Genomic DNA, 70,664 nt, shown 5'->3' on the forward strand with positions numbered 1-70,664 from the left:
CAGGAGGAGGGTGTGGCTTAGCCTGGGAGCTGCGGCTGACAGGTGCATGTCCTGCTCTGCAGCCCCCTACATCTGCAATGGATAGTTTCCCTGGATACAGACATCCCACAGGCACCCTCCACCCGCAGGAAGGGGAGCCATGGAAGAACACTCAACCTGCCCATGCCCAAAGGGCATCTCTGAGATGAGTCCTTGAAGGGTGAAATGTCCTCCGTGAACTCATGTGTTTGAACACTTGTTCCCAGGCCACTGGTAATGTCTTGGAGAGGGCAGTATGAGGTGTATAGTCAGGCCCGATTTCCTGCCCCACCTCTGCTTCCTTTTCTGCGGGGACTTGGAGCTGAGCACGTCTCAGCTAGACAATTTCACCACCACAGAGCCACTGGCACCATGGCTTGCCCACCGTGACAGACTGTATCACGTCAAGTCCTGAGCCAAAGTAAAACTTTCCTCCCTTAAGTGACTTCTGCCGGGTATTCTGTCACAGCAGGGAGGAGAGCCGCTTCCAAAGAGGGTCTCCAGTGGGGAGGGGCCATTGCCCAAAAGGGTGACCCACTTCCTCTACTCGCATCACTTCCCAGCCTCCTTTCCTCCCACTGTATTTCTTGGGCTCTCTCCCAGGTCAATCCTCTGCACTGAGCTCTCATCTCAGTACTGTGCACCAGGCTCTCGTCTCAGTACTGTGCACCAGGCTCTCGTCTCAGTACTGTGCACCGAGCTCTCGTCTCAGTACTGTGCGCCAGGCTCTCGTCTCAGTACTGTGCACCAGGCTCTCATCTCAGTACTGTGCACCAGGCTCTTGTCTCAGTACACTACCACCCCTAGAAGTGTTCCACCCAGCTCTGAGGGTGAGCATGCCCTGGTGGTATACCTTGTGCATGACATGGGGATAGTGGGTCGGGTCATCCCGCTGGCTCAATTCTTCCTGAACAAAGAACACCTGCATTTCCCACAACCATCCTTTATGGCACCTGAACTCCAGCCCTGTCCCAACCTGCTACCTGCTCTCAATGGCATTCCAACTCTCTTTCCCTCTTCCTTTATTTTTCATCCCTTTTTTTCTTTTTATGAGAGAGAGAGAATTGATGTGCCAGGGCCTCAGCCACTGCAATCGAACTCCAGACACATATACCACCTAGTGGGCATGTGCAACCTTGTGCATGTGTCACCTTGTGTACCTGGCTTGCATGGGATCTTGAGAGTGAAACATATGTCCTTAGTCTTCACTGGCAAGTGCCCTAACTGCTAAGCCATTTCTCTAGCAGCCCTGTGAAGCCTAACGACCCAGGTTCAATTCCCCAGGACTCATGTAAGCCAGATACACAAGGTGCCACATGCATCTGGAATTCGTTTGCAGTGGCTGGAGGCCCTGGTGTGCCCATTCTTTCTCTCTCTCCCTCTTTCTCACTCTCTCTCTGTCTCTCCCTCTCTAAAATAAATAAATAAAAATATTTTAAATTTTAATAAAAAGGTTTGAGGTCTGATGGCCATGTGAGCTTCCAACAACCAGGATAGAATCTGCTCTCCTCCAAGGCCTCTGAGCTCTGAGGTGGCCACCATGCTGTCTCATGGATGAGCTGTTTGTTTATCCCAGCTGTGGCTTCCTCGTCTGCTGGGACAGTCCTGTGGTCCAGTGAGGAGTTTTCCTCCTGAACCCTGGGAGAGCCTGGGCTGTGGGTGCCAGTTCCAAAGAACCCAGCCAGCCAGTGTTGGGCAAGGGCCTGTGGGCACAGGGACTGCCTAATTCCTGCTTCTACTCCATGGACGCTTTGCTGTGGCCAAGGCGAACCAGGTGAGCCCTCAGCCTGCTCTTCTGATATTTAAAAACAATTCCACTGTACTGTAAACTAGGGCATTGCAAAGGAGCCTGATTGGATGGGAATCCCCAGTCTCCTCAAAAGACAGGCAGAAGTCAAGGAAGGAAGGAAAAGAGAAGGTAGTGACGGGCAATCTCTGCCTCACAGAGCAAGCAAGCTGCCCACTGCCAACTCTGTGGGGCAGCACGTGCCCATCCCATCCATGCCAGCAGCTAGAACACATGTGGTATAACCTGCCGCATGTAATGTTACATGGTGTCAGGCCCTCAAGTGGTCACTCTAGCTGGAAGCCAGGAGCTGGGCAGGGCAAAGAGACAGACGGGGAGGCTCACCAGCCAAGCACCATGTCCCACGGATGGGAGATGCCTCTCTCAACCAGGGAGATAGTCCTCACCTGACGTCCCACCCCCACGTCCACAGAGGATGTGCATCTTTACACCTTCCTCACTGTCTGTGGACACAACTGCCTCCTGAGCACCCCTTCCCATGTTCCCAGTGGGTTGCAGCTCCAGTACCAGCAGACCTCAGTGCCTCCTTTTCCATCCCTGGCCCTGTGTTCTTGGCCCAGAGCTGGGCACCAACTTCTGAATGCTCTGCAAACTGGGGTCTCATCTGTACCCCTCTTTTCTCACTTCCTCATTCAAGCTCTGGGAGTCCTGCTTCTCACAGTGATGGTCATGGCTCCCACCGTGCCTCCCCTAAACCACTTCCCCCATCAGACTTCTTTCCAGGCCCCTGTCCCCACAGTGCTCCCCAGCCCTGCAACGTGAGCCAGGCTCAGGCTCTTCGGATAACTGCCTCCTCATTGCCTGCACGTGTTCTGTGAGCCAGCCTGTCTCAGAGCCAGGAGACCACAGTGGTGCATCTCCAGCTCGTGTGTCCTCGGCCATCCCATTGCACACCCCCTCTCGTGCCCAGAGCTTTCTGCCTGGCATAAAAGCCCTGGGGTGGGGCCAAAGAGATGGCTTAGCAGTTATGGCACTTGCCTGTAAAACCTAAGGACACATGTTTGATTCCCCAGAACCCACGTAAAGCCAGATGCACAAGGTCGTGCATGTGCACAAGGTGATGCATGTGTCTGGAGTTCGGTTACAGTGACTGGAGGCCCTGGCATGTCAATTCTCTCTCTCCCTCCCCCTCATTAAAAAAAAAAAAAAAACACTCAGGATAAATAATCATCTTTCAAGAGATCCAAGGTCCATGTGAGCATGTGGAGGGATGGGAGGGGAAATTCCACGTAGGAGCACACTCAGGGCTTGAGGTGGCCATACCCACACCCTTCGGAAGCCACCATGGACACAGAGAGAGGAGGTGGGGGTCCTGGGTCCCTCAAAGCCAGAAGTTCAGACCCAACGCAAAAATTCACTTTTTAAAATTTTTATATATTTATTTACTTGAGAGAGAGGATCTGGGGAATCAAACCTGAGTCCTTAGGCCTCACAGACAAATACCTTAACCACTAAGCCATCTCACCAGCACAAGAATTCACTTTTTTAAAATATTTATTTATTTATTTAAGAGACAGAGAGAGGAAGAGGCAGACAGACAGAAAAAGAGAATGGGCTCATCAGGGCCTCTAGCCACTGAAAATTGAGCTCCAGACTCATGTGCCCCCCTTTGTGCATCTGGCTTATGTGGGTCCTGGGGAATCAAACTTGGGTCCTTAGGCTTTGCAGGCAAATGCCTTAACTTCTAGGCCATTTACCCAGCCCCCCAAAATTCACTTTTTAAAAGACTCCATAGTCAGCCTCTAAATTCAGCAGGCAGCATGTCAATCTCATAAAAAGACCTCATAGCCAGGCCTAGGGAATCAAACCTGCAAACCCAGCACTTGGGAGCCTACAGCAGGAGGATTTCCGGGAGTTTGAGGGCAGCGTAGGCTACATAGTGAGATCTTGTTTCAAAAAAACAAGAAAGAAGGGTCTGGACAGATGCCTCAGCAGTTAAAGGTGCTTGCTTGTAAAGCCTGAAAGCCTGATGGTCTGGGTCCATTCCCTATTACTTACATAAAGCCAGTTGCAAAAAAAAAAAAAAAAAAAAAGTCACATGTACCTGGTGCGCCCATACTTACTCCATGCCTGCCTCTTTCTATCTCTCAAATAAATAAATATAAAAAAAAAAACAAGAAAGGAAGAAAAAAGAGAGGATAGGGAGAGAAGGAGGAAGAAAGGAATGAAGGAAGGAAGGGGGAAGAAGGGGAGAGAGAGAGGAAGGGAGAAGAGAACAAAGAAAATGACCTCCATTGCTAACTGCTGTGCACCCCAAGAATGGTGAGGTGCCTTGAAGGGGAGAGTTTTGCCGAGGGTTGTGAGTCTGACAAGGTCCTAGAAGGAGGACCCACAGCCTCCCAGCCAGTCTGGGTCCCAGATCCTGCCTTAAGTGAGCACCCCAGGCCTGTAACCCAAAGACTTCCCCCATATCCAGTACACTCTCGAGACTCGATGAGGTAACCAGGGCTTGTGAGGTGGAAGGTCCCAAGAGGAAGGGCACAGGGACCAGAAGGGACCAGCACAGGTAGAGTCAGGTCCCAACCCTGCTATGACCCATGAGTGACTTCAGGCCAGCGTCTGCCCCATCCAAGACATCACTAATGCCCATACACAGCACCTGCCCCATGCCACCATCTGGAGGTTCACAGGATGGCACACCTATGGGTCCTTTCAATTACAAGGCTATTCAGCCACCATCACAGCTCCCCAGAAGCCTGCAGCCCTGCCCTTGGCAATCCAGAGTGACTGTAGCCTCTGCTGGAGCCAGCCCAATCCCTCGCCTCCCACCAGGCCTGCGGCAGCCCCACTCCCAAGCTGGCTCCCTTCCGGCCTCCCAATCAGGCAGCACTCTGGGGGTCCCTGTCAAAGGATGCCTGTCTGAGCCTCCTCAAACGGAGCATTGACAGGCCCCTTCGAGGGCTGCCCAGGTGATCGCAGCTCGCTTGGCTTGGCCAGCTATGCGGACGTCCCCAAAGCCAGCTATTTCCTGTCCCTCAGCTGCCCCCTCCCCGCTGCCTGACCACAGGACACAATCCCTCCACACAGCTCAGCCCCCTGGTTCTGGGCCAGCACTGGGGGCAGGGATGGGGAAACAAGAGAGTGTACGGGGGAGCCCAGGGGCTCCTGGTCCTTAGGATGGACAGCACAGCCTCTCCCTGTCCTTGTGATAAAGATATAAGGTTGAGAACAAGGCCAGTTCTCTCCTCCTGTGAGCTCTGACCCCACACCCCACTTGGTAGGACATCCTTCAGGTTGGAGAGGGGCCATCTTTGCAAACATAAGCTCACACAGACTGTCTCTTCAATGGCCCTTACTTGGGATAGAAAATAAAGGGAATCATTTCTAATTTTTTTTAATATTTTATTTCTTTGAGAGAGAAAGAGGTGATAGAGAGTGAATGGGTACACTAGGGTCCTTAGCCATTGCAAACAAACTCCAGGCACAAGCACCACCTTATGCATCTGGATTTAAGTGGGTACTGGGGAATCAAAAGCAGGTCCTCAGGCTTTGCAGGCAAGCACCTTAACCACTGAACCATCCCCACCCTTTCTAATTTTTATTTATTGATTTATTCATTTACTTATTTGCAAGCCAAAGGAGATAGAGGGAAGAGAAACAGACAGAATGGGAGTGCCAGGGCCTCCAGCCTCTGCAAACCAGCTCTAGATGCATGTGCCACCTTATGCATCTGGGTTTATGTGGGCACTGGAGAATCAAACTGGAGTCATTGGGCTTTGCAGGCAAGTTCCTTAATCTCTATGCCATCTCTCCAGCCCCGTTTGTTAGGAAAGTCACGGGGGCTCTCTGGGCCTCAGGTTACTCTTGTGTGAATAGAGCTTTCCTGTGGCTGCGACAGTCCTATTTTATTAGCTGCTTGGCGTGGGGGCTGGGGGTTTTTACAAACAGCAAAATCCACAGAGAAACCTTCCTTCCACAAGAAAAGCTGACAGCACCCAGGGCTGGCAACAGCCCTCTAGCCTTGTCCACTGCCCTACAGGGCAATTTGGCCAGCCTTCTCTAGGGTCCCTGCCCTTGGTCTCTTGCTTCCTAAAACACACCTCAACCCTGGAGCCCCTGATCTCAGAATGTTCAACGGCTCCCCACAGCAGTCCATCTCCTCAGTGTGGCATTCAAGGTACCATGAGAGATGGTTTGGTCTGGTCTGATCTGATTTGTTTTGTTATTCTGTTTGCTTAGTTTTCAGCACTAAGGGTGGAGTCCAGGGCCTTGAGATGCTAGGCAAGCGCTCTGTCCCTGAGACACCCCCAGCCCTTGGCTTTTTGAGATAGGGACTCACTATATAGTTTAGGCTGGTCTCAAACTCACGATCCTCCTGCCTCCACCTCCCAAATGCTGGGACAACAGCTGTGTGCCACCACACTTGGCATTGGTATTGGTAATAAATTGGTTCAAATTACCCTGGTTTTCTTCTGCAGTCTCTCTCAGCCAGACCCTCAGGAGCTCAGAAGCCTCAGTAGGAGGAAAATAAGAGTTGGAGGAAGAGAAACAAAACTGAAAATTTCAGTCCTGGATCCAACCATGCCTCAAGCCCAACTCTCTGTACTTTTCCTCTGTGGTAAGAAGCAGGAGCCATCAGGGCCACCTTTTGGGGTTGGGGGTTAATGAATCACTAAGGTTTCTTGGGATTATAAATATGCAACACCATGTCTGGTTTATATGGTGCTAGGGACTGAAGCCAGGGCTTCTTGCACGCTATACAAGTGCTCTACCAACCGAGCCACATCCTTGGCCTCCCAGGGGAGTCCTGTGCACGTGTGCGCATGTGCACACAACATGTTGTAACCAAGGTCGGGGCAGGTCCTTTCCCCAGTGCCATATGTCAGGAACCATGGGGACCAGAGTGAAGCTTGTAGCTACTTTATTGGCCCCTTTTCCAAGTCCCACACAAAGCAATGACATGTATAGGCATGGCAGGTGCCTCTCACAGCCCTCACCCTGCCTTGCAGCTCTTCCAGGGACCCTAGCCTTGGGGAAGCCAGCAGAGGGGCATAGGGCTATGCTCCTGTGGACACCATAGAACATGAGTGCCAGGCTAGGACTTGCCTCTGACTGGACGGGCAGGACCAGCCTGGCCTAGGGATCAGCCTGACAGCTGCCGGTGGCTCAGGTGGCCTGTGTAGGGAGACCACTGCTCTATGACTATGCTGGGCTGGCTCAGGGGCAGAGCTCAAGATGAAAGTAACCACTATTACCCACAGCAAGAAGTCAGGGCAGCTTCTAGAATTTTCATCTGAATTCATCAGCTTCCAGCCACATAGAGGTGGTGGCCATGCGTCCAGTAGATTGAACTGAACGGGGGAGGAGAGGGTACCTCCATGTCTTTTTCTTTTGTTGATACCTTCATTCTTCACTGAATTTTTGTCACAATTCAAAATGACAGCCAATTGGCTGAATTGCTAATGATTTAAGCAACCAATCTGGAGGTGATATATATATATATTTGAGGGTGAGGGAGGTGTGGCTAATCTGCGTCACTGTCACCAAGCTTCCTTGTGATCTAAGGTCTACTTACGAAACAATGCCATGTGCGGCTGTTCAGCCATATTCTTTTCCTGCCTGGCTCAGTACACTGTGAGCCACAGGGGCATGGCTAGACCAAACAAGCAAACCCATAGCCGTTGAACCAAACTCACCCAAACTTAACATGCCCATGAGCTAAGCAAATGTCATTGCTGATGGAAATAAGCCAAGCCATCGGTTGAATTCTTAGTGACTCAAAGGGACACTCAGCCTGATGGGTAACCCAGTTGTGAGCAGGGGTACCCCCCAGGAGGAGAGGCCAGCAAGGGGGACACAAGCAGATCGTCCTGAAGTCAGCCAAGGAGCCCACACGGCTACAGCGGCCAACAAAGGGAAGAAGCGTGTAAGGAGGCAGCTGCACCTCTCCTGGCCCAAGGACGGGCTGCTGGGCTCACACCTCTGAGTAAGGGGGTGGCTCAGGACCCCCTTTTGAAGACTTGGGGGGCAGAAACAAGGCTTCCTCATAGGACGGCAGGGCCACCTAGGAGAGACAGAGAAGAAAAGATGGCTAAGCACTGTTAAGAAAGACCCGCAAGTCTGACCCAGGATGGAGAGACTCAAACCTTCACTTCTGGAAGAATGGTGATAGATGCTAAATATAGCCATCAAGAGCTTGGTGTATCTCCTGTTCCCACAAGGGGACACAGTCCTTTGCCTGTTCAACATCAAGGTCCCCACACTGTTGACAACACACTATTTTCCTTGGGGAAACATTCTCAGTCCACAGGCTTCCAACAGATCTGGGGTTCCTCCCTCCCATCTACAGGGTGGGCATGTGACCTGAGATGGGCCACTCAGGGGAGAATTCCATCCCATTGCCTATAGTCTCTGGTATGGGGAAAGTCATATGACCCAAGCTGGACCAATCAAGCACACTGCTCTTTGTGCTGGGGTCACTGAAAGGGTGAGATGTCAGTCAATGGGTTTTGGCAGCCATTTTTCTACTATAGGGAAGGGCTGCCTGAATATGGAGTCAGCACTGAGGAAGGTAGAGTCAAGGAGCTGGAGAGATGGCTTAAGGTTAAGATGCTTGCCTGAAAAGCCAAAGGGTCCAGGCTCAATACCCCAGTACCCACATAAAGCCAGATGCACAAGGTGGTGCACGCGTCTAGAGTTCGTTTGCAGTGGCTAGAGGCCCTGGTGCGCCATTCTCCCTCCCTCCCTCTCTCTCTCTCTTTCTCTCTCAAATAAATAAAATTAACTCTTGAAAAAGAAAAGTAGAGTCAAGAATTCAATCCCCATCATCCACACAAAACATTTCTAGCATAATGAAACATGCCTAGATGCCTAGGGCGGAGGAACTGGAGACAGGAAGCCAAATGTGGCTCACTGGCCAGCCAATCAGTGAGCTGCAAGCCGGTGAAAGAACCTGTCTCAAAAAGAAGAAGAGGAGGAGGAGGAGGGGGAGGAGGAGGAGAAGAAGGGAATAGCCTTTCTGGAGAATGACACCAGGGTTGTCCTCTGGCCTCCACATGCACACACATACATACACACACTCATAATCACATACACACGTGCATGCACCCCTCCACACACTCAAAAAACTTCCTTGACTAATAGAATTCCTACTTTATGAGAAAAGTGGGCTCCAACTGCTTAGTCCAGTCTACCTCACTGCCTGGAAAGCCTCCTTCCCCCGGCATCAGTGTCACCTCCTCTAGATGCCTTCCCTGAGTCCTAATGTGCCAACTCCATGTTCACTGTCCCTGGGCAAGTGTACCTGGTTGCAAGCACATATCTATGGCTAAGTCACTCACGCTGGATTCATGCCCCTGAGGCAGATGTGGCATCTCAATGTCCTCTACATCCCAGGATTAGAGACCAAAGAGTAAAAACAAAGATGGATGGATGGATGGATGATGGATGAAGGGAAGAGAAATCGGGATGGATGGGTAGATGGATAGGTGAGAGAGGGAGAAAAAGAGGGATTAATGGGTGGATGGATGGAGAGAATCTTAGACTGTCAAAGCTGACAGGGTTCACATTTCTCCTGATCCAATCAACTTCTCCCAAATGTGGCCACTGAGGCTCAAGGAGAGAGAGGAACTGACCCAAGGTGTTACAGCAAGAGCGTGGAAGTGTTAGGCCTCAAGCCGCGGCCGGGCCTACCTTCGGGAGAATCTCGGGGCTGCTCGTCCCCACAGCCGAGTTCATGAACTTCACGAGCACGTAGCACCTCCACACACACTGGAACATGTATGCCTGGGAAAGAGACAGTCAGGCCACGTTTCATACACCCCTGCTGCTGCCTCAGGGAACTTGCAGAAGCTTCTGCTCACACCCTTGATTCTGGTTGGGGGTTCCTCACAGCCAGCCTGGCATATTCCAGAAAGTGGGTTTTGACCCTCCAGCCTCTCTGACTTGATAGGGAGCTGACTACCTGAGGGACCCCACACAACTTGAGACTATGAGAACGTACTCTTTAGAGTTTCCTCGGAGCTGGATGTGGTGAGTCATACCTCTAATCCCAGCACTCAGGAGCTGAGGCAGGAGGATTGTGAGTTTGAAGCCTGGGCTACATGGTAAGACTCTGTCTCAAAAAAGCAGGGGTTGGAGAGATGGCTTAGCAGTTAAGACACTTGCCTGCAAAGCCTAAGGACCCAGGTTCAACTCCTCAGTACCCAGGTAAGCCACCTGCACAAGGTGGCGCATGTGTCTTCAGTTCATTTGCAGTGGCTGGAGGCCCTGGTACACCCATTCTCTCTCTCTCTCTCTCTCTCTATCTATCTATCTATCTATCTATCTCTCCTTCCGCCCCCCCCCCATCTGCCTCTCTCAGAAATAAATAAATAAAATATTTTTTTAAATGGTCAGTCAGGTGTGGAGGTATGTACTTGGAATTTGGAGGCAAGGGAATTAAGATTTCAAGATTAGCCTGGGCCTGGACTACATAGTGAATTCAAGGCCAGCTACTGAGGTACTGAGACCCTGTCTCAAAAATAAAAGGATACATTGTTTTTCTTAAGATTCTGAAACAGTGTAGCCCACATCAGCCCAGGTTTACAAATAAGAGTCTATACACAATGTGTGCCCTGTCGGCTGCAGAAACAATTGCTTGCTCTTAGCAGTGGAAGTAAAACCTGGAGAGGTTTCTCTGGTGGGGCATGAAGTCCCGAGGGGCATGGTCAAGGCACAGTAGACAGCTCCCAGATGCCCGCTGAGGTAGGAGGGTCCCATCATCCAGGAGGTCTCTCGTCTTAGAGAGCCCCTCAGAGGGACTTCGCCGAGACAGAAAGGAGCACACAGAGGGATTCACGGTGAAAGGGGCTGTGGTGAATGGCCACAAGCAGAAAACAAACACTGTGCCCCAGAAGTGGCACGAGGGTAGGGGCTGAAGGGGAACCTGGGGCCCGTTCTCCAGAGGACCCGTCAGTGGCCCGCTCCCCGCCCGTCCCATCTGCCAGCTCATCTGCCCCTGCTAAGATGGCCTGGGCGTGTCCCCTTCTCTCTGCCTTTCCCGCTGCAGCGAGCGCTGATCAGCACGACTCCTTCCTGCAAACCTGGCCGCTGATGCCGGACTCGGCGCTGTGGGTCTGACTGCCTGTCACTGTGGGAATCTGAAGTGCCCCTTGGGCTCATGAGTTGAGTCATTATTGGTCCCCAGATGGTGGTGTTATTTGAGGCTGTGGAGACTCTAAGATGTGGAACCTAACTGGAGGGTCACTGGAGACAGGACAGGTGCTGGTCCCCAGTTGTCATTGTCCGTCATTCTCCCCCCCCCCGACCCCCCGTCTCTGTTTCTCTCTCTCTCTCTCTTTCTTTCTTTTTTAACATTTTTGTTTTTGTTTTTGTTTTTCTGAGGTAGGGCTTCACTCTAGCCCAGGCTGACCTGGAATTCACTATGTAGTCTCAGGCGGCCTCGAACTCACGGCAATCCTCCTACCTCTGCCTCCCGAGTGCTCAGATTAAAGGCGTGTACCACCACACCCAGCTTCTTTTAACATTTTTATTTTTATTTGTATTTTTTATTTGACAGAGGAAAAGAGAGAGAGAGAGAATGGAGGTGCCAGGGCCTCAAGCCACTGCAAACAAACTCCAGGTACGTGCACCCCCTTGTGCATCTGGCTAATGTGGGTCCTGGGGAATTAAACCTGGATCCTTTGGCTTTAAAAGCAAGTGCCTTAACCACTAAGCCATCCCTCCAGCCTTCTCTCTCTTTCTCTCTCTCTCTCTCTCTCTCTCTCTCTCTTTCCCTCCCTCTCTCCCTCTCTCTGTCTCCTATCAGTCATGAAGTGAGCAGTTCTCCTCTGCCACATGCACCTGTTGCCATGGTTCTCTTCCCCAGGTTCCCATATTCATGGGGTCAAGGAGCCATGGACTGAACCCTCAGAAACCATGAGCCAAACTCAACCTTTCCTCTCATAACTTAGTCTCCAGGGTATTTTGGTCACAGCCGTGCAAAAGTAACAAGTACACCTACCACCCCAGAGAAAATGATGGATGGCTCCCTCCCTCCTTCCTATCACCAGACTTCTGTTTACATGAGTACAGGTGCCATCTACGTTTTGGGGTTTGAAAACAAAACTGTGACATGGGCCTCAGCAAGCCTAGGAACACCCTTGTGACCACTGAGACCTGAGACCCAGACAGAACCAACCTACCAAAGACCCACCACACAGCTCGTCCGATGCACTCTGAGTTATGCAGTGAGCCCTGATGGCTGAATACAGGTGGCCCTCACAGATCCATGGCCTCTATGTGGGATGCCCCCGGGGGTTCCAAGCAGCCTGAGAAGCTTGTGTGCAGGGGCTTGTGTTAGACGCATGGAGGGCACAGCAAGAGCACCACCCCCGCCTTTGAATAGTCAGGGGTGGGTAGACCTGGACCACAGCATGACCTTAGCTGCCCCCCAGGAAGCCACAGCGCCAAGCCACTCACCTTCAGAATGAGCACAGTGATGAAGGCCACGGAGAAGATGACCATCGTCTTCATGAACTGGTTGTGAGTCAAGCCCTCCTGGCTTGGGAGATAATTCTGCAAGAGATGCAGGTCCCATCAATGCCTCTGCCCCAGGAGACTCCAGTCCTGCTGCCATGCAGTCTACAGCCACCCTGGGCACCATGCATACCCATCACCTTGGCAACTCTGGGCCACAGAAACCGCACCCTGTTCCCCACTAGAGAGTAGCCTTGGCTAATAGGAATCGCCTAACCCTATAGCACTTGGAAGGTCACACTCCTACCCCAGGGCAGCGCCAGCGAACCTCTGGGTGACAAATATGTTCATACATTCTGTTTGTTTGCACAAGGTCTTGTGGGATGAGCCCAGGCTGGCCTGGAACTCACAGTCCTCCTCTTGATTGCTAGGATGACAGACACGTCCCACCACCCCTGGCTCCCCACCCATTCTTTGATGTTCCTTCTTCCAAACCAAGGAGCAGATGCTCTCTGCCCTGCAGGGTGGCTGGACTGAGTGACCCACTTCTAATGAACAGAAAGAGGCAGAAGTGAGGTGTGAAGGGTTCCCAAGACATCAGTGTAAAAGATGTTGCCTTAGAGCTGGGGATAGGGCTCAGTTTAGTAAAGTCCTTGCTGCACAAGCGTGAGGACCTGAGTTCAATCCCCAGAACCCACATGAAAATGCAGGCATGGCAATGTGTGCCTGTAATGCCAGTGCTGGGTGGTGGACACAGGGGGATCCCTGGAACTCACTGGCCAGACAGTATAGGCCAGTGAGACATTCTTAGTGAGAAGTAGATGGAACTACTCCTGAGAAACAATGACAACACCCAGGGTTATTCTCTCCCCTACACACATACAACGTTTACTTTTAAAAACATTGCCATGCGGGGCTGTCTTTGCTCAGTGGTTAAAGGATCTTGCTTGCGAAGCCTGACAGCCTGGGATCAGTTCCCCAGTACCCAGAGGCACAGACAGATACACAAAGTGGCACATGTATCTGGAGTTCATTTGAGTGTCAAGAGGCCCTGGTATGCCCATTCCCTCTCTCCTCTTATTCTCTCTCAATCTCTCTCTCTCTCTCTCTCTCTCTCTCTCTCTCTCTCTCTCTCTCTCTCTGTCTCATGCACGCATGCGCGTTCTCCTTGCAAATAAATTTTAAAAAAAGTGTTGTTATGACTGCTTCATTTTCTCTTCTTTGGTCCCTCCATTGAGGGATGCTGGCAGTTATGTCCTGGGGCTGCTCAGGCTAACTCACAGTGGGGAATGAGGGCAAAGCATGTGGGGTTTAAATATAAAATGTCCCCCATAGTGTCATGTGTTTGCTTAATCCCCAGCTGGTGGTGCTGTGCAGGAATATTGTGGAGCCTTTGGGGACGTAAAGTCTCACTGGAGGAAGTTTGTCATGGGAGTGGGCCTTGGGGTGTTACAGTCCAGCCACACTTGCCACACTCAGCTCACTCTCTCTCCTTTCCTCCCTGCTGATCTGAAGGTATGACACCTGGCTGTCTGCCCCTGCCATGCTTTCCCCGCCACGATGAAGCTTCCCCTTGAAACTGTCTGGTCCGGCATTTTGTCCTAGGAACTAGAAGGTAACTGCTACAGCATCAGTGTTGGCACAAGGAGCCCTTGGTGACCCTCAGATCTGTCCCACCACCATGCTCACCCTGAACCAAAGCCACCCAGAAAGCCACACCCAAGTTCTCAGTCCTCAGAAACTCTGACATAACAAGCATTTGTCATTTTAAGCCATGGTGCTTGGGGAACAATGTGTTAGGCAGCAATAAAAAAAAAAAAAAAAAAGACAACCTGGTATCATTCCAAAGATAATATGGATCAGGGGGCTCCTCTCCAAGCCACCTCATTGCCTGACTTCCTTCTTTTCTGGAACCAATGTTCCTCACTCCTCCAGGCTTCTTCCCAATAGAGCACTGCACCTGAGTCTTGCTCCCCAGGAAAATAGCCTCCAACTCCAAGGTGCAGAGAGGAGAAGCCACGTATCCTGGGCCCATACCAGGACTCACCATGTGGTTCATGGACTTGAAGTTGAGATAGGTGGGTACCCCCATGTAAGAGCTGCACAGGGTCAGGATGCTCAGGCAGAAATCCAGAAGCTGCGGGGTCACCAGGGAGAACTTGGAGGAGCCCTGGGGAAGACCAAGGCAAGGAAGAACCGTGAAGACACACAAGCAAGCCCAGTTGCTAAGAGATGCAAAACAAGTGTCTTAGTGTCTTTGAGAGGCTCTCAGCCAGAGACGCCAGCCATCCCTTCATTCACTGTGCACAGGGGAAGGGACGTGGGAACATCCATACCAATGTGGGGCCAAAACCAGTATAAGAATGGAGGTCTCAGGCTGGAGAGATGGCTTAGCGGTTAAGCGCTTGCCTGTGAAGCCTCAGAACCCCAGTTTGAGGCTCGATTCCCCAGGACCCACGTTAGCCAGATGCACAAGGGGGCACACGCATCTGGAGTTTACTTGCAGTGGCTAGAGGCCTCTCTCTCTCTCTCTCTCTCTCTCTCTCTCTCTCTCTCTGCCTCTTTCTGTCTCTGTATGTCACTCTCAAACAAATAAAAATGAACAAAAAAGTTAAAAAAAAAAAAAAAGAATGAAGCCGGGCGTGGTGGCGCACGCCTTTAATCCCAGCACTCGGGAGGCAGAGGTAGGAGGATCGCCATGAGTTCAAGGCCACCCTGAGATGACAGAGTTAATTCCAGGTCAGCCTGGACCAGAGTGAGACCCTACCTCGAAAAACCAAAAAAAAAAAAAAAAAAAGAATGGAGGTCTCTGACCCTGGAACTTGGGCCCTGCCACCATCCCATAACCTGTGCCTTCAAGGACAATAGTCAGGGGATGTGTGTGAAAAGCAATTTGGGAGGGACTGTGTGTGTCATTTCCTGGGGGTCTGGGGGACATAGGTACCACATTTTCCTTATGTGAGCATTTGTCATTCATTGACCATCTTTCTCTCCCTTCCTTCCTTGGTTCCAGAGGAGGAGTGAAACAAAGGCAGGGGACTGAAAGCGAACTCTACCCTTTCCTCTGCCGGAGATCTACATGTACCCCATGCAGCTCACTGGGCACTCATGGAGCATTAAGCCCCCAGCCCCACCCCAATGCAGCACCTTCACTCAGGCCTGGGGAAGGGGCTCAGAGGTGGAATACTTCCTTAAGCAGGCTGAGGCCCTGGGTTCCATCCCACATTGCCCTTATTTGTTCCCATATGGGTACTGATGGACGGCTGGTAGAGGAAAGGACTTGGCACAGTTTTCAGGGGCTCAGAGCAGTATTCAAGAACACCAAAGGGGAAGAGGACACCCTGCCCTGGCCAGCCAGACCAGACCAGGGCAGCGCACGTGGGGTACTCACAGGCCAGGGCCGGGAGGTGAGCCGGAGGTAGGCAGGCAGCTCGATGTAGAACCCCAGCATCGTGAGCAGGCACAGCAGGAAGTCCATGATTTGCAGGGACAGGAAAGGCAACAGATACTTCTCCCGGCTCTGTAAGGCAAACTTGCCCTGTGACCTTGCCGCTCCCCATATGATGGCAGCTTTATGGGCAATGGTCAGAAGCAGGAGATGGGGCCTGATTGAAGCATGTACGACTGGAGGCGTGTCCCAGGAAGGTGTATGTCCTGTCCTTGGCCTCTCCTTCCCCCTCTCAGCCACCACAAGGTGAGCAGCTGGGCCAGCCCATACAGTCCCCACAGTGATGTTCAGGCCCAGAGAAATGGAGCCCATGAATCACAGACGGAAGTCATAAGCCAAAACGAATGCCTTTTTCTAAGTTGATTCTCTCGGGTGTTTCATCCCAGCAACAGACAGTGGCTGATTCGGGCTCCAAGAGCAGGAAATGGCTCAATTCCCTCTCAAGACCCCCACAAGGCTAGGCCTTGTGTCCACTGTACAGAGAGGGGACCGGAGAGGACACCCTCACTAGATCCAGAAAGGTGGTTGTGGCATGCTAGAGGCAAAGGCACCCAGCAAATATTAGCCCAGAAGGAGGATTCTGCCCATATACCCAGCCATCTTTCTCTGTGAAGCCACAGCAAGTTGTGATCCTCTGTGGGCAAAAGGCCCTGGGGGCGGGGAAGGTGCAGAGTGGGGGACAGGGAGGGAAGGAGTTGGCCAAGTCCCTTTCCTTCTGTGAAAAGCCAGTGTCCACCATGACCAGCCTCCGTGCTTACAGCTTTTCACTAGGGGCAAAGTCACAGAAAATGCAGTGTCTCGGGGTCTCAGTGTCTAAAGCTACTGAAGAGGTGACTGAAGCCGGGTGTGGTGGTGCATGCCTTTAATCCCAGCACTCAAGAGGCAGAGGCAGAGGCAGGAGGATCACCTTGAGTTCAAGGCCACCCTGAGACTACATAGTGAATTCCAGGTCAGCCTTGGCTAGAGTGAAACCCTACCTCGAAAAAAAAAAAAGGTGACTGAGACCCCCTGAGCTAGCGTCTGAAGGGACCACCTGCTCTGCCTCTCTGGCTGGACCCTGGAGCTTCTGAAGAAGCCCGGTAACCACACTGCACACTGAGGATGCTTCCTACAGAGGGGGCTCCCGCAGAGTAAGGCGGCCAGGAAGGTAGGACATTCCACAGCACACCAAGTCTACCCTCTTCGCCCACCAACGAGTACCCACCATAATCTGCAGGGCAGGGCTCTTTCTGGGTGGCAACATGGCAAGCAAGCCCTGTCTCTCTAGGGGCTAAGGGACAGATGGATCCTTTATTGCAAAAGGCGAGGCCACAGCCTGTGTCGCTCTCCCCCAGGCTCCTCAGGGACACCCTTCTTTAATATGCGTCTATTTTCCCCAGCAGGATCACAGGATGATCACGAGTTTCCTGAGCTCTCAAGAGCCTGTGATCCACCTACCATGGCCCAGCAGGGTGGTATGACAATGGGATCTGGGCTGCTTCGCTCTTGTCCCCAGTGAAAAGCCCAGTACTGAACCCCTCTCCTCATGCCCAAGCCCTGCTTTCCTCTTCTCTCTGGACGTGGTATCCCATCAACTCTCCCCAAAACTTAATGATGCCCAGTTCACAGTACACAACCCTGGAAGACCGTATCTTAACTAGGGGCTGAGGGTCCCCAAGCCCCCTTCCTGCACAGGCCTCACCTTGATGGTGCCAATCAGCAGGCTCAGGCTGATGACGAAAAGCAAGACGATGAGCAGAAAACTGGAGAGCAGATCTGCTGCAAAGTAGGAGAGATGTGAGGCCGGGCATGCCCCGAACCCCAGCCAGCCCCAAGGTGCACACTTTGAGAACCTCTGCTATAGGGAAGTGAGCTTAGACCGAGAATCTGAGACCCAGCCCAAGGGCAGGAGGGGGCTGGTTGGGCCTCTTCACACCTAGGGTGAGGTCAGGAAGGAACGGGAAGAAAGACTTGTGAGGGGGCTGGAGAGATGGCTTGGGGGTTAAGCGCTTGCCTGTGAAGCCTAAGGACCCTGGTTCGAGGCTCGGTTCCCCAGGTCCCACGTTAGCCAGATGCACAAGGGGGCGCACGCGTCTGGAGTTCGTTTGCAGAGGCTGGAAGCCCTGGCACGCCCATTCTCTCTCTCTCTCCCTCTATCTGTCTTTCTCTCTGTGTCTGTCACTCTCAAATAAATAAATAAATAAATTTTAAAAAAAATTAAAAAAAAAAAGAAAGACTTGTGAGGGACAAGGAGTCTGCAGGGGAAGAGGACGGGCAACGTTGTCTTGGAGGTGAAATAAGTGAAGGGAGGAGAGCCACAGGGAGTAATGGTCAGAGAGGCCACTGGACTTGAATCCCCCAGTGCAAGGATCTTAGAGTCCCAGGTGGGAACCAGAGAATTTTCCCACTTGCAGTTGAAATAGCTCAGGCTCCCAGAGGGCCAAGCGTCCATGGGGGTTTAGTGGGGAAGGGCAGCACCTTAGACCCATTTTCCCTGGCCAGGCACTACCCACAGCCTCTCCCACCCAACTACCACCGTCCCCTGACCTACCCATCCTGAGGTACGGCTTCTTTGAGAACCTGCAGGAGACTGTGCCATGGGCCACCTCCACCGAATGTTCCACAAACAGCAAGACGCTCATGATCTAGAGGGAAACAGGCCACCAGTTAGTTATGCCCTCACTCCAGAGGGTGCCTGCAGGGTCTGGAGTTGACGGAATGACCTGTTTAAACAAACGTGCAACCTTTATGAAGGGGACACTCGGGCTCCTCACCCCGACCTTCCTCTTCCCTACCATGCCACTGTGGATAGTAAATCTGGCTTCTCTGTGCCTCAGTTTCCACATCTTTCAAAATGGAGCTTATGGGGCTGGAAAGATTTCTCAGAGGTTAAGGTATTTGTCTATAATGCTTAACAACCTGGGTCCAATCCCCCAACACCCAGGTAAAGCCAAATGCACAAAATGATGCATGCATTTGGAGTTCATCTGAAGTGGCTAGGGGCCCTGACACCCCCATTCTTTCTCTCTCCCTCCCTCTCTCCTTGCAAATAAATAAATAAAAGATTTTAAAATTTTTGTTTATTTTTATTTATTTATTTATTTGAGCATGACAGACAGAGAAAGAAAGAGGCAGAGAGAGAAAGAGAATGGGCGCGCCAGGGCCTCCAGCCACTGCAAACGAACTCCAGAAAGTGGAGTTTATATAACAGCTACTTTAAGCAGTCCAGGTGGGACTCGGAGCCACACCTGGCTCTCAGGAAGTAGTCCCATTGTTGCTCAAAGCCAGGGTGGTTGGGAGATGGACTGGGGGCTCTCGCTCTGACTGCCCCTCTCCCCTGCACCACTGGGACAGCCACAGGCTCCCCCACCACGAGACCTTGGTCACACTGGCTAAATATCACGGGCTTCTCATCCTTGGTCCATCAACACAAGCCTGGGGTGTTGGAGTGCACGGTAGAGCCCGCAGGCCACCACAGCACCGTGGTCCCATTTTCCCATCTACAAAATGCAGCTGGGTAAGCCCAGCCTCCTGGGACTGGGATGGGTGGTGGTGAGACTAACTAGTTTGCCAAAACACCCAGCCTACAAGAAGCACCCAGTCTGTTTTGAGATCAGTGTGGCCGGCTGTGTGGCCAGCTCCCGAAGGGAAGGCCTGGGCCTCTTCACTGATCTAGCTATTGCATTTGGGGAATGAACGTATGATTGAATCATACATCCATTGATCAATGAATGGTTATTAACCCTGTCCCCTCAGGAACCCTTGCTAAGCATGATGAAGAAGGAGCTATTCAGAGGGGCCTGCGCAATAGGGAAGGGTCCTAGAGGACAAGCCTGCAGTTTGAAAGAACAGTGGAGGTCGCATTTTGTCCACGCCTCCCCCTCCAATGCAAGAATTCTGTTCCGTGCAGCTCGTGGGCTTCACAGCATGCTGTGTGCCCACACGCTGCCAGCAAGCTCTGCACCCTTTCCTTATCACAACATAAGATAATTCTTCAGGAACCGTTGGCCCATGCTGAGAACATGGTAAACCCCTCTCTCGTAGTAGATGCCCTAATACAGCCCAAGTTCACACTGGCTCTCTAGGTGGCTTCCCACTGGTAGCTCATAAGCAGCTGACAGGCGGCCAGACACTCACCATCTGTTTCCCCTTGCTGACTGTGGTTTTTTTTTTTTAAAAAGCTCAGACATAGGTCTCTATTTGTCTTCCTGCCACAGAACATCCTGTTCAGAGACTCCGAAACAAATAGCACAGGAAAGTGATGAAGGGCTGGCTCTCAGATGTGGACCCAGATCACTGTGTGACCTTGGGTGAGTCCGTTTGCCTTTCTGAAGTTCCCAATCTGACCGCAGGAGGCTCGGCAAGGCTCTGGACCCTGAGCTGGGGCCTGGCAGGAGCAGCAACTAGAACTGCTCTGGGCAGTTGAGCAGTAGCAAGGCTGCTGGACTTGCTCTAGCCACCCTCTGCCTGGTGCAGTGAGCCAAAAGGCTCCACTTCATCCAAAAGGCTGGAGCACCCTGAAAAGTGGTAGGGAGGAAGGTGTTTGGGACCAGCTGTCACCTGCCCCCCCACTCTTGTCCTCTCTCCCTCTCTCTCTCTCTCCCTCCCTCCCTCCCTTTATTTTTTTTTTAATTTTATTTATTTACTTGCAAGTAGAGAGACAGAAAGGGAGAATAAGAATGGGCCTGTCAGGGCCTCCTGCCACTGCAAACAAACTCCAGCCACATGCACTACTTGGTGCATCTGGCTTTACATGGGTACTGGGGGAGTCGAACGCAGGCCTTCTGGCTTCGTAAAGCAAGCGCCTTTAACCTCTGAGCCATCTCGACAGCCCTTCTCTTCTCTCTCAAAGGTGAAACCTGGAGCAGAGGAGCTGGGCTCTGGGCTTAGGGGCGGGGCTGCAGCGGCTCACTCAGGGCTATCTCCTGTGGCCCCAAACCCAAGTCTGCAGCGCTGTCCTCCCTCCTTCTGCCCCCCAAACACCTCAAGCTTGGCTGACCCTGACCTCAGAGGGCACAGGTACTTTTGGTCACACACCTACATCAGGGGGGAAAAAAAAAAAAGGTGAGAGAGAACATTTTCACTTCTAAGTTCTACATATGTGCTACAGTCCCAGTTATGGCAAACATTGTAAAATACACAAAAACTTCCAGAAATTAACAAGGGATCTTGTTGGAAACTTTAGAATTCCAATAATGCCACCCTGGAGACATGAGGCTAACCTTGATCATCACCCACTTTAGAGACCACGGCTCCCACCCCTACCCTCTCTGACTCCTCAGCCCTCCGACGACACCTTCGAATGGGGAATGATCTGGGGAGAGGCAGGACATGACCCTACAGGGACTAATCTTCACACCCACAGAGGAGGAAAGTGAGGTTCAGAGGGGTCCAAGGCCTCCCAGATGCTCCTCTGCTCTCCCCTGCCTATCAGCACCTCAGCCCCCTGGCCCTCCTGAGGCGGCCTCTCACCGTACCTCACCCACAGAGTGCCTCGCTGTTGTAAAAGTGCCTCTGCTGAATAGTAGGTCTGCCAACACCTTGGGTCCCTTTGCAAAATGCTGGGCAGATGCGAGTGGGGGGCAATTCTGTCCCATTTGCCCTATGAGAACGTGGAGTTCAGAGGGGGCAAGGTTCAGCCCAGAATCACAAAGCAAGGCAACCTCGGAGCCAGCTCCGACCCTCTGCCAGGCCCCAGCGCTCACTGAAAACTGCCCTCCCCGCCCCCGCCAGGAAAATAGAGGACAGTCTCAGAGCCCACGCTCCAGTGCCTCCTAGAAGAAAGGATGCTCGCTTCTGACATTTACTGCTCCACTCACTGAGTGCTAAAACCTGATCGCAGACCACACGGAACACGCTTCACAGTCGAGGCAATGGCAGCTGAGAGGAGGGCACGCCTGGCCCTGTCATGGGGCCTGGCTGGAATGGAACCGTGGTGACTCTGCTCCTGGCTCCAGAGCGCTTCTCAGGGCTGGTGACCCTGGCCGCAGCCAGCCATCCACCCTCTCACTGGGGGTCACCACCAGACTCTGACACTCAGAGCTCAGGGGACAGCCACAGGGGCTCAGGAATCTCCATTCCCTTGCTGCATGTGACACTGCCCAGGCTCTGGCTCCTCTCAGGCTTCAGTGTCCCCTGTTGAGATGCCCGCACCCAGAGTTGCTGTCAGGAAGCGGAATGCCTACCGCGCGCACCACACCATCGGCGCCTACCTGGGGCCTTCCACCCTCGCAAGACCCAGGGCTTGCATCTGCCCATCACGCATCCAAAGATCTCCCGGCTGGGCCTTGACCACGCGCCTCAGAAAGCATGGGACATGCTGCCCGGCTTTCCTGCAGGGAAACCTGGAGATACCTGAGGTCAGAGAGGAGAGGTTTCTAGGCCCAGCCCTCCTCCCCCGCCTGGCTCTGCTTTCTATCTAGCCACAGCAATGCCACACTCTCCCATGCTCTGGTTAACAGGCTGGCAGTACATGGGAACCCATTCTGCCTTCTTTCCACAGTGTGGGCACGCAGCATCGCTGCCCAGCTGTCCCTCCACTCTAGCAGCCTCTCTTTCTCTCTCCCTCCACAAACTGAGGGATGACATCAGATGATCTGGGGTCAACTCAGTTAGCCACTGATCTCTCTGGGTCTCAGGAATGGTGACAATCATGGGCCTGACTGCTAGGTGAGACATGCTGGACACGGGACATGCTGGACACGGAGCTGGCACGTGGCAGGTGCTGCTGAGGATCGCCATGGGGAGGTGACACAGAGGTGAGGTGGCCATGGCTCTGCGAGACCTTCATTCACTCCCCCCTTGAGCACCCTCCTGTGACTCAATCTAAACAAACCCCACGCGTTGTAGCCTTCAGAAGTCACATTTTTCTGAGGAGTGACAAGTCTATTCAGAGCCACCACAGAGGTCACACATTGGGGCTCAGGGTCCCTAGAGGAGGAGAGAGGGCTGCCAGAAGGATTCGGAGAGGGTTTCACCAATAGGGAATCCTGGAGATGTGCTTGGAGGCACAGCAAGTGTTCAGAGACGAGGAGACACCATGTGCAAAAGCCCTGGGACCTGGAAGTACAGGCGACTTTGGATTTCTCTGTGGAGGTTGTCTCCTCCTCAGAAAGGGGGCGTTACAAGAGAGGCCCAGAGACAAAGACCAGCCCAAAGTCACACAGTAAGAACCAGATCAGCCCAGGATGTGAATGGGGGGGGGGGGGTGCTCAGGCTGAAGGCCTCCCAGCTCAGGCCATCACACCCACTCTCCCTTCCTCTTTCCCACCTCTTCCCTCCGTCGCTCCAAGGGGGTTTCACTTCCCCAGCCCAGCAGTAGAGCAGAAGCCCTGTTTCTACAGCCTGAGCAGGAAGGGGTGGCATTGTGGGAGGAGGCACAGGGAGAAGTTGGGGATGTGGCTTTGGTGGCAGCCATGGTGAGGTGGAGGAGGAGGGCTCAGGCAGTTGTACCCAAATGGCAGTCTGGCTGGTGGGCAGGAAGGTTACCTCATGTTGCTAGAGCCAGCCCTGTGTGACAGTGGTGATCCTAGACTGTGGGATGACAGTGATTCTGGTAATGAAGGACACTCCTGTCGACATTCTGGGCAGCAAAAAACCTCAGTGGTCCCATGACCCAGATCTCACTGCTGATGTGGATGTCATCGGTGGAGAAAGACGATGGCAGGCGCATGGTCATGTTGGGACCGTGATAAGAAAGCTAGTGTACGTGGGAATGGTGCCATCAGACCCCCTCACTCTGAGATTCAAGGCCAAGTCCTTCTGCAGGAACACAGGCCCCCTCTGCCTGTGTTTGGGGTCTCAGTGGAGGCAGGCCTGGGCCCACCCTCTCAGGGATGAAGTTCACAGAGAAAGAACACAGTGGTCAAGCAACATCCACTGAGCAGCCGCCCAGGCGCAGAGGAAACCCTTTCCTGTCAGTTAACTTCCAGGTTGGCCCCATACTCAGCGTGAGGACAACAGGCTCTGCAGGGGAGGCGCTGGGACAGGTGGCACAGGGATCACATCAGGGCCTGTTCTCACTCTGATAAGATGATAGATAAGATGTGAGTCCCAGTGTCGTACCCTTCCTGCCCCGCTCCCTCAAGCAGCCCAGCCCTGACCTTACTTCCCAGTCCCCACTGGCTGCTGCTGCTGCTCAGTTCCTTGATAGGGGTCTCCTGTCCTCCACCCCACCTGCCCACCCTGGTTCTCAGGGACTTGAGTTGTGTCCTCTGGGAGGAAGAGGCCAAAAGGTCATTGGTTGGAGGAAGCCCCCCCCCCCGCCATGCTTGGGGCACAGGGTGGGGCCCTTTCCCCACAACCCTATCTCCCCAGCCCATCCCTGGCTGCCCAGATACAATCATGACACCCTCATTCTGGTGACATACTCTCGGGTGCATCCAGCCAACTATCTCACCGCCCCACGATCCCCAGAACAGCTTCCCTCTTCTGCTACCCTGCCGGTCCTCCTCACCCCCGCCCCACTAGGGGACCCAGTGTAGCCACAAATGCCCTTGTGAGGTCCTTGCCGGGCCCTTAGAACTCTTCTGCACCTCATTTTCCTCGCTTGTGGACGGGAGAAGAGTCCGCCTGCCTTGAAGAGTGGTATGGTATAAGGAGGAAATAAGACATCCATCTCCCACCATCTACTCAGAAATATGAGCTGAGGACCTGGGGAAATGGCTCCGTGGGGAAAGTACTTGCCTCACTACCATGAGGACCTGAGTTTGAGCCCCAGTACCCACGTAAAAATACAAGCATGGTGGCACATGCCTGTAGCCTCTGTGCCAGAGAGGTGGAGACAGGAGGATCCCGGGTATCACCAGACAGTCTAGCCTAATTGGTAAACCCCGGGCCAGAGAGAGACTTTGTCTCAGTAAAGTTGGACAGCGTTCCAAGGATGACACCTGACGTTTCCTTCTGACCTTCACATGCGCACACTCACACTTGAGCCCCCTCCCCCACAGGAACATAGACATACACACTGACAAATTAAAAAGGAAGATGGGCAGAGAAACCATGGCCCTTGTGTGTGGACACAAAATTAGTCAAAGAGGGCTGGAGAGATTCCTCTGTGGTCAAGACATTTGCTTGCAAAGCCTAAGGACCCAAGATCAACCAGGGCCTTCAGCCACTTAAACAAACTCCAGGCACATGCACTACCTTGTGCATCTGACTTATGTGGGTCCTGGGGAATCAAACCTGGGTCCTTTGACTTCACAGCCAAACACCTTAACTACTAAGCCATCTCTCTGGCCCTGACTTTTATGTTCTTATTAAATAGTGATCTTTCAAAGAAGGAGCAGCTTCTGTAGTTGGCTCCTGCTGCCAGCCCCCAGCACCCACTCACTTGCCAGTCCCCCATGCCACCAGAGTCAACTCAGCTCAATACCTCTAAAGGGTCATCTTTGGGACAAGGACCACTGGCCTCATTTAGCAGATGAAGACACTGAGGTCCCAATAGCAAACACAGTCATCTGCCTGCTCAAGGTTACATCCCCTATAAGTGAGGGACATCAATTCTCCCAATGTGGAGATGAAGGAGGACCCCAGGAGCTCTGAGTAGGGCAGGCCAGAGGGCTTCCTGGAGGAGGAAGCTTCCCCAAGGACCATGAGAAAGAAATGGGTCCTTAAAGGCTGGGGTAGGGACACAGCCTCCCAGGCAGGCAGGCCACCCATCTAGGCTCAACGGGAATACCTTTGTCCCCACCCTGTTCATCCTACAGGCTGTGGGCCTCAGCTAGGTCTAGAGTACCCCATCCCTTCCTCGTGTACCTGGAGCAGGTAGGTCCCTACTGGACCTTAGACTTCTCATCTATAAAACGAGCCACTGGGCCATACAGAGACCTCTCTTTTTAGCCGTGAAGCCTGAAAGTCACGGGTATCCCTACCCATTCCCTTGCCTCCTCGTCACATATCACACTCCTCCCAAGTCCCTCCTAAACTACCCTGGGGCAGCTCCTGGCTTATTCAAAACTCCCCCACCCTGGTGTGTGCCTCCCAGCTCCTGATGTTCCCCTTATCCCAGCATACCCAAGCCTAGTCCTGCTCACCCTAGACCTTGGGGCTCCTCTGAGGTCACTCCCTGAGTCCCCACCCCACCCAGTGTCATCCGTGATCATTAGCTCCTCCTTGGCCACCTGGAGCCTGTGGAGTACCCAGGAAGTGGTGAGCCTTTTCTCAGGCCCAGGGGCTGGGTGCTTAAGGCATGTCTGAGAGCAGATCTGACTCCAGCCTGGCCACTGCGCTCCCTCCTACATGGCAAAGAACACACCACCCTGCGGCAAGACAAAGCTGCATTGGTTGTAACTCAAAGGATCAAAGGAACATCGGTGAGTCCTGCAGTGTGCATCCCTAAGTCACTGACAAACGGGGCAGCAGGTAACCGCCATGTGGCTGGACCCTCAAGAAGCCAGAGCCTCGCTCCCCCACTTCTCTCCAAGCTCCGCGGCATGGGACACGGCCTGGCAGAACTCCTGACCTGGCTGGCCGGCAAGGTCCTTATCAGCAGTGATAAGCCCCTGGATGAGCACACGCCCTGTGCAGTGTGCTGAGCATGTGCCTCGCGCCCCCAGTGACCTCCCCAGAGGCACATGGGCCCAGGCTCATCGCGAGAGCCCAGTGGACATCTTCCATGAGGAGCAGCTGGAATAAAAAGCCCAGAACTCCTCAGAACCAGCCTGGTCATCAAAACCAGGATGCCCAGAGGAACCCAAGATGTGCCTACTCACTCTCTCACTATCATGTGTCCCAGATGAGCCCCTGCGTGGGATCCTGAGGCAGAGAAAAGGATATTAAGGAAAGCTGAGGAAACGTGGACAAAGCCCAGACTCTAGTTGAGCGTAGTATGTTGACACAGACCAGCAGTTGTCACAGATGTGCCCTGCTATGTGGGATGTAGGATGCTGGCAGAGGGGACCAAGCGGGCCCATGGGGATGCCATACTATATTTGCAAACTTCTCTAGATCAAACACCATCCCAAAAATAAAATATTCACTTTAAAATGTAGTGCATGTGGTAGACTTGGTGTTGAAGAACGGTAATCTCGCTGAGGCAGGAGGACCACAAGTTCAAAGCCAGCCTGGGGCACTTAGCATATCCCTTTGTTGAGATAAAAAGTAAAGAGGAGCTGGGTGTGGTGGTGCAAGTCTTTAACCCCAGCACTAGGAGGCAGAGGTAGGAGGATCACCATGAGTTCAAGGCCAGACCGGAGACTGCATAGTGAATTCTAGGTCAGCCTGAGCCAGAGTGAGACCCTACCTCAAAAAAATTTTTAAAACATGGCTTAGCGGTTAAGCACTTGCCTGTGAAGCCTAAGGACCCCAGTTCGAGGCTCGGTTTCCCAGGACCCACATTAGCCAGATGCACAAGGGGGCGCACGCATCTGGAGTTCATTTGCAGCATCTGGAAGCCCTGGCGTGCCCATTCTCTCTCTCTCACTCATCACTCAGTCTCAAATAAAAAATAAGAATGAACAAAAAAAAAATTTTTTTTAAGTAAAGAGGGCTGGGGTTGTTGTCCAATGATCAATAGTTGTCTAGCATATGTGAGGTCCTGGGTTCCATTCCCGTCAGTGGAAAGGAAATTAAAAAGAGAGAAGAGAGGAGAGCAGAGGGGAGAAGAAGGGAGGGCAGGATAGAAGAGAAAATGGAAGGGGAGGGAGGGAAGGAGATGAAATGAAAGGGAAGGAAGAGAATACGTAAACAGGATATGATTGGACACAGCTGAGATCATGTGTTCCAGGCCAGCCTGGGCTGCCTGTACCCTCACTAAACAAAAAAAAACTAAATAAATGAAATCAAATAAATAAAATGGAGACCGTGGGAAAGCAGAGAAAAATAGAGCTTTGACAGCTGACAGCCACTGTGAGCATAAGCCCACTCACTGCCTTTCCGCTACACGCAGGCACGTCCCATTTTCACATCTGTGCAGGTGTTGGTGATCCCTGACAGGTGCCAGCTTTTCCCATAGACAATGCATTTGCAGCAGTGAAAGGCAGGGTGAGGCATGGCCAGACGTTTCTTGGCAAAGGGCTCTGCTGGGGCTCCCCACTCCTGCTACTGACTTAGAGTGTGGCACTGATGAAAACCCAACTGAAGAAAGTTCTCCCTGCCCCGAGCATGCCAGCTTGGATGCCCAGGGTGTCTTTCTACACAAACCCATGGGATTCCTCGGGAGGAATGGAAGGAAGGATTCCTGCTCGACAGGACGTGTTCCGGTCACAGCACGCCCACAGCTCCATCGAAGCGTGGTGCTGTCCTGACCTAAGTCTCCCCACAGGGCTAGGGCCAAGTCCACAAATAGCTCGCAACGTACAACTGTCACACATGGCTGGCACCAGATGACAGCCAGCATGGGCAATCAGCACATCTGGACAGCAATTTCTCTTTTTCGATCCAGATGCTTGAGGACTTGTCAGTACACCTGCTGCCGCCTGCTGGACCCCAGGAAAGCCCCTAGCCCTGTCTCCGTGGGAAGCAGGAGCCTCTTGCGGAGGGAGGCAGGGGCCATAGGCCAGAAGTAACACCCTGAGCCAGATGTCCAGCTTCCAGGCGTCTCCGCTGCTCTTATGACCCATGTGGCTCTAGTCTAGAACATTCCACAGTTCCCCACAGCTCACATGACAGGCAATGGTTCTCCAGCTGAAGTAGTCATGACCAAGGTCTGGAGACACGGCTGGTGCAGCAGAGGGTATCTCCTGGCACCGACACCACAAAGAACTAACTACCCAGTCCCAAATATTAGTGGCACTAGAGGGAGGGTCCAGGAGCTCAGCTTGTCACCAAAGCCCTTGTCACTTCTTTCTCCTCAGCCTCCAAGATGGTCTCACAGGGCCTCCTGAACCAGACACACCATACTTTGCCTGCCTGCTTCTCGTGACCATCTACACTGCCGGCAGCCAGACCAGCACCACCTGCCCAGGGCACTGCCCCCAGGAAAACTGCCCTGACCCAGGCTCCAGCTCAGAGCTTCTGAGACGGGAGCAAGAAACCACAAGAATAGCACAGTCCAGGCTTCTGGAAGTTGTTCTAGTAACCAGGTTAGGGCAAAAAAAAAAAAAAAAAAAAAAAAAAGAAGATGAGGAGGATGAAGAGGGCTGGAGAGATGGCTTAGTGATTACAGTGTTTGCCCACAAAGCCAAACAATCTTGGTTCAATACCCCAGTACCCACGTAAAGCCAGATGCACAAAGTGGTGCATGCATTTGGAGTTTGTTTGCAGCAGCTGGAGGCCCTGGCTCGCCCATTTTACCTATCTCTCTTCTATCTCTCTCTGCTTGCAAATAAACAAACAAATAAATAGAAGATGAGCCGTGGAAACCAGCTTTCCTCTTTGAAAGCACAGAGAGCAGCTCGGGTGCGAATTGGGCAAGGACTTCTCACCACCACAGGCCACTCTGCCCTACTCAAAGCCCTGGAGCCAGTTACCAGCCCCAGAATTTGCCAAGGGAAATGGGCCCGGCATCAGGTTTACCCAGGGCTCACACAGCCAATACCATCTCAGAGACACATGGGCCTAAGAACTTGACCTGGGGACAACCACAGAGTCACTGTCTCTGTGTCAGCTCTTACGTTGGCTGGAGCTGAGTGAAACATCTTGTCAGCTCCTGATACCAGGCCCTGGATTGGACAGGTTGGCTCCAAGGAGCCAGCAATGGTGTTACATCTGAGGCACACTCATGAGAAGGCCCAGGACCATACCGCCTGCTCTGGAGATATCAACTCTGATTCTCACAACAGCTATTATTATTGTCATCCCCATTTATTTTATATATGCACACACATATATATACATATATGTATATACACATATACATATATATTTTAATGTATTTATATTATTTAACGGAGAAAGCAGGCTCAGAGAGGTTAACCAAGTTGCTTAAGCCTGAACAGCTAAGACCTGTGTGTGCCCACACCTGAAGTCAATAACCAGAGACTGCGTGCTGACTAACGATTGAGTGGCTTCGCCCCCTCAAGGCTGGCTCCTGCCACAGTCTGGCCACCTTGCTGTGTCTCTGCCGGGAGCCAGACTCAGCAGGGTGGGTGCAGCAGCCCATAGCAGCCTGGAGACTTGGGCTGATTTTGAGGAAGCTCTTTGAGGCCCAGCTGGAGAGAACTGGTAGCCACAGGCCCTGGATCACAGAAGTAGGAAGATGTCAGGGCCTAGGAGAACTGGGCATGAGCCAGAGATTGGGGTCTGGATATAGATCTGGCAGGATAGAATAGGGATCCCCCAACTTTCAGCCACTCTTAAAGAAAAGCCCTGAAGCCTTGTCCCCAGGGCTGTGACCTGCCCAGGGTCACATAGTGGAATGGCAGGAGCTGCGTGTTGGCTTGTTCAGGCCACGGGGGAACCTCAAGCTGCTACACGGGGGATGGGCCAGGCGCGTCACCCAGCTTATTTAGCAAAGATCTCACTGGCTGAATGGGGAGAGCAAGTGGCTCAGCTGAGCTGTGATCTGAGAGGACTGGGGGACCCCCTGCCTCCTATTGGGAGCAGTGGGATCCCAGCTTCCAACCCCTGGGGTAGCCCTGACCTGTTCAGACTTCCAGAAACCTCCATCCTGGGCTTGTGGCCAATCTCACATCCTGGAGCAATCCTAGCCTGCATTTCCCCCATACCTAAGCCTCCAAAGCATCTGTCAGTACACTTGTCACCTGACATTTTGCCCCCACTTAATTGGGGAAACTGAGGTCTGGAGTAGGACAAAGCTTGTCCAGGGTCTCACAGAAAGGTGATGAAGAGGAGTCCTGCCATAGGAGGGGTTCAGTAGATCAAAGGTCACTGTGCTACACACACACACACACACACACACACACACACACACACACACACACATACACAATGTCCCTGGACACCCAAATACTCACCACATGGTAGATGGCCAGGATGGTGGTGGCGATCCGGACGTTAAAGCAACAGCAGGTCTGGCGGAGTGGAGCCATGCGAGGGGCCATGGTGCTTCGTCCCTTCCTCTGCAGCTGAGGGGAAGGGTTCTCGTGCAGGGAGCAGGGTAGAAAAGGGGAAGCTGCCGCTGTATGCAGGTCTCACTTCCGCCCTGCCCCCAGACAGCAGGGGCCAGGCCTGTAGGACTGGGGCGGGACAGCTGCAAAGAGGGGGCAGGGAGGGCCACAGCCAGCCTTGAGGGGCCCAGCCAGGGTATTTGCCATTCCCAGAGGGACCTTTGGGACTAAGTGTCAACCCTGTGCCAGGGTCTCACATGCCCTCTTCCCTGGATGATAACCACCACCTTCGGAAGCCAGGATGGTGAAAAAATTCATTTCTAGGAAGAAAAAAATAAAAATAAAAACAGACTTCCAGAGAGGTCAAGAAACTCATCCAAAACCACACAGGCATTCGTGCAGGAGACAGGATTCAACCCAGATCTACCCAGTTGCAAAAACAGCTCTTGAGTAGGTAGTCCCCGCCCTCTTGTAGCTTAGACCTTCGTTTGTCTTTCACCTCTGCGAGGGGAAGGATGAGGAAGCTGAATCACAGTGGAAACATGACTTGTCTATGGTCGCCCAGCTAGTTGAAAAGGAGTGGGCATTTGAATGGGAGCTGCGTGACTCTGGAAGCCGCCCCTCTCCTGTCTCTGACTCTGAGCCCTGAAGGGAGACAGAAGAGTTAAGGTCAAGAAAAGCCTTGGTGCTGAGCCAGGCCCTGGGCTCGGTTACTCTGCCTGCGGGTCTGTAACCCCCAGGGTGATCTGGGAGACCCTTTGTGGGACCCACTTTGTGGGATGTTTTAAAAATCTTTCCTCAACAGCCAAGCAAGCTATCTGGCCTCTTCTCTACCTTCTCAGTGATAAACTATTCCCATCACAGCAGAAGTAGAGGATGGGACAACCTTGCTATGGGTCTGTAAGAGATCCTATGCTGTCTCCAAGCCCAGCTCACTTGCTGTGTACCATTCACAGGAGCCACTGGGAAGCCCTGCCTCCCATGACATTGTTGTTTAGATTGGACACCATTGGCCTGTCTATCATTTCTGCCCCAAGAGAGGTTATAAAAAGTCCCTTGGGGCTAGAGAGAAGGCTCAATGGTTAAAGACACTTGCTTGTAAAGTCTGCTGGCCAGGTTCGATTCCCCAATGCCCATGTAAAGCCAGATGCATGAAAGAGCGCATGCATGTAGAATTTGTTTGCAGCAGCAAGAGGCCCTGGCACACCCATTCTCTCTCTCTCTCTCTCTCCCCCCTCATTCATAAATAAATTAAAAATATGTATATGGGGATGGGAAAGGAATTATCATGGTTTATTGTCTATAATTGTGGAAGCTGTCAATAAAAAAGGGTTTTTTTTAAATGTCTCTTAGTATGGGGCTGAAGAGATGGCTTAGCGGTTAAGTGCTTCTTTGTGAAGTTTAATGACCCCAGTTCAAGGCTCCATTCCCCAGGACCCATGTAAGTCAGATGCACAAGGTGGTGCATACATCTGGAGTTCATTTGCAGTGGCTGGAAGCCCTGGTGTACCCATTCTTTTTTTTTCTCTCTGTCTCTCCCTCTCCCTCTCTCTGTCACACTCAAATAAATAAATAAAAATAAACAAAAATTAAAATAATTTTTAAAAGTCTTGTAGTACTTCTGCCTCAAAAAGGGTCACACTGTCAGACCCACAAAATTTGGCAGGTCAAGTTGATGAAGCTGTGGTCTGCTTGCCAGGCTTCCGGCTCCTGCGAGGCCTTCCCAGCCCCTTTCCTACTTCATTTTCAAGCCTGTTTCTCTTCCTTCACAGGCCTCACATAGTAGCAAAGTGACATAGGGCAGTGGTGCAGAATATGTGGCTTGGGTTCAAATCCTGGTGCCTTCTGAGTTGGATAATCAAAGCAGCAGAGGCCAGAGAACCAGGAGATAAGTAGAAGAGGACCAAAGGACCCCTGAGGACCCCCCCACCCCTGGGAGTCCACAGTTGGCTGGGCTGAGATGCCATTGGGAGAGGTTATATCATAATAAGGGACTGCCATTAATATTATTATTTGGTGGCACAGGTGTGGAGCCAGTTTCCTATTCCAAAGAGAGGAATGGCACACACTGGCAGCATATGACATGATTTTATATGACCTATGTATGAAATTTTTTTTCACTTTTACAGTGATAAATTCATTTTAATGTGCCTTATAAAACTATACATAAGTAGCCCATGAATTCAATGATTTCTTACTTATGGGAGTAATATAAAACTTCATTTTAAAACACATGCGTTAAATTAAAAAGCAGTAGGTGGATTTAAAGAAAAGAGTAAGAAAGTCTCAGTGCATCACAGGCAAACCTGGCAGCCAGCCAGAGAGGCAGAGCCACATCGCTGGCCCGGAGTCCCAGGGCCTGAGAATGCCCAGGTCCCACTTAGTCACTGTGGGATCTCAAAAGCAATGTTTCACCTCTCTGAGCTGTCATTTCCACCCAGCAGGGGCTGTGGCAAAGAGGAATTTGGGTCACTGGAGGTACCTGCTTCCTCCTGTGCAGCCCTCCCTGCTCCCCCACCTCTCCTCTGTTCAGGTGGCTGCAGGAAGCAGGGCTGGTATTTGAACCCTGGTCAGTGGGATCCTGAGTCATGGACTGATCACAAGTGCTACACACTGTCCCCTTGCCAGGCCCTGCAGTCCTGTGGAGACCCTTGCTGGGCCCTCAGCCTCCCCATGGAGTGAAGCCTGACCCTCTGTTTTGCTCCATCAGTTGTCCTAAGGAGTAAGTGATGCTTACCCTTCAAAGCCAGATTCCAGCCAAAGCTACTGTTGTTGGCAAGACTGTGGTTGCACTCCTTCCATGGCAAAAGGACTTGCAGTGGGGTTAGAGTAAGCATCTTGAGATGAGAAGATGACTCAGTGTCACCAAACAGGTCCCCATAAGTGAAAGAGGGGGAGAGGGACATCAGAACCAGCAACATGGGAAGATGCCTCACGGGGGGCGGGGGGTTCTGAAGGTGGAAGGTGGGGTCATGAGCCAACGACTGCAGGCAGCTTCTAGAAGCTCGAAAAGAAGGCAAGAGAGGGGATATTCTCCCAGGGGTTCCCACACCTTGAGTTTAGCTCTGGGGAGCCCATTTTGGACTTGGGGCCTCCCGACTGTGTCATGGTGACTTGTTACATGTGAGCAGCAAATATAGCAGCTGAGGAGAGCTCATGGGGCAGCCTGGGCCCCTGATGCTTTGGCCCCCACACCCTCCACAATGACCACCATCACCATTCACACACAGCCCTTCACTTCCTGACTGTGTGACCCTGGGTGAGTCATGATGGCCTCTGAGCCTCTGTTTCTTCCTGCAGGAAGCGCCATCACATCAACCCCCACCTCATATATGAGAAGAAGACCTTGCACACGCAGGGAACAGCAGCGCCGGTGTCCTTCCCTGGTAGAAAGGGCAGCTCTGAGCTCCTCCCTGCCACTGTCACACCCTCCTTGCTGGCTGGGGTGCCCTGGGTGGCGCAGACCCTGAACTGGCTGCCATTTGGCCTCAGGAGGACTTTTGGCTCCACCTGAAGTTGCCACCACCGAGGGCCGACTCCATCCCACGCCATCCATGGAGCTGGAGAGCCAGGGGTTGCTAGGGAGATGGCTCAGTGGGTAAAGCGCTTGCTGGCCAAGCATGAGGACCTGAGTTTGAGTCCCAGTACCCACGTAAATGCTCAGTGTGGTGGCATGCACCTGAACTCCCAGAGCTGGGGACATGGTGACCAGCACGATTCCTGAGGCCCACTAGCCAGTCATTCAAGTCTAATTGGTGAGCTTTGACCCTGTCTCAAAGAAAATGGAAGATGGGCTGGAGAGATAGCTTAGTGGTTAAGGCATTTGCCTGTGAAGCCTAAGGACCCAGGTTGGATTCCCCAGGACCCACGTTAGCAGGATGCACAAGGAGGCGCACGCGTCTGGAGTTCGTTTACAGTGGCTAGAGGCCCTTGCACATCCATTCTCTCTCTCTCTCTTACTATTTATCTATCTATCTATCTGCCTTTACCTATATGTCTGTCTGTGTCCCCCTTTCTTACTCTTTCTCTCTCTCTCTCTCTCTCACACACACACACATAAAACAAAAACAAAGACAATGGGAGGCATTCCTGAGGAATCACGCCTGAGATTGTCCCCTGGGTTCTGCACACATGCGCCTATACACACATGAACATGCAGGCCCGCATGTGCACACATGCATGCACACACACAACGAAGCTGACGACCCAGATTCCTCCCAGCTCTGACCTAGGGCGATGGTCACGGCGCATCTCCCCCCATCAATACACACGCTGTTCACCCACCCTCCTAGGAAACGGCTAATGCAGCACCTGTCATTCACACCACAGAAAGAATTACCACATAGGGTATTTCCTCTGTACAGGGGATTTTTATTTAATCAAATAAAAACAACCACCACCACCAAACAACAAAAGTGGCAGGCCCTCCCCTCAGAGAAGTTAAAAATAAGAAGCAAGGCAGAGGGCTATTTATGTTCTGACCAATGTGCTATTAAGGTACTTCTAGGAAACCTACAATCGTTCTGATACAAAAGGCACAGGCTTCATGAGCACAGGTCATCCAACCCTTGTCTCAACTCCCTTCTTCCTGCCAGAAAGGCAGCGGTCGTGCTGAGAGGAACAGCAGCCACTTTGGAATCATGAGGACAAAACTGTAACTAGAAAGGAGAGATGGCTTAGTGGTTAAGGCGCTTGCCTGCAAAGCCAAAAGGACCCAGGTTTGATTCCCCAGAACCCATGTAAGCCAGACGCACAAGGTGGCTCATGTGTCTGGAGTTTGTTTGCAGCAGCTGGAGGCCCTGGTGCACCCATTCATTCTCTCTCTGCCTCTTTCTCTCTCTCTCAAATAAATAAATAAATAATTTTTTTTAAAGGAAGAAGAGAGGAGAGAGCAAGAGCCCATGTCCGCGTTGGCACCAGAGCCCTAGCCCAGTCTTTCCGTCCTTACCCCGGGCATCGCACGGCGTGAGAAGAACCTCTGCTCGGGTTGTGATGACTTCGCACGTGCACCGACCAATTGGCTTGCTTTGAGGAGCACTGGATACACAAGGTCCCCGCCCTCAGGGACACAGCCCACAAGGACACCCATGAGCAAGTGCCCGTGCTCATGCCCGCTCGGCGTGCACTGCCTCCCTCGCCTGGGTGCGCGCATGGGGACGCGAGGGCCACGGCGCACGTGTGGGGGTCAGTCGGCACTGTCCCGCGTCGCTCCTGGCCTTCCGCCTTGTCTGTGGCAGGTTCTCCTATTGTTCACTGCTGTGCTTGCCAAGCTAGCTGACCATGACCCTCTGGGCACCTCTCCTGTCTCCACCTCCCTCATTGTCATAGGCTCTCGGGGATTATGGATGCTGCCATGCCATTTGGCTTTTCCATGGGTTCCAAAGATCTGGACTCAGGTACTCACACTCCCCAGACCCTGTGGTCTCTCGTTTTAACTGGAGCACAGATTTGCTGCGAGAGACTTTGGGATGGTCACTTCCTAACACCAACCTCTGTCTCCCCATCTGTAACATCAGAGCTGTCTGAGGCCGCCCCTTTAACCAGGCCCCAGGGCCAGGCAGGTTCCTCTACACAGCTGTGCCCAGGGGCTGGAGCCCCTCCAGCCAGACTGAGCTGCCACAGCCCTCCCCTTTGACACCAGGTAAACAGCCTGGAGGGCCGGCCCCAGCCTCCTGCCGCCAGTCCTCAGGAGACACCAATAAATCCTAGCAGGTGCTGAAGGAGCCAGCTCTGCCGGCCAGCCGCCACTGAAGAGCCTCATTGTGGCCTGGCCTCCCTTGGCAGTGTTGGGCACAGCCTCGGAGCAGGTCAGGATGCCAGGCCGTGAAGGAGACAGCCCTGCTCTGGGTATTTAGTTGAAGCTGGTGCCTATGCAGGCCAGTGCTGGGCCTTGCCTGTCTGTGGGGTGCATGCTTGCTTGCACACACACATGCATGCATATGCACGCACGCATTCACATGCACGCACGCACAGCTCTACAATGACAGTGTACTTGATACATCTTAAGCAGACACCTCTCACTTCCCCATTTCCAGCTAGGTACCCCTGTCTCTTCCACTTCCTCTCGTCAAACCCTCCAAGCCCTATGGATTCTGAGTCCCTCTCACTTCCCAAATCTTATACGTTCCTAGCTCCTCATCAGGGTCCCGGGGGCTTCACTGGGCAGTGAGGCTAGGGGCAAAAGGAGAAGAGGTTCCCACCTGAGCCAATGCCAGGGTTTGAACCCGGGCCATCACACACTGCTTCTCTACACAGGATTCAGTTCTTTGACCCAGAGATGTATTGGGCTAGTATATACTGTCAAATATTGGCCCCAACATCTCTGTCTTCCAACACATGTCTTAAAAAGCAAATGGGGCTGGAGAGATGGCTTAGCGGTTAAGGCACATGCCTGTCAAGCCTAAGGACCCAGGTTCAATTCTCCAGGTCCCACATAAGCCAGATGCACAAGGGGGCGCATGCATCTGGAGTTCATTTGCAGTGGCTGGAGGCCCTGGCGTGCCCATTCTCTCTCTCCCTCTCTCTGCTTCTTTCTCTGTCTCTCTCTCTCAAATAAATAAATAAAAATAAAGTTTTAAAAAGCAAATGATTTCTAAGCTGGCTCAGTTGGAAAAGTGCTTGTCTTACAAGCACGTGGCTCTGCATTTGATCCTCAGAACCCACATTTTAAAAGCTGGACACAGCAGCACATGTCTGTAATCCCAGCACAGGGAAGGCAGAGACAGGAGGATTCTTGGGGCTCACTGGCCAGGATTTCTGGGGCTTATGGGCTGCCCAGCCCAGAAGAATTGGTGAGTGCCAGTTCAGTGAGAGACCACACCTCAATAAAGGTGAAGACGATGACAAAAGTTGTCTTCTGGCCTCTATGGGCACACGCACATATATGTACACAAGCCCACAACACACACACTCACGTACATGAACACAAACCCACACACATGCACACTCACATTCATGAACACAAGCCCCCCACACACACACTCACATATATGCACATAAGCCCACAACACACACACACAGTTACATACATGCACAAGCCCCCAACACACACGCACACTCACATACGTGCACAAAAGCCCACAACACACACATGCAAACTCACATACATGAACACAAGCCCACAATACACATACGCACACTTACATACATGAACACAAGCCCACAACACACACACACTCACATACATGAACACAAGCCCACAACACACATGCATACTCACATACATGAACACAAGCCCACAACACACACACACTCACATACATGAACACAAGCCCACAATACACATGCATACTCACATACATGAACACAAGCCCACAATACACACATGCAAACTCACATACATGAACACAAGCCCACAACACACATGCACACTCACATACATGAACACAAGCCCACAATACACACACAAACTCACATACATGCACAAAAGCCCACAACACACACACACTCACATACACGAACACAAGCCCACAACACACACATGCACAGTCACATGCATGAACACAAGCCCACAACACACACATACACACATGCTCACACATAAGAGAGAAAATAAATGGGTTGGGTCCTTATGCTACAGTTGTATAATAAACAGTAAAGGCCTTTAGACAGAGAGGGTCTTTGTCCAGCTGGAAGGCCATACTACCCCCAGAGTGAGTCTGTGAAAGTTGTCCAGTTGACTTCCTGTGTGAGTGGCTTGCCCTAGCCACAAGCATCTGGCAAGACTAGACTGGGCACACAGTTCATTGTCAAGGTTACCTGGTCTTGGCCCCCCTCCCCCGGAGTGGCAGCATGGGTGTGCTCATCTGGCCTCTGTGAGCAGCATTTGCTGATTCTGTGAGTGCCAAATCTTTATTGAGCACCTACTATGTGCCCTGGAGCCAGAACAGTGAGCCACCAGAGGCCCTCCTGCCTATGGGGAGATAGGGGTGCGGCTGTCGGGTGCACATGAATCCTAGCCTCATTCTCAGAGATCAGCCCAGGCTCAGGTGGGGTCCAGGTAGCAGTCCCTAGCAGAAACCCAGCTAGGGCAAAGTGGGGACCAGCAGCAGTTTCATCATTAGTAATAACATCCCAAGGACTGGTACCAACACCTCCTCTTAGTAAAAGACATAATCAAAATGACACCAGCCAGCTAAAAATACCTCCCTGGAGAAGCATCTGGGGCAGAGGAAGCCAGCAGATCCTGGGGCAGGGCTGCAGCCTGACCTTCATATCCAGGCAAGCTGTGTGACAAAAACCAGTATCACAACCTCTCTGGGGCCCCGTTTCCTCAGTTATACAACAGAGATAACAATAGGTCCACCTGCTATCGGAATGACTGTAAAAACCAAGATAATACTGGGGAAACTGGACTGGGCAGGTGGCCCTTGAGCCCCCTCCCTCCCCAACCTGTCACCTTCCCTGCTCGGCCAATCAAACTTCCTAAAGTTTGGTTCAGAACCAGCCTTGACTGGCACATAAACTTCTCTCACAGACAACTGAGCGATGAAGGGTTTCCACCCAGCAGAGATGGCTGATCTGCGGGCTTCTAGTGCGGCCGGGACCCCTCAGGAGCACAGCTCAGACCCACAGCCTCGCCCAGGTCCCATGGAGAGAAGCAGCCCGGAGTCCTGGGGACACCTCCTGTCAAAGTGGACCCCTTACCCCAAGGACACCAGGGTCAAGAGGGTTTGGGGTACAGGGCCTAAGATGACATCGATGTCACTATCCTCTAACCCTCCCTAAGCCTCCTCACTCCGGAGGAAATGTGGGGGCGTTTGTGGTTGGAGAGGCACACCATTTCCTCGCCTGTATATCAAGAGACTAACATGTTCCACCCACCCCAGCTGCCCTGTGGAATCATGGGGCCATGGGCTCCCTCCGTGTTCCTGCCAGGGAGGGGAGGGAGGGTGCTGGCCTTGCCCCAGAGAACATTCCCAGAGGTGACAAAGGAAGCCATGCCCTCTGGCCTTTCCGGCAGAGCTCCTGAAACAGCTGGACTTTCATAAGCTCATGTCACCTCGCATTGCTGTGGAGTGAGGAGCTGTTGCCCTCAAGTCACAGGCAGTGGTGGATGGGGTTACCGAGGGTAACCTAACAACCCAGGTTCAATACCATAGCACACACATAAAGCAAGATGCACAAAGTGGTGCACGCATCCTGAGTTCATCTGCAGTGACTGGAGGCCTGGCACACCCATATTCTTTCTCTCTCTCTTCCCCCCTCCCGGAAAATAAATGAAAACAAAATATTTTTAAATACTGAATTCGTTTCACAAGAGATAAGGACTACTCTACCCACGGATGCTCGTGGTCTTTCCTAAAGCAACACACTTATGTGGGCTCTAGAGGTTTCTATGCATCGACAAACACATTCACATAGATACCGTGATCACAAATAGTAGCTTACTTCGTACAGGTTCTAAAGCATGTGCTCCCCACTCAGTGTGCCTGAAGCTCGCCTCCCTTCGTTGCTTTAACAGAGAGTGCCTATAAATAGAGATGCTGTGCTCACCAAACTGCCCTCTACATATTGATGTTTATGCCTATAGATTAGTGTTGCTCTTACCTTTGGTCAGAGAAGCTTCTTTCTGCAGTTGGCGGTGACCGCTGGGGAGACTCGAAGCCCTCAGAGTGCTGAGAATAAGTGACTATGGAGTGTTTGTCCCTAGACGAGACATCCCCCTCCAAGACCGAGGGGGTACTGGGGAAGAAGTGTGGAAAAAGCACGCGAGCCAGAGGGTGTGGAGGAGTGCTCGGGCACACTGCCTTTCACACGTGACATGGCTGCTGCCTTCACGACCTCACAGTGGTTCTTGTTCCCAGCACAACACTGGGCTCATGAGAATGCCGTCACGGATGATGGAGGAGGGGAAGGACATTAAAGTAGAGGAGGGACTAATTGGAAAGAAGAAAGTATTCAGTGGAAGGCGGAGGAGGGAGAAAGGACAAGAGAAGGTAATAGGATCAAAATACATTTGATACATTATGAAACTCAGCAATTAAAAAGTGTTTTAATATTTTATTTATTTATTAGAGAGAGAGAGAGAGAGGCAAACAGAGAAATAGAGAGAATGGGCATGCCAGGGCCTCTAACCACTGCAAATGAACTCCAGACACATGTGCATCTGGCCTGTGGGTACTGAGTTGAAACTGGGTTCTTAGCCTTTATAGGCAAATGCCTTAATCACTAAGCCATTTCTCCACCCTATCAATTAAAAATGTTTTTTTGTTTGTTTGCTTTTTTTTTTTTTTTTCTTTTTTGGTTTTCTGAGGTGGGGTCTCAGGATGACCAGGAATTCACTGTGTAGTCTCTCAGGGAGGCCTCAAATTCACAGCAATCCTCCTACCTCTGCCTCCCCAGTGCTGGGATTAAAGGTTGCACTATCATGCCCAGATTAATTAAAAAGTTTTTAAAGGGACTGGGGACATGGCTCCGAGCTTGTGGTAGTTTAATTCAGGTGTCCCCCATAAACTTAGGTGTTCTGAATGCTAGGTTCCCAACTGATAGAGATTTGGGAATTAACACCTCCTGGAGGCAGTGTATTGTTGGGGGTGGGCTTGTGGTTATTATGGCCAGTTTTCTCTTGCCAGTGTTTGTCACACTCTCCTGCTGATGTTGTCTGCCTGATATAGGGGAGGAGGTGATGTCCACCCTCTGCTCATACCATCATTTTCTCTGTCATCATGGAGCTTCCCCTTGAGTCTATAAGCCAAAATAAGCCCTTTGTCCTACAAGCTGCTCTTGGTTGGGTGATTTCTGTCAGCAATGCAAACTTGACTACAACAGTAAAGTTGATACCAAGAGTGGCATTGCTGCTAAACACCTGTCTGTGTGGCGTTGGTCTTTTGGAGCTGATTTCAAGAAGAATGTGGGAGAATTTGAAACCTTGGCCTAAGAGATGCCTTGCAATGCTGTAAGTACAGCTTGATGGACTATTCTGGTCAGAGTTGAAAGACTTGAATGCAATAATAACTATGGACTCTGAGGTTTGGCTTATGAGGGTGAGAAAGGACTAGAAGCAATTTCTGTGAAAGGCTTGCTGTTATGGCTGTGTCCTGAGAACTTGTGCAGGATTGCATTGCATAAAAATGGACTGGTGTGACCAGAGGGATATGGCACAGAAAGAAATCTTTGGGCTGAAACTTCTGCCTGTTCAGCTGCAATAGTATGAGAGATTACAACCATTGAGATTGGGCCAGCTGACCTGGACTGAGACAACAAAAAGAATGCAGTCTTTTTGAAGGGACCTGAATGCTAAAGGACTGTTCTGTTCTTCAAAGTCTGCTTATTCCTCCCTGGATTAACAAATTGGCATCCTACCTGGTATTATGGAGTATAAGAAATGCAGGAAAAAGAGGGCCATTGAATTTGCAACACAGTCTTGTGTTTTGGAAATGGCCATGAACAGTACAAAGCAGGTTTGCTGGATGCCTGCATGGAGACCCCATAGAGCTGTGAGGATGGACTGTGGGTTGCAGTGGAGACTCAGTTGATATACCAGGACCACGAGAGGGCTGCTAAGGAAAGCTGCCAGCTCCAGATGAAGTTTTGCAGGACTATGAGTAGCCTAGCTGGAGGGGCAGAATTGGAACTCCAGAGACTTTTTGCTGGTTAGAATTACCCAACTTGGAGATTTGTCACTGACTAGAGTTGTTGGATTTGGAGCTACAGAGTTTGATGTTTGCCCAGGCTGTTTTAAATCTTGTATTGGTTGAATATTTCTTTGCTCTGCCCAGTGCCATATTTTGCAGTGTGAATGTTTATTCTGTGTCATTATGGGGCTTGGGGGGTTTGTATTATGGCTCAGTTAAAAGACCTTGGATTATGGGGATGTTTGAACATCATTGGAATTGATAAAACTATGGAGACTTTTAAAGTTGGACTGAATGAATTGCATTTTACATCATGGATGGTTATCAGTTGATAGGGGCCAGGGGTGGAATATGGTGGTTTGATTCAGGTGTCCCCCATAAGTAAATAAATAAATAAATACAAAAGCAAGCCTGAGCTGAGCCTGGTGGCACAAACCTGTCATCCCAGCTACTCAGTGGACTGGGGCAGGAGGAGTAAAAGTTCAAAGCCAGGACTGAGGAGACAGCTCATCCGTCAAATGTGTTTGTCTGCAAGGCCTGTTGATCCAGGTTCGATTCCCTGGCACTCACATAAAGCTGGGTGGAAAGTGGTGCATGTTTGCAGCAGCAAGAGACTCTGGCATGCACACACACACAAGTGATAGATAAAATTACTTTTTTTTCATAGTCAACAAAATAGTGGCTTGCTGCCAATTTTATTAGATGAGTTGGTTACAGCATTTTACTTATCATTTACACCTATCTAGATATAGCTGAAATTCAAATTGCACATCAAATTAAAACCATATCACAACTCAAGCCATACTAAATGTACTTGGCCTCTGCAGTAGAATTCTAGTCAGCTTCCATTTTGACTCCCTCCTTATGATCCAAGGGGCCTTAATGGTAATGCAGGACTTAGTGCTGATCATCACATATCACTTTCTTTTTATAATCTCTAAACAAGCCGGAAGAGGCGGCGCCCCCGGGTGGAACTAACGGTCACGTGGCACCACCACTCCATGAGCACAATGACGCATATCTCCTGGCCAAAATGACTTTTTTAGGTGTTTATTGCTAGTTTACATAATAATAGACAATAAAACCATGATAACTCCCTCTCCCCACTCCCATTCCCAACCCCTCCCCCTTCCAATTAGTCTCTCTTTTATTTTTTTATATTTTATGAGAGAGAACCGGTGTGCCGGGGCCTCCAACCACAACAACCAGATTACAGACACGTGTGCCACTTCGTGTACCTGTGGCACCCTGCACACTCATGTCACCTTGTGCATCTGGCTCATGTGGGACCTGAAGAGTTAAACGTGAGTCCTTAGGCTTCGCAGGCAAGTGCCTTAGCCACTATGCCATCTCTCCAGCCCTCTCTTTTATTTTGATGTCATGATACTTTCCTCCTATTATGATGGTCTTGTGTAGGTAGTGTCAGGCACTATGAGGTCATGGATATCCAGGCCATTTTGTGTCTGGAGGAGCACATTGTAAGGAGTCCTACCCTTCCTTTGGCTCTTACATTATTTCTGCCACCTCTTCGGCAATGGACCCTGAGCCTTGGAAGGCGTGATAGAGATGTCTCAGTGCTGAGCACTCCTCTGTCACTTCTCAGCACTATTGTGACTTTTGAGTCATCCCAATGGTCACTGTCATCTGAAAAGAGAAGCTCCCCTAACCAAAAGTGAGAGTAGGTCTGGAAAGATAGCTTAGCAGTTAAGGCACTTGCCTGCAAAGCCAAAGGACCCAGGTTTGATTCCCCAGAACCCAGTAAGCCAAATGCACAAGATGGTGCATGGTTCTGGAGTTTGTTTGCAGTGGCTACAGGCCCTGGCACACCCATTACCTCTCTCCGTCTCCCTCTCTCCTCTCTCTCTCTCTCTCTCTCTCTCTCTCTCTGCCTCTTCCTCCCTTTCCTTAATAAATAAATAATAAAATATTTTAAGTGATAGTAGCATTAATATATGGGTATAAACATTTTAAAAAGTGCTTGCAAGGCAGTTTGGTGGACATAATATATGCATTTAGCCAGACAACATAAAGCATTACTCCCTAGGGCTCATGACCTTCCCCACCATAGGTTTTTGATTAGATTTCCAGAACCAGGTATGTATTCTCTCCCATGGAGCTGGCCTCCAGTCCAATAGAGAGCAGTTGGTTTCCCCCATAACAGACATGCCACTATTGTACCAGCTGGCACATTTGGCCTGGCTGGCCAATCTTAAGGCTGGCAATGTCCACAGCTGTTCACCATCTTTGATGGTTTCTCTCTCCCATTGAACTGCATGCAGCATAGCTTTTTCCACCTTTCTGTCAGCTGGTCTACAGGGAGGAGGTTTTCAGCTCAGCTCGAGCTTGATTTCTCAGTGAACTGCAGCCTAAGTATGTGGAGTCTTCAGCAATAGGCTCTTCGCACTTATTCCTGGTGGGAAACCAAGAGCCTTGGTGATGGCCAGTATTGCTTTGGAGGCATCAGGGACCTCTCTGGCCAACAACTCACTGGAAGGTATCCCATCTGTGGTGGTTTGACTCAGGTGTCCCCCATAAACTTAGGTGTTCTGAATGCTAGCTCCCCAGCTGATGGAGATTTAGGAATTAATGCCTCCTGGAGGGAGTGTATTGTTGGGGGCAGGCTTATGGGCTTTATAGCCAGTTTCCCCATGCCAGTGTTTGGCACACCCTCCTGTTGCTGTGGTCCACCTTCTGTTGGCCAGGGGGTGATGTCCACCCTCGGCTCATGCCATCGTTTGCCCCTGCCATCATGGAGCTTCCCCTCGAGCCTGTAAGCCAAAAAAAAATCTCTTTTTCCCAGAAGCTGCTCTTGGTTGGGTGATTTCTACCAGCAATGCGAACCGGACTGCAACACCATCCCTGACACTGAAAATTTTCTAGTAGCAATATATGGTTTCTAGGTACACCTTATTCAAAGAAGGTTTCATGTGCCTTATTCATAGCATCTTAAACTTTGACTAACTCTCCTACCTTTCCTCTACTCAATCTACCCCCTTATCCCACCAAGGCCATTCCAGCCCCAGTAACTATTCCTCTACTTACGTATAGACAATACCCTCCTCCCTGTAGGTCCTCCCTCCTCCCCTCCCTTAGAGTCCATTTCTAGCTTGCTGGCCTCCACTACTAACTTTTACTCTGACTCACATACAAGTCCAAACATTTGTAGCTGGGATCCACATAGGAGAGAGAACATGCGGCATTTGGCTGTCTGAGCCTGGGTTACCTCACTTAGTATATAATCTTTTCCAGATCCATCCATTTCCCTGCAAATTTCATTCTTGTTTATTGCTGAATAGAACCCCATGGTACCAGAGATCCGCAGTGGTTCCTGGTACTGGCGGCTGGGGGAGGGCAGGCTGTGGCGAGTGCCCGAAGTTGTCCTGGAGCTGCTCAGCTGGTCCCTGCTGTCTGCGCCTTTGGGATCTGCGCCAGGCTTCTTGGCCTCGCGAGGAGGCTGGTATGAGTGGCGAGCCCCTGCACCGTGGGTCTGCCCAAGCCGGCTCAGGCAGGGCGCGCTGAGTAGCTCTTCCCAGTGACCTGCCTGCTGGGACCATGGCTAGAGCTGGTTCTTGCGGGTCGTAAGGTGCTAGAAGCTGTGGGTCTCTCCTGCTTCTCTGTCGGGGTTGATAATTCCTTATACACGTTCACTCTTCGGTAGAAGAGTGTATTGTGCATTTTTCCCTCTAGCATGCTTTGGCATGGCTACTGCTCTGCCATCGTAACCACAAGTCCCCCAAAATTATTTCTTTTCCTCTTTTCTTTTCTTTTTTTTTGGACATAGGGTCTCACTCTAGCTCAGGATGACCTGGAATTCACTACGTAGTCTCAGGGTGGCCTTGAACTCACAGCAATCCTCCTACCTCTGCCTCCCAAGTGCTGGGATTAAAGGTGTGCACCACCATGCCTGGCCAAAATTACCTTTTTACAAAAGGGCTAGGGAAGCTGGGCTGATAGTACATGCCTTTAATCCCATCTGGAGGCAGAGGTAGAAGGATTGCTATGAGTTTGAGTCAAGCCTGAGATCAGATAGTGAATTCCAGGTCAGCCTGAGCTACAGGGAGACCCTACTTGGTTTCCAGCTGTGGGGTTTTGTGGAAGCAACTAGATTACCAGAGCTCTGACATCACCTGTGGATTGACTCATTAATGACCTTGTGATTTGACAGGCTATTGGGAAGTGATGGGGGACTTAAGAGGAGGAGCCTGACCTTCCTCATCTTATTCTTTGCTTCCCAGAGAGAGCTGGCCACCATGAGGAAGCAGCTTCACTCCAGGGCCTGCTTCCCACCTTGATGTCCTGCCTCACCACAGGCCAGAAACATCGAAGATGGAAACCTCTGGAACTATGAACACAAACAAGCTCTTCTTCTTCCTGGAAGGTGATTGTCTCTGGTGTTTTGTCACAGTGACGGAAAGTGACTCAGTACCCACCCTCACTCTAGCTGCAAACTCTTCCTTTGAGCCGCTATCTTGAAATCAACTTTTGACAATGAATGTGACTTAGATCATTTATTTTTTCTGTTGCTGTAACTGAAGGCCACACACTTGGAAACACATAATCAATATTATATAGTTCACAGATCCAGAGGCTGGGCGGCCCAAGAGCCCACAGCTGGCATCTGCTGCAGGCTGCATGGTAAGGCAGCGTCCATCACCTTGTGGAGAAACCAGGAAGACACAGAGCTGGGGTCTTTCTTCCTCTTTTTATAAAGCCACTAATTGCATCATAGGGCCCTACCCTCATGACTTCATCTAACCCTCCCAAAGATCCCACTTCCAAACACCACACACATAGAATTGGGGAATTAAGTTTCCAACATATGCACTTTTGGGGAGTGCATTCAAAGCACAGCAAGACCTTAGATTCTTTCTAATCTTTTTCAGTGCAAACACTGAAGCAAGAAGCGCCCTGTAGATGCACTTTTCACCTGTCTGAGGAAACGTGCACATTACACTCCCAAGAATGAAGCTAAAGTGCTTTTTTTTGAAGCAAGGTCTCACTCCAGCACAGGCTGACCTGGAACTCACTCTGTAACCCCAGGCTGGCCTTGAACTCATGGCCTTCCTCAGCCTCCCAAGTGCTGGAACTAAAGTTGTGCACCATCACACCCAGCCACATTCCGATTTGGATCAGTGTTGGCCAATTTGTAGCAATTCATACCGCCACCAGCACTCACAGCACAGCTTGCAGATTCACATCTTGTCTGAAAATGGCTGCCATTGCACTTCAATTCTTTTTCTAAGTAACATCTGGAATATTTTCACATGTTTACTCTCCACTCCTCCTCTTCTCTATAAGCAGCCCATATTCTTTGCTCATTTTCTTTTCTGGTTGTGTGTTTTTATTGAGTTAAAGGTGTTCTTTACAGGCTGGGAAGGTGCCTCAGTGGTTAAAGGCGCTTGCTTACAAAGCCTTTCTGCCCAGGTTTGATTCCCTAGTACCCACATAAAGCCAGATATACAAAGCGTTGTGTGTATCTGCAGTAGCAAATCGCCCTCTCTCTCTCTCTCTCTCTCTCTCTCTTACTCTTTCAGTACTGACAAATAAATTAAAACATTTTTTAAAAAAATAAATAAAGGTGTTCTTTATATATTAAGGAAATTCATCCTTTTGCTTGTAATGGTAGTTGTGAGGCCCTTTGGGTTTATTTATAGATTCCCTCCCCATGATTTCTTGTTTGGTTGATTGGGTTGGGTTTTTTGGTTTGTTTTTTTGTTTTGTTTTGGTTTTTCAAGGCAAGGTCTCACTCTAGTCCAGGCTGACCTGGAATTAACTACGTAGTCTCAGGGTGGCCTCGAACTCATGGTGATACTCCTACCTCTGCCTCCCGAGTGCTGGGATTAAAGGTGTGCGCCACCACACCTGGCTGGGTTGGGTTTTTGAGGTCTCACTATTTATCTCAGGCTGGTCTGGAACTTGTGATACCCTCTGCCTCAGCCTCCCAACTGTTGAGGTTAGAAGCATATGCCACCACATCTTGCTTTTCACCTTTTTTTAAAAAAATTTCTGGAGAGAGTGAAAGAGAGAGAGAATTGGCAAGCCAGGGCCTCAGCCACTGAAATCAAACTCCAGGCACTTGCTCCACCTAGTGGGCATGTGTGACCTTGCACTTGCCTCACCCTTGTGCATCTGGCTTATGTGGGATCTGGAGAGTGGAACAGGGGTCCTTAGCTTTGTAGGCAAGTGCCTTAACTGCTAAGCCATCTCTAGAATTTTTTTTTCACCATTTTTAAGAGCATTTGAATGTACTGTTTTATTTTTTGTGTGTATGCATGTGTGTGATTTGTGTACATATATGCACATGTATGTGGGCACATGTGTGCAGGGCCGAGGTTGATGACTGGTGTCTTCCTTAATCATTTCCCACTTCATTTACTGAGGCAAGATCTCTCACTTGAACCACGAGCGCACTGATTTGGCTAGCCTACTTCTAACCATCTTATCCCAGGTGTCCCCTATCTTTGTTTCCTGAGCACTGGGATGGCAGGCTGGCATCCATGCCCACCTGGCACTTACATGGATTCGGGGGACCCAAATTTTGGTCCATTCACTTGTACAGCAAGCACTTTATCACTGAGCCATCTCCCAGCCTTGAGTGTACTATTTTAATTTACAGTATCTATTAAAGTGTTTGACCATGAAAAATGTCCCTCCAAGTATTTTCCTAATGCTTCCTTGTCATTGCCACTGGGAACTTTCATTCACTCTCTGGTGCACTCTTACAGTCCCAGCACACAGGAGGCAGAGGCTGCAGAATCAAGTTCAAGACCAGGATGGTCTACATAGCAAGTTCCAGGCCAGCCAGTACAACACAGTGATATCCTATCTCAAAAAAAAAGAAAATAAAAAATAAAAATTTGGACTTTGTGAACCCTGACTTAGCAAGGCAGACACACCGGGAGGTCAAAGATGGTAGTCCGCAGAAATGTTCTGTGTTTTGTTTCGTTTTGTTTTGTTTTCCCCAAGTTAGTGTCTCACTCTAGCCCAGGTTGATCTGAAACTCTCTATAGCTCAAGCTGGCCTCAAACTCACAGGCAATCCTGTCACCTCAGCCTCCTGAGTGTTGGGATTAAAGGTGTGTACCACCTTGTGCATCTGGCTTACATGGGTTCTGGGACATCACCCCTGGGTTCTTAGGCTTTGTAAGCAAGCACCTTAACTAATAAGCCATTGCTCCAGTCCCCAGATCTTTTTTTGACATTTGTATTTATGGGCATGCCATGGTCTTTTGTTACTGAAAATGAGTGGATGCCAGACACATGCACCGTCTGTGTGTGTGTGTGTGTGTGTGTGTGTGTGTGGCTTTACATGGATGCTGAGAAATTCTCTTAACTGCTGAGCCATCTCCTCAGCCCCTGCAGGGGATGTTTGAGACAAAAAGACCCAGGGAAATGCAATAACCTCTCCAGAGTTGCATTGCAAAACCAGAGAGAAATAAGACAGAGACTCAGGACTCCTGGTTTCCAGTGCTGGAAACCAGGCCTAGCCTTCAGCCACCTCCAGAATCCAGGCAGAGAGAAGGGAACAGACAACTCCCCAAGGAAAGAACAGAGGAAACCAAAAGGTGTTTCTGATGGCCTGTGCACTGTGACCAAGGCAGGGTCCTGTCCACCATGAAGGTGCTGGCCCCGAGGGAAGGGTCCCTGTGATCTGAGTCCCCTCCCTCCCAGGGGCCTGGGACAAACCGCAGGTTCCTGGGGTGGTCTCCGCTGGAGCTAACATTGGCTCTGCTGTTTGCCTTGGTGGCAGGCAGGAGCTGTTTGCACTGGTGGGTCCTGGGCCGGCCCTGCAGCCCCTGGGTCAGCTGCACAGTCCAGGCTGGTGTGGTTAGGGACAGGCATGCCAGGCATGAGCTAGGGAAGCCACAGCAGGGCCCTGGGCACTATCCTACACCACCACCGTTCTTAAAGCGTTTAATGTCTTTGAAAAGAAAGAACCGCCCAACCACATGTATAGCTCTTGGTTTTTCTTTCTCCTGTAATGTTGTATCTCTACGTAAACTCTCTGAACACACGATCGGCATGCCTGGGCTCACGGACACGTGCTGCAACTCAGCCCCCACCTCGGAGCCACAGCCGGTTCCCAACTTGACCAAGGAAAACAAGATGAGCAGAGATCAGCTTCCTGGGCAGAGAACATGGGGACATTTCTGGGGACAAGGAGCCAACATGAAGACCACCTCCAGTTCTGCAGGAGCGTCAGCATGAATGGCAGCAGCTGGTTGTCATCCACTGAGAAAGCCAAGAAGCCAGAGCTGGGGAAAGAGCTCAACCAGTAAGGCACTCGCCTTGACAGAAGTGCAGTCCCTAGAAGCCGCACAAAAATGCCCGTCTCTAGAAATGGCATTCCTGCGGGCATGACAGCGCGCGCCTTTGATCCCAGCACTCAGGAAGCTGAGGTAGGAGGATTGCTGTAGTCCAAAGCCAGCCTGAGAGTACATAGTGAATTCCAGGTCAGCCTGGGCTACAGTGAGACCCTACTTCGGAAAGAAAGAAAGAAAGAAAGAAAGAGAGAGAGAGAGAGAGAGAGAGAGAGAGAGAGAGAGAAAGGAAGGAAGGAAGGAAGGAAGGAAGGAAGGAAGGAAGGAAGGAAGGAAGGAAGGAAGGAAGGAAAAGAAATGGCACTCCTGAGGTTGTCCTCTGGCCTCCCTATAATGTGTATTCACACACACATGGACATACACACATAAATTAAAATAACTAAATAAGGGAAACTGGAGTTGGAGAGATGGCTCAGCTATTAAAGGTGCTTGCTTGCTTGTGAAACCTGACTGCCCCCAGGACCCATGTAAAGCTAGGTGCACAAAGTGGCACATGTATCTGGAGTTCATTTGCAGTGGCTAGAGGTGCTGGCATGCCCATTCTCTCCCCCACCTCTTAAATAAACAAATAAATAAGATATTTTTTTAAATAAATAATAAAGCAAACCAGGAAGCCGCAGTCAGGCTGCTGTGAAGGAATAATCAAGGAAGTGGGAGCCTCGAGGGGAAGAGGGTATCTGTCCCGTCTCCAAAGCTTCCCCCATAGTCCAGTGGGGGTCCAGTGACAGTGGGGAAGTTTGCAGGTCCCCAAAAGGACCCAAGCAAACTTCATCAGTAATGAGGATCATCAAAGCCTTGGGGGACCGAGTAGAGATTCAGCATTGCTGTGCTGCGCCGGGCCAGCTGAAGGCCCTGCATGGCAGCGAGGAAGCACATCGCCGCCTGCTCCTTCAAGGTCACAGTAGTAAACCGACGGAAACTGGAGGGTAGCTAGCGAGACAGGGCAAGGCTGGTGGAATTTGAGGATGGGTGCAGTGAGAAGTGGGCCCCGTGTTGCTGGGTTCACTCCGGAGAACATCCTTGTTCAGGAAGGAAGCAGACCGTGAAGCCTCAAGGAGCCCAGCGCTCGGCCAGGGTTCCTCAAATGGCCAAGGGAAACCTCTCCGCCCGTGTGCAGCAGTCTCTTGGACGTTTGAGGCTGTGCCACCCCACCTGACTTTGTTTTTTCTTTTTGTTTTGCATCCTCATCCTCAACAGCTCGCTGCTTCGAGGGTTCGAGGCTCTCTGGCTGGTCATGTGAGTTTCTAGACTTCCTGTGATACGGCAAGGCCGGTTTTTGTGGGGTTTTTTGTCTTTTTTTTTTTTTTTTAGGTTTGCTCTAGCCCAGGCTGACCTGGAATTCACTATGGAGTCTCAAGGTGGCCTTGAAGTCATAGAGATCCTCCTACCTCTGCCTCCTGAGCTCATGCATCTGGAGTTTGTTTGCAGTGGCTAGAGACCCTGATGTGCCCATTCTCATTCTCCCTCTCTCCCTCTCTCTCCCTATCTCTCTCTCTCTCTCAAATAAATAAAGAAGGTGGTTTTGTTTTTAATGGGCTGTAAAGATTGCCCAGTGATTAAGGAGCTTGTCTGCAAACCCTAACCACCCAAGTTTGATTCTCCAGTACCCAGGTAAAGCCAGATGCACAAAAGGGGCACATGTATCTGAAGTTATTTGCAGTGGCTAAAAGCCCTGGTGTGCCCATTCTCTCTCCCTCTCTCTCTCTCTCTCTCTCTCTCTCTCTCTCCTTTCAAGTAAGTAAATAAAAGTACTTTAAAAATATTTTTGAAATAAAAAAAAGGATGACAACGTGGGAAAGCTATGAGGTAAAATCATCCTCAGTGTAAACATGCCCCTCCCCCATCAGACCTGCCACAGGATCACAGCCCATTGTGCTGGACAGGGGCGTGGGGCTGATGCCTGGATGCGATGCTGCTGTCACTTAGGGGAGGAAGGAATACACTAGAATGTTCTGTTCAGGAAGTAGCAAGGAGAGGTTCTCCTCACCTCTGAGCTTGCACATGGAGCTTATCCTGTCACACCTCAGATGGGTGACACCAGAACCACCAGCAGCCTGTGGCAGCCACTGTGAGAGCCGAGCGCGCCTGCAGGCAGGGCTGCCGTGGGCCTCGGTAGGAGCATTCACACCGGATTGGCAAAGTCAACACAGCAGCTGTTGTGTGGGGTGGAGTTGTGTTTTAGAGAGGCTGTGTACCACCTTGCCCTGGACAGAACAGCCTTCCCACAGGGCTGCATGGGCACGGAAGGAGATCATGCCTATTGAGTGGCTTTTTTTTGGGGGGGGGGGGACCATGAACAGACATCTATTCATATACCAAAAATGGAGCAATGACAAACCAAAGAAATAATTCCACTCAAGCCTAGCTTGGTAACCAGTGAGTTTATTGGGGTCACTTCCAGGAGCATAGGTGATGGGTTGTTTACAGGAACATGGGTGATTTAGGCAGTTGTATCATCAAAAAGCCCACCCCAGCATGGGTGACAACTTACAAAAGCTGCGTCACTGGGCCTGTCCGTCCAGCTGGCAGGCAGGGCCATGGAAAAGCCTCCTCTTCCTCAACACTGGCTTACTGCTTTGACAGCAGCCTCTGAGGATTGAGTCTCAGAACTTTCCTGAGACTTCCCAGTCTTCTGAGCCGCTCTTCTCCCCGCAGGAGGGAATGTTTCAACGCAGAGAAAAATGGCTACAAAACAGTGCAAAGTAAGCAACAGGAAATAGCAGCCTCTGTCCTCACCGAATACAGGAGGTGTGCTCCTCGGAGCCTTCCCCTTCCCCCCGCTGATCTCTGCCGCAAAGACCTCTCTTGTGCCATCGAAGCCGTGCTGTGTGACAGATGCCACCCGTGCCCTAAGGAACCATCTCCCTCAGGAAAGGCCAGGCTGACAGAAGAGGCCTCTCTGGTCCTCCCAGAAGAGAAGGGATTGCCAGACTCTGGGCAGCACCTCTCAGGACACTAGCCTTTGGCTGGGGAGACAAAGCGAGGGAGTGAGAGGAGGGGACCCCGGACCCCTGGACATGGTCCACAGCCAGGCCTGAATGAGCTGAAAGCCGTCTCAGTGGGAAAATGATAGTTATTTTGCCCTGTCCTGTTAATGTGCTTGCAATCCTCTGACAGGAAGGGCAGTTTTCTCCCTGGTCTCGTTGTCTTGCGTGCCCCTGCCCTGGTGCGTGCCATGGAGACCTCACAGAGGAGTGGCATGGGGTTGTTTGTGTTGGTTTTATTTTTCTTCATTTCCAGACACACACACACACACACACACACACTGAGGCACTCAACCCAGAGAACACTATGCATGAGTGGGCCCGGGCCACAGCCCCAATCCTGTGCCCACGACACCCAGCCAGGCTGAGGGAAGTGTAGGCCCCCTGCTGGGCCCCAGCCAGCCACCACCACAGAGGCCATAAATGAGGAACAGGACTTCTAGACCCACTTGTTTGGGGCCTGTTTGTTTGGGCGAGGGCAGAGTGCCTGGCCAGGGTGTCCCAAAATAACTCACGAACCCAGAACTGGGAGCAGTCCTCCATGGAAAATTTAAACAAATTCTCCATGAGTGTGGAATCCAGTTCCCAGAGCCCACCCAGGATCACCTGATCGCTGTGGCGCAGATACATCCAGAAGCCCAAGGAAGCCATGCTCCTGCCGCTGGACTTGCTCGCGCAGCCGGAGGTCATGGCGAAGCAGGGAAGCAGAGAAGAAACCCCACCGACATCTCTGGCCACAGCAGGCCTTGCTTGGGGTAATGACTCTGGAAGGCCCAGAGCAGTCCCTGGAGGCTGGAGGCACAGGCCCTGATGAATTCTTCACAGTCCACCTGGGGGGCTGGGCCCATCTTGAGCACCCTCCTGGTGCATCTGGTGAAGAGAGGTGCTGTGGTCACCTGCCTGTGCAAGGAGACACACAGGCAGTAGCTGGTAGGCCCGACCACCAGGCCGTCCACCCCAAGGGCCGCCTGCATGGCTACTGACTGGGTGAGACTGTAAACTAGGGATACAGAGGACGGGTGCCCGGACAGTGCTGGGGGACGGGGCTTGGAGGTGTGAGAGAATAAGAGTACAAGCAGCTGAGAAAGGTGAAAGGGTTTGGAGCCGGGTGATCACCCGACAGTGTAGACGGCAGAGAGGGTCTGGTGCTTTCTTTCACAGGGGCCTAGGAGAGATGTGGAGAAGGCAGTTCAGACGGTAGAATCTGCCCAGGCAAAGGTGTGGAGGTAGAATGACGGCTCCATGGGCTCTCTCCACACACAGACTCATAACACACACACACACACACACACACACACACACACGCATGCACGCTGCCCACTGGAAGACTGGGAGTAGAACGTGGGAAAGGAAGGGTCTGGCCTCGAAAATCACCCTCAGGTTAGACAGAGCCAGGGCCGTCACTTGAGTCACACACCTTGAAGCCACACCCCAGCTCAGACCTCTGGCTGCTAACGGTCACAGCCACCACCAAGACGCTCTTGTCCCCTTTAACGTCTCAGCCTCCCCAGCAGAAAGCCACAGTGGGGTTCACAGCTCACTGATTGGAAACTGAAGCACGGCCACTTGTCCATGACCCCACCGCTTCTGTGTGATCAGTGCAAAGGAGCCCAGTCTAGGCTGCCTGGCATCGGAGCTGCCTCCAAACGCTCCCCTGTTGACTCCCTCCCACCCCCCCCGGCCCCTCAAGCCTCAGTTTCCCCATAGCCACAATGACTCCCACTGTGCATTCATGCCCGCTGAGGACCTGGCCCAGGCACCTTATTCTCTCCTGCTCCTCCACCTCCACAGGGACAGGTCACTGACCCCTGGCTCCTCACAAGGCAAAAGGCTCATGGGAAGCAGCCTGCTGGGGCCCAGGGAAGGACAAGAGCAGCCACCTTAGAAACACAGGGCCGCTTCATTCTCTGCTTAGCCAGCCGGATCCCCCCTGCGCCCAGGGATCAGCCGGGAACTTGAGGTTTACGTGCATCTTCTTAGCATAAATTAGCAGCTGCTGCAGGAGGCAGGAACGCTGGGCCCAGCGAGGCCCAGTCTTGTTTTTGGAAGCTTTGTGGAGACCTGCTGAGGGCCCGTCTTGTTCCCCAGCTTGGAGTGCGTGGTGTTTGTGTACCCAGCCCTGCCCACGCCGACTCCACGAGAACCCCCCCGCCCACAGGCACGAGCCCGGCTCCAAGGATAACATGGAGAAGAAGTACAGGGGGCCTTCCTCCTCTGCACCCCTCACTGGGCCTCCCGAACACTGAGAGCCTCTGTCTAGGGCATGGGGCAGTTCACCAGTGCACCCAGCTGGGGAGTGCTGGATTTTCCAGCAACACCACCGGTTCCTCGGGGTTCAAAGCTGCCTGCCCTAGTCTCCCAAGGCAAAGCCTACTGTGTGACAGACCCAGGCTGGTACCTTCCCTGTCATCAAAGGCTGCAGAGGTCAAGGGGACCAGAGCTGCATTTGTTGGCCAGACAACCCTTCCCTCTGGTTTCTGCTATCACCTCCCTTCAAGTGAACTAAGAGCTGAGCTGGGTGCACACCTGTAAGGCCAGTACTCAGAACATGAAGATGATCAGAAGTTCAATATCAGTCTCAGCTATCTACTGAGCTTGAGGCCAGCCTTTGGATATGTGAGATTCTGTCTTTAGGAAAAGAAAAAAGAAAAGAAAAAAAAAAAACAGGGCTGGAGAGATGGTTTGGCAGTTAAAGGTGCTTGCTTGCAAAGCCAGATGACCCAGGTTCCATTCCCCAGTACCCACATAAATAAAGCCAGATGCACAAAGTGGCACGTGTGTGTGAAGTTTGTTTGCTCTGACAAGATGCCCTGGTATACCCATTCTCTTTTTATCTTTTTTTTCTTTCTTCTTGCAAATAAATAAAATATTTAAACAAATAAATAAATAATAGCTTGGGATTTAGAGCCAGACCAGATTCAAGGTTTAAATCTCTGCCCCACAACTAGCCAGCTCCATGCTGTGAGCCTCCATCCCCTCACCTGTCAAATGAGACCACGGTTGTGGGATGGAACGAGTGAGGCCACTTAGGCGTCTTTTAACAGCCCTGCACTCCATCAGTGACAGTTCTCACGGAATGTCCCGAGCCCACTCCCAGCCACCATGCGTGCACACGTGACCTAGACCTGGCCACGTGAAATGGTCTTACACAGCGATTGGCTTAGGAACAGACAAGCCCAGCCAATCAGACTCTTCCCCTAGATTTCATATTTAGAAGCGTGTTCCTTCCCTGGGGTGCCTGCTGCCAATGACCCTACCTGCCCAGCTGCCCTCACCCAGGGAAGCCTGCTGCAGTGGGAACTACAGAGGCCACCATCCACAGAGAAGCCGAAGGAGACACCGTGCCGAAGTTGACAGAAAGCAGTGCACAGGGAGGAGGCTTCCCATCGTCACAGGCCCTGACACCTGCTCTGTCCTGGCTCCCACATGGTGAGTTGCAATGTTCCCTTTCATTGTGAAACTCCCAAGTGACCCAAGGTTGGTCATCTCAGTGGCACACGGGAGAAAACTGAGGCCGGGGAAGGGGTGTGATGGCCCTGGTCAGGAGACAGAGCTGGCAGGGGGTGGACCCAGGGCACAGGAGTAAGGAGACATCCCTGCCTCCCCATCTCCCCAACCTGGCTCTAGCCCTTTGCAAGACACAGCCTTTTTCTGGCTGTGTGAGCTCTGAGCAACTCACTTCCCTTCTCTGAGCCTCAACTTCCTCCCCTGTAAAATGGGGGGTAACACCCCTTATTTCACTCTGCTGGCATGTAATGAAACATCATGTTGGAAGTGCCAGGCATTTCCATGGCACTCAGTAAAAGTCTGCTTTTCTGTTCCCCCAATAAGCGTCTTACATGTCAACCCCTCAGGAAGTCAAATGGCTGCCTTGACCAGACCTCTCTAGAGGATGCTCCTGGTGGATCCTCAAGACAGCCAGGCAACCCATTTTAGAGATGGGGAAACTGAGGCTCGTGTGGTTCAGCAACAGGGTCCACATTACACAGCATAGCATAGCATAGTGGGACCTTTCAAACTTCTATCAGCTTGTCCCGGGCCCATGGTCCAGGGGTGTTAGCAGTCAGAGGCTAGAAGCTCAAGTAGAAGAGGTGAAGGTGGAGTGTGCGCTGGACTTTGGGGCTGAGCAGAAGCCCCAAGAGCCCCACCCTATTCCCTGGGGGTTCCCAGATCTGCCATTCTGTCCTGGGTCAAGGGTCCCCCTGCTGGCCGTACAAGGAACCGTCCCCAGGCGTGAGATAAGCAAGGAGAAGGCAAGGTGACTTGGGGCAAGTGGCTCTACCTCTCTGAGCTTCCGTTTTCTCGTGTGCCGAGGACAGATAATAAAATATCATAAGTGAAATTACGCTGTGAAGCGCCTGGCTCAATGCCCAGACAAATAGCTCTCCAACTTGACTGTGAGTCACGATTTCCCAGTGGGCTGGTTAAAACGCAGATTGGCCCCAGCCCTAAGGTTTGAATTCAGTACATCCATGGAGAACCTGAGAATTTGCCTCTTTCTTCCTTCCTTCCTTCCTTCCTTCCTTCCTTCCTTCCTTCCTTCCTTCCTTCCTTCCTTCCTTCCTTCCTTCCTTCCTTTCTTTTGGTGGTATGGGGATGGAAACTTGGGCCTCACACATATTAGTCAAGTGCTCTTATTGCTAAGCTGCAGACCCCCCAGTCCCTTGCATTTATTTCTTATTTTGTGTTTTGCTGGTCTTTTGAGGCAGGGTCTCTCACTGTGTAGCCCAGACTGACCTCACACTTGAGATCCTCATGCCTCAGACTCCTGAGTGCTGGGATTACAGGCACGCCACTATGCCCAGGAGAATCTGCATTCCCTTTATTTTTATTTAATTTTGCTTTGTTTTTGTTTTTCAAGGTAGGGTCTCATGCTAGTCCAGGCTGACCTGGGCTTCACTATGTAGTCTCAGGGTGGCCTCGAGCTCATGGCGATCCTCCTACCTCTGCCTCCCGAGTGCTGGGATTAAAGGCGTGTGCCACCACGCCCGGCTCCTTTTATTTTTTTTGTTGTTGTTGCTTTAGCATATGTGTGGCACATGTGCATGTAGATGTGTGTTTGCATACACTCATACAGGTGAATGTGTGCGTGTGAGCCAGAGATCAACAATGAGCATCTTCATCACTGTGCACCTTTTTACTGAAACAGGATGTGATGGTTTCTATTGACAGTCAACTTGGCAGAACCTGCAGTGAATCACCTATGAGGGATTGTGTAGACTTCTAGGCAGGCCCGTGAGGGATTACCTTGGTAAGGTTCTCTGGAGTGGGAAGACCCACCTTAACTGCTTTTGTTGTAGGTGACGCCTGCCATGGGCCAGAGTCCTGGACTGTCCAAGAAGGAGAGGAGTGCTGAGCGCCGGCATTCATCGCTCTGTTTCCTCAGGGTGGACTGAACAGGACCCACTGCGTCAAGCTCCTGCCACCCATACCATGACATAACCACAGACTGTAGGTGGAAACAACTCTTCTCTCCTCAAGCTAATTTTTAAACATATTTTGTTTACTTATTTGAGAGAAAGGGAGAGCAAATGACTATGGGCATGCCAGGACCTCCTACCACTGCAAACAAACTCCAGACACATGTGCCACTGGGTGCATCTGGCTTTACGTGGATCCTGGGGAATCAAATCCAGGCTGTCAGGCTTTGCAAGCAAGTGCCTTTAACCGCTGAACCATCTCTCCAGCCCCTAAACTAATTTTTATCAGGTATTTGTTCACAACAAAGAGAAAGCAATGATATACAAAGTCTCTTACTTGGACCCACAACTTGCTCCAGGGATCCCCCAAGATGAGGTTCCAGGCAGGCCACCATGCCCACTGGCATTTTATGTGGGTGCTGGGGACCCAAACTGAGGTCCTCCCGCTTGCAAGGCCACCACTTTACTGAAAGAGCCACCATCTTCTCAGCCCAGAATCTGCTGCTGCTGCTGCTGCTGCTGCTGCTGCTGCTGCTGCTTCTGAGAACAGGAAAGAATAAATGTTATCTTTTTAAAAAAATCAGTATGGGGCTGGAGAGATGGTTTAGTGGTTAAGCGCTTGCCTGTGAAGCCTAAGGACCCCGGTTCGAGGCTCAATTCCCTGGGACCCATGTTAGCCAGATGCACAAGGGGACGCATTCATCTGGAGTTCGTTTGCAGTGGCTGGAGGCCCTAGCATGCCCATTCCTTCTCTCTCTCCCTCTTTCTCTCTTTCTGTCGCTCTCAAATAAATAAATAAAAATAAACAAAAAAATTGGGGGCTGGAGAGATGGCTTAGCGGTTAAGCACTTGCCTGTGAAGCCTAAGGACCCCGGTTTGAGGCTCAATTCCCCAGGACCCACGTTAGCCAGATGCACAAGGGGGCACACGCGTCTGGAGTTTGTTTGCAGTGGCTGGAAGCCCTGGCATGCCCATTCTTTCTCTCGCTGCCTCTTTCTCTCTCTCTGTCTGTTGCTCTCAAATAAATAAAATAAACAAAACTTAAAAAAAAATTTTAAATCAGTATGCAGGGCTGAAGAGATGGCCCAGCAGTTGAGAGCACTTGCCACTTAAGCATGAGGACCTGCCAGACCAGAGACGACCAAGTTCGACTCTCCAGAACCCCAGTCCATGAGGAGGCAGAGACCTGAGAATCACTGGGGCTCGCTGACGCACAGCAGCCCTTGGCTGAGGAGAGCCCTTCTCAAGAAAAGAAATCAACGATCAGCAGCAAAAGGACACTCGGCATTCTCCTCTGTCCTCTCCACCCACACACACACTGCGTGTGGTTCTGCACATGTGCAGACACTACATACACACACACATGCATGTTAAAAAAAATGTTCAACAGTGCTGGAGGATGGCTTAGCGGTTAAGGCGCTTGCTTGCAAAGTCAAAGGACACGGGTTCAATTCCCCAGGACCCACATTAGCCAGATGCACAAGGAAGCCCACGCATCTGTAGTTTGTTTGCACTGGCTGGAGGCCCTGGTGCACCCATTCTCTCTCTCTTTCTCTCTCTCTATCTCCCTCTTTTTCTGTCAAATAAATAAATAAATAATTTTTTTTTAAGTTCAACAGGGCTGGAGGTATTGCTTAGCATTTAAGGCACTTGCTTGCAAAGCCAAAGGACCCAGGTTGGATTCCCCACAACCCACATTGGCCACATGCACAAGGGGGCCCACAAGTTGGGAGTTCATCTGCAGTGGCTGGAGGCTGTGGCTCGCTTGCTCTCTCTCTCGCTCTCTCTCTCTCTGTCAAATAAATTAATTAATTAAATATTTTTTAAAAGTTCAACAGTATATGACTCACTGGGGAAACGCAAATGAAAGCACAATGAGATACTGCTTCACACCCATTAGGATGACTACTATGTGTCTTTTTTTTTTTTTTTTTGTAAGAGAAAAGAAAAACGCCAGAAACAAAATATCAAGTGTCAGAGAGGATGAGAAGAAACTGGAAGCTGGAGCTGTTGGGCATTGCTGGCAGGAATGAGAAGCCGCACAGCAGCAGCACAGCCAGTCCTCAAAAACCTAAACAGAGACTAGCCGTATGCCATGTGACCCCACTGTGTGCACACTCAAGCATGTGACCCCACTGTGTGCACACTCAAGCCGACTGAAAGCCAGAATTCCATCTGGTGTCTGTCCAACCCCTGTGTTTACAAGCATTATTCTCAATAGCCCCAGAGAAGGAAGCTACCTAGGCTCGGGCAAGAAATCAACGAGCACGATGGGTGCAGATATACCAGAGAGCAGGATTTGGCCTTGAAAAACAAAGCACAGGGCTGGAGAGACGCTGGCACCTGGCCATTAGGGTTAGAATCCTCCAGGGTCCCACGTATAGCCAGAGACAAGTGGTGCAAGCCTGCAATGCTACCTATGCCCACAAGAGGGCGCACATGTCTGGAGTTCATTCACAGCTGCTGAAAGGCCTTAGCTCGCTCGCTCGCGCTGTTTCAAAAAAAAGGGGGGGGGGGACATTGTGATACCTGCTACAACATCGCTGAATCTTGAGGACACTGTGCTAAGTGAACCAAGCCAATCACAAAAGGACACATGAGCCGTGTGGTTCCACATCTGAGAACCCCACGTAGTCCAAGGCATAGAGACACACAGTGGATGGTGTTTGGCTGGAAACGGGGAGCAGGAAAGGGGAGTTGGTGTCAATGGGGACGGAGTCTGAGTGTTGGAAGATGGAACGTTCTGGAGATGGAGAGCGAACTGAACTACAGATGAACGATAGGTACCATGGTACATTTCATGTTAAGCATATGTTACCACAATTTTTAAGTGAAAGGGTATTTGAGCCTCACATTTGTAGAGCGGGCCTTCTTCCAAAGGGAGGAAAGGTCTCCTGAGCAGAGGGCACAGTGTGCATCCATCTTGGAGCCAGAGACTAAGGAAGGGACAAGGAGGAGGCCGGAGGGACTTCTGAGGCCCAGTCTCCTTGCCCACAACCCCTATCACACAAGAACTGGGAGCCAAATCCTTGGTTTCTCTGAGGAACGGGTGTTGGAAGCAGGCTTGCATTTAGGGAGCATCACGTTTCCCAAGGCCTTGCTACCCTCATCTCCACCCATTCCCTGCAAAGGAAAGAAGATGCGATTCCCCAAAGCCCAGCCCTTCTTGCAGCCCCAACTCCAGCCCAGCAGAGAACTTGGCCTCTGGGGCCTGGACAGAGCAGTGCCCATAAACAGCCACCAGAGGGCGCACGGCACCTGTTGAACCCACGGGTGTGGTTGCAACTATAGGACAGAGAGAGGGCGGTCTTGTCCTGGGGCACCTCCCTTGGCAGAGGCCATGTTGACAGTTCCCTCCGGTGGAAGATACCCTGAGTTGTGCATTCACAGCGGAGGATATGTGCAAATTGGAAGGGGTCTAGATGTGGGCATGGAGACCTTTTTCCAAAGGTGAGGCCCTGAGAGAACGCTGGCACCTGAGCTGGGACCAAAACTTTGGTGACTCGCAGACCCTAGAAAGAGGCACCGAGGAAGCGGCTGTGGTGCCCAAGCCCACGCCGAAGGGACCACCGTTGTTTGTGTCCCGCCTGGGCAAATCAGGCCCCTAGGGGGTTCCCAGGGAGCCCCTGCTCCAAGAGGCGTGTCTGGGCACAAAGCTGTGATAGGCCCAGCAAGCCAAGCCTCTGTGGTCCTGGCTCAAAGCCCAGCAGGAAGCCATTGATTAGGGACTGTGGCCGGCTGGGTCAGTCCACAACGGACCTGTGGAGGGTTGACCGTCTAGTGGGTCCCTGAGGTCCTCCCTGGAGGCAGCCGGGATCTGGCTCCCGACCCCTCTCAGAGCCTAGACCAGCAGTTTTGTGGTCCTAAAGCCTCCATGACTGCATCTAAGAACTACTCACAGCCCGCACACCTGCTTCAAGGTGGCCAGGAGGGTAGATGAGACCCCAGGGACCCCTGTTCAGGACAGAGCATACTCAGGGGACAGTTTGTCTTAGGAAAAGAGGAGAGGCCCTGCCCTGACTGCCTCTCACTCAGGAAAGGACCCGTGGAAAGGAGGGTTGCCAGAGAATTGAACCTCGGCTCTGGACAGGGCTGTGGCTGAGCCTGACCACTGGCTCTCAGATCTTTAATCAACTGTAAAGCCCAGAGGACTCCAGTAGCTGACCCACTGGACACACCGGCAAGGTGGGAGGGGACCCCACATGCTCTGCTACCTCTCAATGCCCCCCTGCTTCTCCACCTGCACGTGGTAGAGCATTCCACTAAGGATTTGTTCCTCCAGAGCTGGAGGAAGCTCTCCAGGTGATGGAGCTGTCACTCTAATGGAAACTTTGGAAGGTGTTAACACCTGAGTTGTGGTCGGCTCCGGCCTCTGGGAGTAGGGAAGACACTGTCATGTGACCTAGTCCTCTGAGAAAAGTAACTATTGCCATCTTTATTAGAAGCAGCGGCAATCGTATATGAGATGACTCTCCAGATTGGGCCTGGAGATGAGCCCACCTAGAAGGAGAGGGCCGGGGAAAGATAGTCAGACCTTACCTGAGATCTCAGGTAAATCCTGGGCCAGCTGTATGCAATGATGCCCAAGGTCCTAGGGCCTCAAAGAGGAGGTAGATACAGGGTGGAAAATCAAGGGATGGGGAGCTCCACCTGCCCAGCATCAGGGAGATTGTTGGCTATGTTGGGATGAGACCTTTTCATTCAGCTGCTTTGTGCTCTGGTAAGTCACCCCTTGCCCTTCCTCTGTCAGAAAGCCCAATAAAGCTGGGCCTGGGGGCGCACACCTTTAATCCCAGCACTCGGGAGGCAGAGGTAGGAGGATCTCCATGAGTTCGAGGCCACCCTGAGACTCCATAGTGAATTCCAGGTTAGCCTGGGCTAGAGTGAGACCCTACCTCGAAAAACAAAACAAAAAATAAAGCCAATAAACTCATTGGTTCTCCAAGGTAAACTTTGGCAGGATCATCTTTAATTTGCTGTGGGGGTGCCCTGCCTGGGGAGCAAGCCCTCATCATGGGCTTCTCCCCAGAAAAGAGTTCATGAAACACACATGTCCCCCTGGCCTGGTCAGCAGGGCACAAGGCGTTATCACCCAAGGCCACACCAACACTGCCACAGATCTGGGTCTGGAATCCAGGCCTCTACTCCGCGGCTATCCTAGGCTCTGGTCCTGGCTCTGTGGCTAATTGACCTCTTGGTCCTCCATCAATTGTGACAGTTAGAAGACATGACCTTGCATGACCCTGAGCCTGACCCTGTGGACTCAACAGCAGGAAGCTTGAGAGTGGGTTCCAGAGATGGGCTCTGACAGCCCAACCCTGGCCACCCCTCGGGGCTGACCATGACCCTGCTGTAAAGTGGGTCACTGTGAGGAGAAACTGAGCCCCTAGTGGGGAGACAGTCAGACAGGACAGCTGTGTCTGGCACACAGGTCTCAGGGTGGCAGGGGATGGTGCTGGGGTGACCCACAGGTGGCCAAACAGGACCTAGAAAGCTAAGCACATTGTAACAGTAGCCATGTCCCACACTCCAGCGTGGTCTCTGGGATGGTCCCACAAATCCGATAACCTCCATTGTCACTTCCTGGCCTCTCAAGAGCCCCTTTGTCTGGTGAGTGTCAGAGGTCACTTCCGGCCCCCGCTAGGGCCTGATCAAACTGCATCATGGTGGTGCCCCCAAACAAAGGTCCTCACAGGCCAGAACAGCTGACTCTGCCCAGGACATGCCCACTGTCTCAACTTCCTGCTGGAGTGGCAGAAGGGGCCCACGCAGCCTGACTGAGATCAAAGGTAGTGGGGATAGAGGCCACTGACCCTTTGGGTGCCAGGGGGCCCTAGATAAGAGATAGCAGGAAGGGATACAGCAGGGGTGCTCGGATCAAAGTCATCCCTGCAGGGGCTAGAGGGTCTCTTCAAAATAAAAGTGCTCAAAGTCCTCTTGCAGCTTCTGGTCAGCCTGGAACAGACTCGGAGACTCGGGTCCAGCCTGCCCCTCCCTGACCTGTGAAGCACTCCTCGGTTCATCCCTCCTGTCCCCTGCTGACTCCTCACCTCAAGGTGACCACTTTCCTGATACCTTCCCCACAGCACTAGAGACCTCCCTAAGCTCTAACCCCCATGACCGGCCTCTCTTTGACTCCTCCAAACCCTTCCCCTCCCTCTCTAGAGGTTTCTGGCCCCTTCCTTGCTACTCTTGTCAACAGCACCCATGGCCTGTCTGCTCCTGGGTGCATAGGCAAGTCCTAGGCCCCGAATAAGCGGTTCACCAGCAGCAGGTGGCACAGGGGACCCTCTGCCTTCTCAGCACATGGGCAGCCCCTGGTCTTGCACCAGCTTCGCGGCCCTCCCCAGCCCTTCTCTGCCCTCACCTCTGGCTGAGGCGGACACTGATCCTCCCCTCCTTCCTCCTTTACCTTCCTCCTCAGGGGAGTCTGGATTTACTCACCTCCTCTCCGCCAGAGGCTCCCAAGTCCACACATCCGGCCACCACCCCCAGGATTCCAATGCCATGCCCACCCTCACTTCCAGCTCTTGAGAATAAAGTGTGGGTCCGGGCCTGGAGAGATGGCTTAGCAGTTAAGCGCTTGCCTGTGAAGCCTAAGGACCCCGGTTCAAGGCTCAGATCCCCAGGTCCCACGTCCCACGTTAGCCAGATGCACAAGGGGGCGCACGCGTCTGGAGTTCGTTTGCAGAGGCTGGAAACCCTGGCGCATCCATTCTCTCTCTCTCTCCCTCTATCTGTCTTTCTCTCTCTGTCTGTTGCTCTCAAATTAAAAAAAAAAAAAAAAAAGTGTGGGTCAGAAGAGCCCACATTTCACAGACCACACTCCCCAAACCAGTCCCCACAGGCCTGCCCAAACCTGCTCCCAGCCCCACTGGCTCTGGGAGCAATGGCCCCCTCCCTCCCTTCCTCTCTCTCTCCCCACCCCAAGTTCTGGCACTTCCACCAACCCTCAAAATACACCAGAATCAGATCTTCTCTCCCTCCCTCCCTCTCTTCCTCTCCCCCTCCCCCCCCCTTTCCTTTTTCAGGTGCCGGGGCTTAAATTCAGGACCTTGAGCATGCTGGGCAGAGCCCCACCACTGAACCACACTCTAGCTAGGAAGCAGATCGCCCTGCCACTCCCACTGCTGCCCCCTGGATTCCCAATGTGTCTCCCATCACCTTCCAGGCCCTCCCCTGGATCCTTCTTTCTTGGGGTAAAAGCCAGCAGTAGGCCCACAGGGTTGCACAGCTGCCCTCCGACCTCTTCTTCTGACCTCGCCGCTCCCTCCAGCCTCTTGGGGTAATTCATACCATTTCTTGAGCATTCCAGAACCCTCAAGCTTGCTCCCACTCCAGTGCCTTTCTAATCCCTCTTGCTAGAATCTCTTTCCTTGCAGATCCAAGCTACTTGGTCTCTGGCTTCCCTTAAGTTTTGAATAAAATGAGACTATATCTGAGAAACCCATCCTGGTCACCTACAGGAAGGAAAAAGCGTCTCCATAACACTTGCCGCCGGCTCCCCTGTGGATGTTCTTCTTGCCCTTAATCACAAGTTGACCCCCCCTGCTGGCAGCCTCCCCTCCAGGTCTACGCCCCAAGAGAGCTTGCTTTGCTCCCCTGGACACAGCCCAGCACCCAGTAGCTGGGCTGAGCACTGGGGGTGTGAGGCAGACAGGTGAGGGAGGAAAGAGATGCCCCGCACAGGGGTCACTTACAAGGTTGAGGCCCAGGAGAATGTGGAGTGAGCCAGCCTGAGTTTAGGAGTGGTGGGGTTGGGCAAGGGGGCTTGGCTAGGAGAGGTGTTCATTTATTCATTCATCCAGTATTTCTATTTTTTTCTTTTTTTTAATCTTATTTATGGCTGAGCATGATAGTGTACGCCTTTAGTCCCAACACTCTGAAGGCAGAGGTAGGAGGATCGCCATGAGTTTGAGGCCATCCTGAGACTACATAGTGAATTCCAGGTCAGCCTGTGCTAGAGTGAGACCCTACCTTGGAAAATAAAACAAAATATTATTTATTAACAGTGTTTATACATTTATATGAAGTATTTTGATTATAATCCCCTTTATAGTCTCTTGTCTCTTTTTCCACTGAACCCCTTCTTTTTTTACTTGTGGGGGTGGGGCACACATGCCATGGTGCCCATTGTGTAGGGCAGAGCACAGCTTGGAGGTGTATGCGTCCCATCGTCTTTGAGTCAGGGTCTCTTGGCCAAGGTTGGTGGGACAGCGCGCTTCAGGTCTCCGGCTCTCCCTGCCTTTGCTGAAGGCACGCTGGGACCACAGATACATGTGCCACTTTACATGCCACTTTATATACTGTTGGGATTAAAGAAAAATAAAAGCTTCTTTTATCACTGAGCCATCTCCCCAGGCCCTCTCTCTGATTTTGGTATCTTGTGTGTGTGTGTGTGTGTGTGTGTGAGAGAGAGAGAGAGAGAAAGAGAGAGAGACTGAGTTTAATCAGGGTTGTGTGTTTGAGCATGGGTGGGGAATTATTTACCAAAGCACATGCAACCTATCAGTGGCTACTCCCGAGAGGCCCATGTCTCCTGCTTCCCTGGTAACACTTAACTGCCAATAACTCCTCAGGGAATGACGGGGGCCCCATGCCCGCCTCCACCACCCATGAGCCGATACTGTGCAGGTAACAACTTGAAGACGGCATCATCCAGTATTCCTCCGGTTCTGTAAGAAGCCTGGTACTCTGTCCATCTAAAGGGATGAGACTTAATCCTGAAGGGACTTGGGAGTCTCAAAGTAGGAGCAGCCCGTCTCACTGTCTCCACGGTGCTCCAAGCTCCAGAACCCAGCCTGCCTTCACTCTGGGGAGAGTCTAGGAGACATAGGGGGAGCTTGGCCCTCTGGGGGTTCTGGCAAGGCTGCAGGGTGACTGAATGTGGTGGTTTGATTCAGATGTCCCCCATAAACTTAGATACTCTGAATGCTATCCCCAGCTGATGGCAATTGGATATTAAAGCCTCTTGGAGGTGGTGTGTTGTCAGGGGCGGGCTTATGGGTGTTATAGCCAGTGTCCCCTTGCCAGTGTTTGGCACATTCTCCTGTTGCTATTGCCCACCTGATGTTGGCCAGGGGGTGATGTCCACCCTCTGCTCATTCTATCGTCTTCCCTGCCATCATGGAGTGTCCCCCTCAAGCCTGTAAGCCACAATTAGCCTCTTTTTCCCCCACAAGCTGCTCTTGGGTGATTTCTACCAGCAATGCAAACCGGACTGCAACCCTGTATGTCCACATAGGCCAGCCTGTCCACCAGCGACCCTCCCCACGTGGGAGTCCCACAGCCTCCGAAACTGGGGAGGAGAGTGACACTCCCCGGTGAGAAAGGATGGATGCATTGTTTACAAGTGACGAGCAGTTGACAAGCCTTGAATCCCAGCACTCGGGAGGCAGAGGTAGGAGGATTGTTGTGAGTTCGAGGGCACCCTGAGACTACATAGTGAGCTCCAGGTCAGCCGGGGTTAGAGCGAGACACTACCTTGAAAAACAAAAATAAACAAATGAAAAAAGGAGGAGAGCTGTTGCTTGTATAACCAGGACTTTGACAAGTCAGACTTAGATAGAGCTAGATCCAGCCTCAGGACCCTGCTGAGCTTGGAGGGAAAGGCTGCAGGAGTCTCGAGCATCAAGTCTGGGCACAGCGTGCCACCCCTGCAGTAGGGCCGGATGGAGAAGTGTGTGCCCACCGCCGTCAGAGCCCCGCCCCTGACTCAAGCCCAGGCCCAGGAGGCCCTCATCTCCATGTGCTTCCCAAAGCCTGACTCTAGGCTGGTGGCTGGTGAGGCTGGAGGCGGGAACAGTGACGAGGTCACTGGGCAAGCAGTAATGGGCCCCTTGACAGAAGCTAATCAATCTCCCCGGTGCCCACTTCAGGCTCCCCGTCAGCGATTTGCTGAGAAAACCATCTGTCACTTCTCCAAGATGAACGCCACACCAGCACCATTATTAACGTGACGTTAAGTGGTGCTTAGACTCGACTTTGTTTTAAATAAAGTGGCATGGATCATTCTGGACTTGTTTAGCCCCCAGAGGCCTGGCACAACACGGCTGCTGCCTGAGCACTGTGACTCCAGGGCACGGCCCCGGTGTATTGCGCATAGCCGGGCTTGTGGCCGCCCAAGAGACGACAGGGGAAGGCATCCCTGGTGAGACAGAGCCACTGACGGCAGGGCAGGTAAGGTGACAATTCCAGGCGCTGCGGATGGTAGCTTCGCTGATGTATTCTGATTGCTCAAGAGACGTCTGTAGCCCTTGGCCAATCACCCCATCTCTAAGGAGACTCGTAGAGCTGTAACTAGATGCAAGAAAGAGGCCTCACATGTTCTCTCTCATATGTGGATCCAGCTACACATGACTGGGCCTTTGCGTGAGAATGAAAATACTTAGTAGCAGAGGCCAGTAAGTTAAAAAGGAGACATAAAGGGAAGAGAAAGGAAGGGAGGAGGGTACTTAATAGGTTGATATTGTATATATGTAAGTACAATGATTGTGATGGGGAGGTAATATGATGGAGAATGGAATTTCAAAGGGGAAAGTCGGGGGGGAGGGAGGGAATTACCATGGGATATTTTTTTATAATCATGGAAAATGCTAATAAAAATTTAATAAATAAATAAATAAATAAATAAGTAAGAGGCCTCAAACAACAACAAAGTGCCAGAGGTGTTCATCAAGGAGTTGTTTATTATAGGAACTGGAAATAAGCTGATGTCCAGCCAGAGAGGACCGGACAGGCAAGCTAACGCAGGCACACTCCAAGGGCTGCTCTGCAACTGGCCAAACACGGTGCTTGCCCAGGTCCTTCATTCATGGTCTTACCTCATTAGATGGGGCTGGTGGGGTAGTCAGTGGGGACCTGGTGGGGGGGCAGGGAAGAGAGGGAGCAGACATTAAGGGAACTCAAATCAAAAGGAGGAATATTGAAAGCATCAGAGGAATTTCCCAGAATTCAACAGCCAGGAGCGGAGCAGGGCTGCAGAGCATCAGCTTCGGGCCTCAGGCAGTGCCTCCCTCCCCCACCCCGCCAACCCCTCGAGTCCCCCCCTTACTGTGGGCTTTCCACTCTCCACAGACAGCCTGGCTGCTTCATCCTTGGTGCTCCCCAACTGTCCCAGCTCCACAAAGGCTCACAGCCCTGTGGCTCAGTAGTTTCCTCCTGATAAGAAATGAAAGAGGGGGAAGAGCAAAGAAGGAAGGAGGGAGGAGAAAGAAGAAGTGGAGAAAAGCCAGGCGTGGTGGCACACACTTGTGGCCGCAGCACTAAAAAAGCCGAGGCAGGACGATCATAAGAAGTTCAAGGTCGGCCTGGGTTCATAAGGGATCCTCTCTGAAGAGGAGCAGGGGACTTGGGAAGGTTTTTGGAGAAGATGGAATGTTGGGTACCTGCGCACTGGGTGCCATGGCTGGCATGAGCATGCATCGAACCCACAGACTATCCACTTAAATATGACTGAGCTGGGCCTGGGGAGATAGCTCAGTGAATAAAGCGCTTGTGCACGTGTGAAGATATGAGTTCAGATCCCCAGAGCCCAAGTACAAAGTCGGGCCCTGTAGTGGCGGGTATATGACGTCATTGCACCAGCTCTAACATGAGAGGCCGAGAGCTTGCAGACTAGCTAGGCTGGTGAATTCAGGGATGATCTGGAAGCCCTGACCCCCACCTGCACACCGTGTGCCTGTGCACATATGCACACCACATACATGTACTTGTTTATATAGCATATCTGTATATTTATTTATATGAATTTATATATGATACATG

General features: G+C 51.6%; 1 protein-coding gene and 1 long non-coding RNA gene across 3 annotated transcripts; both read right to left on the minus strand.

Moving 5' to 3' along the window:
• Nucleotides 1–6,669: 6,669 nt before the first annotated feature.
• Laptm5 (lysosomal protein transmembrane 5) lies at nt 6,670–30,825 on the minus strand. 2 transcript variants are annotated; one of them, XM_045151070.1, is made up of 8 exons: nt 30,506–30,825; nt 18,202–18,295; nt 17,353–17,426; nt 15,615–15,743; nt 14,271–14,393; nt 12,227–12,322; nt 9,458–9,550; nt 6,670–7,829 (listed from the first exon to the last, which is right to left on the minus strand). In XM_045151070.1, exons 1-8 carry the CDS (start codon nt 30,590–30,592, stop codon nt 7,740–7,742), a joined length of 786 nt encoding a protein of 261 aa, XP_045007005.1. In that variant the 5' UTR covers nt 30,593–30,825; the 3' UTR covers nt 6,670–7,739. The 2 variants fall into 2 exon arrangements, with proteins under 2 accessions (XP_045007005.1, XP_004665226.2); XM_004665169.2 differs by having other exon boundaries at nt 17,353–17,429; nt 30,506–30,824.
• A 22,049-nt stretch (nt 30,826–52,874) lies between these two features.
• On the minus strand, nt 52,875–55,313 carry LOC123460872. Its single transcript, XR_006637256.1, has 3 exons — nt 55,239–55,313; nt 54,085–54,378; nt 52,875–53,179 (listed from the first exon to the last, which is right to left on the minus strand). It is a non-coding gene; the product is annotated as an uncharacterized LOC123460872 (long non-coding RNA).
• Between the last annotated feature and the right edge of the window lie 15,351 nt (nt 55,314–70,664).

The sequence above is a fragment of the Jaculus jaculus genome, chromosome 5 (genome assembly GCF_020740685.1).
Source record: "Jaculus jaculus isolate mJacJac1 chromosome 5, mJacJac1.mat.Y.cur, whole genome shotgun sequence".
NCBI lineage: Eukaryota > Metazoa > Chordata > Mammalia > Rodentia > Dipodidae > Jaculus > Jaculus jaculus.

Bases quoted from the DNA above. Each gene is read 5' to 3' on its own strand.
- Laptm5 (XM_004665169.2), bottom strand. From the start codon at position 30,592: ATGGCCCCTCGCATGGCTCCACTCCGCCAGACCTGCTGTTGCTTTAAC. The intron at 17,430-18,201 runs GTAGGTCAGGGG...CCTACTTTGCAG, and splicing joins GAAGCCGTACCTCAGGATGG to CAGATCTGCTCTCCAGTTTT. The intron at 12,323-14,270 runs GTGAGTCCTGGT...CATCTCTTGCAG, and splicing joins TCAAGTCCATGAACCACATG to AATTATCTCCCAAGCCAGGA.